The sequence below is a fragment of the Thermobia domestica genome, chromosome 5 (genome assembly GCF_964235325.1).
Source record: "Thermobia domestica chromosome 5, izTheDome1.hap1.1, whole genome shotgun sequence".
NCBI classification, from domain to species: Eukaryota; Metazoa; Arthropoda; class Insecta; order Zygentoma; family Lepismatidae; genus Thermobia; species Thermobia domestica.
The window spans coordinates 285,857,002-285,929,090 of record NC_137458.1 but is presented as its reverse complement, the minus strand read 5'-3'; the positions used below and the strand labels follow the sequence as shown (position 1 = coordinate 285,929,090).

At 33.6% G+C, this 72,089-nt stretch overlaps 2 protein-coding genes across 2 annotated transcripts; one reads left to right on the top strand and one right to left on the bottom strand.

Annotated features, from left to right (window-relative positions):
* The first annotated feature begins 13,618 nt into the window (after positions 1-13,618).
* On the top strand, positions 13,619-43,101 carry LOC145685567 (uncharacterized). The gene is made up of 4 exons (XM_081757959.1): positions 13,619-13,726; positions 23,607-23,689; positions 37,658-37,741; positions 42,862-43,101. The coding sequence occupies exons 1-4, from the start codon at positions 13,693-13,695 to the stop codon at positions 43,099-43,101; spliced, it is 441 nt and encodes a 146-aa protein (XP_081614085.1). The 5' UTR covers positions 13,619-13,692.
* A 25,022-nt stretch (positions 43,102-68,123) lies between these two features.
* Positions 68,124-71,910, bottom strand: LOC145684895 (uncharacterized). The gene is made up of 3 exons (XM_081757247.1): positions 71,822-71,910; positions 69,570-69,621; positions 68,124-68,422 (listed from the first exon to the last, which is right to left on the bottom strand). The coding sequence occupies exons 1-3, from the start codon at positions 71,822-71,824 to the stop codon at positions 68,172-68,174; spliced, it is 306 nt and encodes a 101-aa protein (XP_081613373.1). The 5' UTR covers positions 71,825-71,910; the 3' UTR covers positions 68,124-68,171.
* Positions 71,911-72,089: the final 179 nt, after the last annotated feature.

Below are 72,089 nucleotides of genomic sequence, written 5' to 3'. Positions count from 1 at the left end.
AGTTTCTACTTTTGAAAAAACAACAACTATTATTGTTATCAGAGGCTTAAATTACCCGTACATTTCTAAAATACATACTAGTGCAGTGATATTTATAAGAATATCGTTGAATTGAACTTACTGTGTAAGTGTTCATTTTTCGTAATTAATTTGTACAAAGTAATTTGTTAAACTGTATTATCTGCAGTCAGTGCAGAGAATTTTATTTGGTTTGAAGCGGAAAGAAAGCTGATAATGCGACACAATTAGGAAGGAAATATTTAGCTTCTCGGTTACCTACTCTAATTATTAAATCTTTATTATTTCTCTTCTCAAATAGTTGTGCCAAATACATCTTAGCAATATTGTAGTGTTGTTGCATCAGAAAATAATAAGAAAATTACGAAGTGTTTTCTTAAGCAATTTACAGCAGTTACTTAATGTAATGTAAAAGAACAATATTATATAAAAGTTTTACTTGTTAATCACAATTTAGATAGCATTTTGATATGAGAATTTCCTTAATTACTTGGTTCATGGTTCGAACCCAGCTCGCGCCGTCTGGACTTTGTGATGGACAAACACCGTGCTAGTCGGTTTTCTCGGGGTTCTCCCGTTTCCTCCCACTTTCTTCATTCCACCATTTCACTCATTTCTCCTTATCACCGTCTCCTTTAGCCTAACCGGCATAATCGTGGGACGTTAAACTTAAAGATTTCATTTCATTTCCGTCATAAAACAAAAGCAGTAAAAAATAGCGATTATGGTTAACTCTTTGTATAATGCATTAAGTGTCCGAGAAAAATAGTTTATCTTTGATCTTATTAAAGTTTTGCAACCAGTAGATAAGGATGTATATTTCATGTTTGAGTATTGAATTTCAGTAGTTTGTATGGCTGCTATCACACTTTGGAACGAAACACGCTTATTAAATATGTGACACATTTTATATATCAACCCTCTCTGTAGTGTAACTATAGTATGGCTTATATTATTTTTGTTGTGTTTTTAAGTTCTCTAAATTTATTTTGGTAAAATACATATACAGTGCTTTTATATTGCAGATGACCTCAACATTTATCTTTGCCCTCTTGATGCTAGCCAGTACTTGCCACGGTATGTATGAATAATGTTATATAAATAATAACTCTAAATCATATAACATCTAAAACTAAATTATCCTTAAATGCTTTTTAAAATAGTGAATTGATTTCATTACGACAGTCTGTCTTTGTTCCTGAGCGTAATGAAAGATGAAAAATGACGTTTGCATTGTCAAGGAGTGAAATAGTTTGATATAATATATTAAATTAAGCTCATAATTTTGTGTAATTCATATTTTATTAGTAAAATTACTAGTTATGATAAAATTTCTAAGTAAATATTCCATGATGATGAAGTGTAAATAAAATGAAAAATCTGTTATATTCCTTATGACACACTCAGATGTTTTATAAACTATTTAAAATACTGATTAACTTAGCTTTAAGATGAGTAAGATAAAATATAAGAACAATTTACGACTTGCACGAACTTAGAGAGCTGCATGTAGTATGGATAGAGAACAACTACCTTTTTGTAATATGATACAATGTTTCTGAGTACAATTAGAACATGGCAAAAATAGTTATGACACTGATTAACAAATAATGAAAGCAAAAGTATTTTGGTCCTAGCAATAAATAAAAATGTGAAAAGTATGTTTTGTTCCCTTTTAAAGTACACATCTATCACGAAGTGTGTAGCTGATCTGATCTTATTGTGGAACAGTTGTGTACTACGATACATTCTACTAAAATTTTCTATCCCTTTTTCACCTTTTCCTTGTACCAACAACTTTTGTAATCTAGGGACGCAACTCTCAGCGAGCCCGGTGCTTGTGAAATAAATATCCAAAATTATATTACCTCCCTTATTTGACCATGGATTTGCAAGTAACTGCACCAGATTTTTGCATTGCGTCGTTCATGCAAGTGCTTCATGCAAGTGCTGACACATATATTTTGTCTCTGAACGAATATTATGTTTCACTGTTACATACTCAGTAAAGTTTTATACCGTATTTTCCAAATACACTTGAAATGTTGATTGTTTTGAGTTTAACGTCCCGTTCAGCAGCGAGGCTATATGAGACGTGCACCCACTGATTAACGTGGAATCCGAACCACATGAGCTCCCGCCGGGAATCGAACCCGGGACTTCAACGCTAAAGGCGCGTACGCTAACCGCTTAGCCACGAAGGAGCTCACACTTGAAATGTAAAGACACAAAGAAAATCTTCCACATGTAGGTATCAGTTACTGAACTATAGTTTAGAAATTTCCAGATCTGTACAAGTCACGGAAATTCAGAATGAATATTTCCCAGTGTTCACGGAATAATTATAGTCTGTTTCCAGTTTCTCTTGACGACTTTGAATGCTATGAAATCCCATGGCTTGAAGTCCTTTGATACCTTGACGACATTTGTTTCCAACGTCTGGTGCTCTTACGGGTCCTGTGCACTTGAGTTACTTTCACGTGGAGCTGTAAATTCTGTAGTCTTTGTTCCGTGCTCTGTTGACACTTCTAAACTTCGGCTAGAACGCTGCGGACGGTCATAATCAGAAAACAGGTCCACGTAACGTTCATTGGAGCTACCGGTAGTTTCTTCTTCTTTCCCTTCGCCAGATAATTCACGTTCATACTCGTAATGGCTGTCGTCCAATCCAACCTCTATTGTCTCGCTATCTGTTATTACTAACATGCGCAGAACGCTTTCTTTAGGCAGTCCTAAATGAGACACTGCAAGTAAATAATAGAACTTTCTCAATGCAACTTCTACCTACAAAGCATCATTTTTGTGCATTTGAGTAGTTATATACTCCGGCAACTCTAAAATACAAATAAAATTAACAAATCTTACACAGGAAAAACACTTTTTGCTAAAGAGAATTTATTTGTTTCATAAATATGTCTATAGTAACACCCAGTTAGGTATCCAAATTGCAATAGAATAACAACAAAAGATTGTGCTGCCATCTTCTGACAATTTTTAAACGATAGAACACACTTGTCAGACTAATATTTACTTTTATTTAATTTATCATTGTTGGGAATTACCAATTAGCAAGCTTTATTTATCTGTCTGCGCATATGGGAGCATAGAAAACCGTGGGGTCTGTACGGACCCCAGGTGTGCTAAATGCGTTTTGGTTCTTAAATATGGTTATAATTTCTAAATAGAAAAGGGTAAAAAAAAACAAGTAAATTATTATGAGTGAATTGAGAACATCTTAAAAAGAGATGTCCTGTGTCGTGGATAAGAAAATGAAACAAACAGAGAAGATATATTAATTTAATGAAGACTGGGGTCCGCACGGACCCCAGGTTGGCGTCGTAAGGTTAACTGTAAAACTATCGTCTGAACGTTTAGGTCATCAATATTATTCTGTGAAAAAGACAGTTGATACAGGGACGATTGTTATGGAGTTCTGTTTATCAAAGCTCTCTTATATCTTGTCTATTCGTGTATATGTCTGTCCAAGAGAAAATCACTGAAGAGCTACCCCATATATAACTTTGTGTATTTGGCCAAGAATGAAATGGCCAAAAGCAAGGATCGGAATTCATTGTTGGTGGTGATACTCAAATAGGAAACGATAATAATCCGAATAATTTCCAGTAATTTCCAGTAAGCGAAAGAACCTTTTGCTTACTGGAAAAAGATAATCTGTAGTTATAGCAAATAATTCAGAAAGCAATCAACCAGAGGCGTTATTTGGGTAAGAAAGGAGAGGAATTAGAAATATCTGCGTTTAAGAAGTACTGATAGTTTAGTTAATTGTATTGTAACATTATAATAAAAAGCCTTGAAAGCCCTATACCCTCGGAACGCAAGGTAAAGAACCGTGACTCCACAAGCAAAATGTAAAACGACGCTAGTTCCTTACGCAAGAACAAAAATACCCTTTCCTTGTTACTGTATTTGCTCTCCCTCAAATATTGATACAAAATATGTCGTCGAATATAATGACAATAAGTAACGTTTAGGAGCTCTGAACACATTGAAATTTCCAGTGTATGAAATAGCTATTGTGAAATCTTTCAAGTTGTTTTACATCTTTTGTTAATAGTTACTAAATGTAAAAAATATGATCCTTGAAAACGTGAGTACAAGTTTTGTATGATTTAAGTGGGAGTCATTATTTGATTACAATTAAGTCTTCTTTCAAAGGCATTTGAAGAAGTTCCGACGATATGACTTTCTAAACACGTTTTCTACTATATGTTGAATCCTCTACATTTTCTCTAGACGAACATTTCAAATCTAATATATTTCCTCTGTACTAATCAATTTTAATGAAATAATTCATTGTTTTAAAACTATTAGACGATTTCTACTTGTTCAAAATATATGGCGTAATGTAAATTATTATCTGATTTATTTCTAGGCGTACTTGTTGGAACCGGAGTAAGCAGCCAGAATAATAACAGAATTTCAGTGCGTACAGTTCCTGTAGTTGGAGCTATTGGTGGATATGGTCTTGCTGCTACTGGACTTAGCGGTGTTGGACTCGGTGGCATTGGAGTTGGTGTGGCTGGTCTAGGTGTCACCGGACTGACTGGTCTTGGGTTAGGTGGTCTTGATATTGCTGGCTATGGACTTGCCGGATCTGCACTCTTGCGTGGTGGATATGGACCATGGGGTTACGCTGGACAAGGGCTCCTAGGAATTGGCCTCCTTGGTTAAGATATATTGAAATAATATTTGTAAAATATAATTAGAAATATATCCATGCAATTGAACAAGAAATTCGTTTCTTATATTAGTGGAAAGTTCCATTGTTAATATCTTCCTTTCTTGGTTTAATCTAATACCATAAAGAAGGCTGCTAATTTAGTGACTTTGACACTCCCACACTTGGCCGTTGTAAGAATAGTTCTTAAGATCTAGTTATCCAAATGTCAGTAAAATGAAACAAGTGTACTTTATGCATCTGAAGCAGAACTACAATTAAAATTCAGAAAAAAGACATAGACAGACAAATAGGTCTGAGGTCAACGAGCCAGAGAAAATAAATTCGAAATTCCATTTACAAACACATACACATGCTAAGAGCCAAATAAATGTTATTACTGTCAATATTATTTTAGGAATAACTTCCTCAAACAGCGTTGGGTTAACTATTTAGTATAACTCTCCAGAATAAGTTTGCAGACAAGTTTTGGTGAACATGATTTTTCGGGAAAATGTATTTTTTGTCATAACTATATATATACAGATGAAATCAGAGTAAACATGAATGAATCTAATTTAAAACAAAATAAGTGTGCAAACAGATACCTACATAGTGTAAATTAATCAAATCTGAAGCAAACTTTCCACTCTTTAGCAACAATTATGTTTATAAAGAAAATTACAAGTAATTTATCCACGGAGGTTGTGGTTTACATGAACAATTCAAATCAATATGTTTTATATCAGTATCTATCAAATTTGAGCATTTGGTAACTCTCGTAATGCAAACTGGCAATGCAGCATTTTTTTTATCACGAGCAAGGTATATCGGAAATTTACTGAATACTTTTAAACATTTCCAAATAAGAATAGCATTCAATGTGTACCATTTTTAATGATTGTGTTAATATGATGCAAAGTGTAATGCTACGTACATAGATTGTCGGGTGTCATGTCTAGTTATTATTAATATTAAACTACGGATTTCATAGTTATTTCCTGTTTTCGATTTTTTCGGTATAGTATTACAGAGCTTATTATTAATATTTGCACCTTAAATTTCAAGGCGGAATTTTCACAGAAGGATTTCTAAACACTGCATTACCACAGCTTTAAACCTCAAGATCAATTATCTTATAGTGCATATCCAGAAGAAAATGTTGAACCACAGAGAACATAATACTGTAGAATCAAAGCTTCTCTAACATTTGCATACGAAATACCAGAAAAACATCCTCCGGTGACATGCCTAAGATACCAATCCCAAGTTTTGTCAAACGGAAATTGTGTAGTTAGATTAAACTTTTATGCATTCGAAGTTCCATTTGTCTCTTAGAAACGCCGGTTTGGCTGAACGTAATAAATAGGCCATGAATTTATGTGAACTGCTTTAGACGCAAATATATGTTGACCTACTCAAAATCTCTAAAATATATTATTTGATAAGTATTATTCAAACTGTTGTTACTAATATTCTCATATTTATTCAAAGCTAAGTAATCGAATCATTAATCATGTCCACTCATGACTAAGGTGCTAAGTCACTTGATCGAAGAGTGATTCGGATCTAATATGGAGTAAAACACTGTAAAATGAATCACTGTAAGCCAGGAACCACTTAAAAATGCAGTATCGGATTTGAGCAAAGTCATATGCATAAAGATAACCAGTGGAGGCAATTAACTCTTAACCCACAATCTAACAGGAATCTAAACCTAAACAATAAATCAGACTCACGTATACTCCATTTTAAACACTATAACATAAAGGATTAGTTTTTCTTAAGAAATGTACCACTATAAAAAAAATGATTGTAACAAAGAAGATTCCGAAGACATAGAAGTGCTAACATTCTTTTACCTGTAGTTGCAGAGTTACAAACTGTTTTTAGCCCGAACATAGTCATAAACATATTAGAATATGGCTCTATTTTTAACATTTATGGTACACATATTTAACAGAAACACGTTGTTTTGAATTTTTTAGTACTATGTGTATAGTTAAGAAATATCTAGTGCATAAATAATTTATAATTATAGACTTCATATAATAATGATTTAAATAAAGGAAATGTTTGGATTTATTAGAATTAATTTGAACACTGAAAGTCACTTACTTTTAGACGTGATCTTCGCTTATAAGTTTCCTTTGTAGGGATGTGGTTTGTGCGTTTGTGCGTTTGTGTGTTTTTTCGGGGTTCTTCCGTTCTCTTAAACTTTGTTTCTCCATCTTTCATTCATTTATCGTCTATACTGTCCACTTTAGCTTAGCTAGCATAGAATTGGGAATTCAAACTTGAAGATTTCATTTCATTTAATCATGACTCAGTGTGTTCAAATTACGATCAAAGAAGTATAATTGGAAATGCATGCAAGCGTAGGCACTTTTTTCCAATACCATAGACAGTAGTTAACATTTTATGCAATTGTTGGTGTGATGACATGGATGTATGTGGTTTATATTTCTATTGAATTCAACATTTTAAAACTAGTATTGAAAAAAACGCAAATAAAAATTTATCTAAGAATGGATATTCTATCAGTACCATGAACGTTACTTTTTTTACTTTAGCTGTTTCGAAAGATATATGGTTGTTGAATGTAAATTACTTATCTTCCTCTTTTATGGTTATGCATTGTTAAATCATGGCAGTTATGTTATGTTACACTTAACCGTGCATGTAACTGAGATACACGCATGTTGTTTTCATGTAAGTTATTCAATTTTATAAATTTACTAACAGAATACTCATTCATTGCACGACGAGAATACGTTTAATTTTATATATAAAAGGGTGAATTTATATTTAAATTTCAACGCAGGTTCCACTGTTTGTCTTAGTGACTCTCTAAACTGTACATTCGGCACTCATAACAGTTATTCTCAATCTTTTTACACACACACACACACATATATATATATATATATATATATATATATATATATATATATATATATATATATATATATATATATATATATAACCCTCCCCTTCTCCCAAGTTGCGGAAGTGAAATCGAATTTAGACGTTATCGAAATTTACTGTTCATCTCAACAACCCTGAAAGCTAAGAATTCGAAAATAATATCAATAATTTTCGATCATTTTAACTCTCTCATATATATCCCCTCTCCCCGTCTTCTACATTGTACCGTCAGAATGAAATCATCCTAGGCCCAAACCTTATCTATATTGAGAATTTGATTGAGATCGCTCCGGTGGTTCAAAATGTATGAAGTTGCTTACAAAGACACTTTCATTATATATATATATATATATATATATATATATATATATATATATATATATATATATATATATATATATATATATATAGAGAGAGAGAGAGAGAGAGAGAGAGAGAGTCTTTGTTTCGCATATTTGAATATCCACATAAATATTTATGAATGATACAGTTAACTAATTACCTACCACTATGGTTTACGAAACTTAAAGAATCATTGCTGAAGAAACATAAAATAAATATTATTCTTTCGTATCATACGCGAAACTTATACAATTCTAGTTGGTACACAATACTTTACGTGCTTGCCTCCTTTTTGTTAAGAATTAATAATTTCAAAAGTTTGGAAATTGTGTTCATATTATGTTATTTTTTTATTAATTAGTACAATGTTAATACTTCCCCAGTCCACTCATTCGCTCGACCCTTGTCTTACCAGCAGATTTACTTTAGACGTAAAACTTACAGAAACTGCAATAATATTAACCTTTTCGAGACAGGCAAATTTTTGGCATTTTCGTAGACTTTCAGCTAATGAATTATAACTCAAAAAGTGTTCACTCGATGTGTGTGTTAATACCTTGTTTTTAATAAGAAGAACGTGGCAAGATTACCACGTGGCAAGATTAATTGCAGTGTTGTGAACAGGAGGTAAATTATAAAGGGAAATGTAAGGGTAAAAATTCACAAAGAATTCCCTAAGTGAATTTTAAGATTTTTTGGAGCTGACACCCCTGTTGTCACACGGATGCAAGTGACTTCAAGGATTTCTTTTATGTGTGAAAAATGTATGGTGAAAACCTGAAGTCGTTGGGTGCCTTACAAAAAAAAAGGGAAATTCTCTCATCATACACAAGAAATTTTTATACATATTTCACTACAGAAGCAAAAATTTTAAATCAACAGTTATGCAGAGTTAGCAGCTTCCATAATTATCCTATTAAAACTTTTTTTGGTGCGCCGTGTAGGTCAAAGACGAGGTTTCCAGATAGTTTTACGTTTGTTCCAATGTAGCCAACAAGGAAATTATATAGGCAAAGTGGGATATTTTCCGAATTTTTCACCTAAAATTGGGAATTAAAACTTAATACGTATTACTGGAAAATGTCCCACAGACCAAACAGACAGCAAACTATCTTAAAATACACTTTGGTATCCTTCTTATATATACGACAACTATCGTAGCGATATTTAATTAATTAAGCATGTCATTTCCAAATATATCATTCTTTGAAAAAAAAATCTGAATTATCTTCCCACTTAAGAGAACAAGGTCGAGTGTAAAGCTCAATTGTGCATTCTCTCATTATCAAAATGAAATTTTCAATAATACGTTGTGTAGGCCAAAGAGAAGACTTCCAGATACTGGTATATTTGTTACATTGTAGCCAAAAAGAGGGAAATGTAGCTAACAAAAGGGAAAAAGGGATTTTTCTTGACTTTTCGCTGTAAAATGGGAATTAAGATTTTCTGTGGCTGGGAAGACTGCTACCAGACTGACACAGACTATCCTAAAATATACTTCCCTATACCACTAATATATCCCAGAAATATCATGTCGATATCTAAGGACTAAACTTGCAGTTTTTTTAAAAAAAAAAAAGATGGTAAAAAGAAATGTAAAAATACCATGTTTAGGATCTAAATTCGAATTTTTTCTGCGCCACTTAATTACTCAATTCTAAAAATCTGTACTTGGTTTTGATGAGTAAGGACTGATGTTCGACTGGTGTAAGGTGACTTGGGTTTGTACGTATAGGTGCGGATTTATAAATATACATTTTGAAAATTTCTATTTTGTCTACCCAATAATAGGGAAATTTTAATTTCCGCACTTGCCAACACTGATCTCGGGATGGTCTAACTGGTCTCATAAAATAGATTTCCATACGAGGTATGTACTGATTAGTTCTAAGTACATCTCCCTAAAATGAAGGAAGCTAAAACGAAAAAGGCAAAAAAAAAAAGAAAGAAAGAAAGAAAGAAAGAAAAATTCGAAAATTTTCGAATTTTTGATTTTGGGCTCAAATTTTAGACAAGAATTCGGCATTTAGTGCAACCAGTTCCCGTCAGGATAATATGGTTCAACCATATTTAGCATAGAAAAAAATCATACCGGTATCTTAGTATTGACACAGGAGAAGATTTAAAAAGTGGCACCACAGTTGCTGCCACTTTGGCCACTCTGCCCCGAAACTGTTAATAATTTACTATAAGTATTTTATAAAGTACCAGAATTTAATAACTTGAAAGCTACATATATATAAAATTCAGACCTGCTTAAGACTATACGCGTTGTGTTTAGGCTGTGTCAGAAGTGGCTAATCCTTGTTAGAATTTAAATTTGACTAACGTTGAATTCGTGATATACATGTAAGCTGCTCAGAGAAACAGTAGTAAATGTCACTTGCAATGAAACTAAGTTGCTAAGTGGAATAGATAAAGATCACACCTGAGAACATGACGTACGTAGATCAATTTTGGATAAATGCCTTCAGATGGCAGGAGAAACTTGTTTTGTATGTGTCATCGCCTTAAATTTCTTTGGAATTTTTAACCTTCTTTTTCAGTTTCCTCGAAAGTTAGAGAATGAGACATAAGTCTATGTTCCTTAGAGCCCATGCAAATCCTGAAACCAGGTGCAATAGCTTCAAAACTGATATTTTACAAAATTGAGATTTTAAGTTCAGTATCTCAAGGTTAATTCATATTTCCCAATTGTTTGATCTAAACAAATAACTATGTAATATATGCTCTTATATTGTTTACATATTTTTTAAACCAGTTTCCTGTATATACAACTAAATGAGAGCAGTAGTCTAGTTTTTTAATATTTGATAGTTAGGCCACTTGGCATCCAAGCAGTCCAGTCAATATATATCTCCCCAATAGAGCAAGTTTGCCACTGCCTCGAGCGCCAACTCCGAGCCACTGCCTATCTGAAAGATCGAAGAGCGATATTGCGATATGGATAAAACTTGTCTTAGGCAACAATGTAATAAATGTACGACTCACTTCCGAAGCACATGTATCTGCTCCCGAGGAGCTGCTACAGTCTATTTACATACAACACGCGTTACGTTTGTATATCCAAATGAATTTTTGAATTGATCTGATATTGTAATCAATACAATAAAGTTGTATGGAATGGCAAATTCTGCAGTTTCATATTATTTCCTGAATTTCGTCAATGCGTAAGTACAATATATAGCCAATTTTCGCCACGTAAACGCCAACAAGGGGATATTATTTGACATACTTCGTGATACTCTCAGTATAATAGCGTTGCCAAACCAACATATTTAACTGTAGTGCGTGACGTGTTAGTAAAGTATCCATTTTTAAATATATATATATTTTTAATTTTCTACGTGAACTTACCATTTTTCATATTTCAGAACAGTTAAGGGTCTTCATCCCGGCGATATTAAAATACCGCTAATTTTACAGTAATTATGTGATATCTTCAAATAGATAAAAGATAATCGAAATGTGGAAAAAGAGCGCCCTAGACAATATTTTTTTACATGAGAAACCGTTATCATGACACACTTATCTGCTTTCGGTTTCGAGCCATTTTGAAAATCGGCATTTATTTTCGCGTTTTTAAACAGCTGAAAACGGAAAGCCACTAGGTGAATTTTGATAACGGTACCTCACGCAAAATAATATTGTCTAGGGTGCTCTTGTTCCATATTTCAATTATCTTTTATCTATTTGAAGATATCACATAATTACTGTAAAATTAGCCGTATTTTAATTTCGCCCGGATGAAGGCTCTTAAAGATATCAAATTGCTGTCAACGGCATTATGAGTTTTGTCTCTTCTAAGTCATATACGTAAGTTGATATACTTATCTGAACAGTTTTTGTAATTAAGTTCTTTGAACAAAGTCAAATTGTCCATTTCATTTACCTTTGTCCCACTTTGTTCGAAGTACGTCATATGATGACCGTAGTATTCGGGACAGATGATCTTTGAAAAGCACTTCTCCGTCCGTCTCCCTTATGTTATTACTAATACAGAAGCCCCACAAATTTTTATTCACTCTCAATATTTGTGATACTGTAGAGTTCTTAGTTCGCAACACTACACGAGTGTGTTGTTGTAAATGTCTACTTAATATGTAGAATTGAAACGTGTGATTATCTTTCGTATTACAGTTTGAAAACGATAAATTCATATTAAGTTGGCAACTCTGTTAATATATTGTACTACAATACATATAAAACAATGTTTTTAGTCGACAAATGAAGAGCACGAAATTCCAATGTTTCGAAACTATGAAATTGTCTCAAAGTTACAAAAAAAGTAATAAGATAAGTGATTCACTCTGTGTACACATGTTGTATTTAACTCACTTGAAATTGGCATATCAACATTACATTAATATAAAATGTTTATTAATCAACAATGACATTGCAGATAGACCCGGTTGAAAATAACCACAGTTTTCTAATGACATTTAACTTAATAATAAAATTTGTCATGCGTGTACCCAACTTGAATTAGTATTAGCATGAGAGTTTCGAGAAATGGTATTTGCTTCGAATGTAGAATTTGATGCTGAAAATAGAAAGTGCCAAATAAACCGTACGTACTCAGTAGCACATATCTCAGAAGAAAAAGGTAAACGTTTCTCTAATGCGTACTAATTTTAGATTAGTTTTAGGAAATTGAATCAAGTGCCCAAAAAGGTTCCTTGAGTACGTTTCAAGGAAAATTTTTAAGGTTAATTTAACTGTGTTGCTCTTGAATTTCTATTTGTACACTTACCCATATTGGTGAAATTAAAAGAAATATTGGACATTATGTACGGACAGGAAACAAGTTTAGTTGACTTTTACGCTTCTGGATGCACCGAAGCTGAAAATGATCCCCTTTCTTCTTGGAATGTCAAGTTTTTGCGCAATCGAAATGTAACATGGTCAAACAGGTGGCTGGAGATCGCTAAATTGGAAATGCATCATAAGAAAATAAAAATGAACATAGAAGATTAAAAGTATTTGTGCTCTCCGAAACATGAAAATACATGTATATCTGTCCGGATGGAGATCACTCACTCATATCGTAATGTGTCATGAATGAGAGTACGAGATTACAAAGAAAAAACAAAAACAATGATTCTGTTCATAAAACTAATTTAGTAAGATTACCTCTTAGATTTGTAAAACGTTGGTAAGTAATTGTGGCTACACACTTTGTTTCTCAAATACTACGAGTACGCGAGTACTCGTTTTTTTTTTTTTTTTTTTTTTTTTTTTTTTTTTTTTTTTTTTTTTTTTTGTTGTTGTTGGCCCTGATATTAGAAAACGCATATCCGACAAAGGCTTCATCAGTTCAATGACTCCAACTCAAAAAGAGGCTGGGTTTTTTTTACTGTGGTCATCAAAACATTTCTGGGAAACCGAAAGGACCCACAGTAAAACTAAATGGTGGGAAAAAATGTTCCACGATGTAACGGAATTGAAAAAAAAAGAGGAGTTTAGGTTTGTAAGCATTTAGATTGAAGGATGAAAGTGGATTAAGTAGTTACCAGTTTAGTCGTTAGAGGTATGCAGTGATAGACTCTTTCTATGCGCATCAAAGACATAGTGACATCTAGTGGCAAATTTGGGAACTTGCTGAACCGATGTGAGAGTACTCAACCTTGAGTCAGGTACATTTGCTGACTGGTACACCGTGTGAATGGAACAGTAGAATTGTGCTTAATATGTAATTGAATAATCGTTCCATTCTATACCTTTCGATGTGGATTTCCAGAACAGGAGTTTCGTGGTATCGTAAGTTATTATTGTAATAGTCCATATTAGCATAGGATAATGAGTAATCTTTAATCATTCTTTTTCATGTTATTTTTCTTGTATTTTTTTTCATTTTTTTCTTTCTTTCTTTTGACATAGTTAACTTGAATGCTTAGTTTGATTGGGGATGCCTTATTATTTATGGCGATATGGGCTAGTGTATTGCGTATTGAGTGAGATTAGAAAACTATTATTAAATTCTCTTTTTGGACATTTAATTCTTGCAAAATTAAAATTGGAATATAATTGTCATTCTCCGATGTTCATTAAAATGTAGTGATATAACTGCATCGAAAGATAGACGTTTCTGAGACAAATTTGATATGAGAGTTTTCCATAATTATTGTTATCAACGTTTAGCATTTCTCTTGTTGTTGAATTCATATATGTTTTTTTGTTAAAATAAATGTTATAGCAGAAACGTCCCTTTTTGATATTAAATTTGAATCTAACCTACATCCAACACATATTGCAGCTGAATAACCGCATTGAACCTATTGGGATTTCCTCTAGTCTCTTTGAGGCCTCACGAGGAAGTAAAAATAAAGTATTGGGGTGTACCCCCGCAAAATTATACTTGTTACAACGCATTCCAAAAGTTTTGTTACTCTATGAGTTTGTAAGTCCATTTTCTCAACTCCCAGCTTGACTACTTTCCTGACAATGTAAGATGAGTGAGTGGAGAGCAGGGGGAGCGTTTTCATCAATATATCAAAGGAAGGGAACGGAGGTATTAGGGGAACTGGAGTGTTACGATGATGGCAGACTACAACTGCTGGATGTTGTTTAGGGATCTTTCGCAGCCACCTACAAAAGGACAAGCTCCAAACGAAGTTTGACCTTTAAAAAAGACGATTTCACAAGCAATCTGACTGAGGGTGGTGTTAGTTTTTTGTCTTCACGTGTGTGCGTGTTTCTGTACATTAATTTTTGTTACCCTGTTAATGGTGTTTCTGTAAATCGCATATTTGTGTTCATATTTTTGTTCAACAATGACCACTTGTTTGTTCGAAACCCAGACGTCCCAGGACAAAACGATTGTCATTCCTGGATTCAGCGCACCCGTACGCATACGAATTAGTTAACTATACTGAAACAGCTCAACATTGTTTTATTTTTGCAGACTTATATTAGATCCGACCCAGCTCGATGTTTCAATTCCGACGTTTAGGTAAAAGAAGTATAGATGGAAAAAACACTAAAGTCGCTGTCGACGTTGTTCAGCATTCAGACATTTCAGAACCTATCTCACCAATATTTTCGTTATGCTCTGCCACAAATTTTTGTTTTACACTTCTCACCAATATGATAGGAACAGCGAAACGATCCTTAGTTAAATTGGATAAATGCATGACATTCTTCACCTGGAACACTAAAATAACAAAAATAAAGTAATACTCTTAACATTGTCTTCAGGAAACATTCAAGCACGATGTAAGCTGTGTTTGACATTTTACTAAATAAAAAATGTACAATTAACTTTCTGATTGCGTTTATTTTCTGTTTTATTATTCAAATCACAGGTTTATGGAATATCTAACCAAGATAACCGATTCCACGAATGCCTTGTCCACGGTAACCCCAGGCTCCGTATCCACCACGTGCGAGCCCATATCCACCAAGTCCATAGGGTGCAAGTCCATATCCACCAAGACCGTATCCAGCGCCAAGTCCAACACCAAGACCGTATCCAGCGCCAAGTCCATAACCACCATAAGCACCGACTACGGGAATTGTCGCAATGGAAATACGGTTATTATTCTGGCTGCTGACTCCAGTACTAAGAACGGCTAAACGCAGAAAATTCATTATTATTATTATTATTATTATTATTATTATTATTATTATTATTATTATTATTATTATTATTATTATTATTATTATTATTTTGTTAAGAAACTCTGTTCTATATATTAATGACTTCTTAATCATTTACTTATTGGTAACTGTGATTGGGTAAATTTTAAAAAATGATTACAACTGCATTATTCAATAATCCAGACTGTCTCCTCTGTAGAACTAAAATATTTATCAACAATAATAACTATTAGTATTATAATACAACTTTCCAAATGTATGATATTTAAACACATTTATAATATTTTCCCGTTGACCTGGCTTCAATGGTATTTATTATATTTATAGTAAAGTAGTTCAATTCTGCTCGTTCTTAATATATTATTAGAATGTTGATATACAGGATGTATCTTTAATGATGGGTCAGACTTCAAGGGATGATGGAGAATGACAAAAGAAGAAATTTAGGATAAAAAATTGTTATCTGGAAATGCATTAGTTCTGAGCTATAGCCCTTCGAAAATGTAAAAAAATAGAACAAAACTGAATAGAACTAGATAACGAATTGTCGAAGAAAAGTCAGGTCAAAGGAAATAGTGCATTACTTGGCCTGGATATTTGATTCATGTACAAATCGACGAGGAACAGTGGCGCCGCAAGGGGGCTTTCATATAAAAGCGCTGGTTGGGATCAGAAACGTTGGGTAAAACTTATCGAGAAGATGGTAATCGACATAGAAAGCAATTCAAGACACGGATCCATATTTGTGAAATGCAGGTATTCCAAGCTATAGCCCGCAAAAACTGAGGTTGGCTAATACAAACCAGCGAGGACGAGATAACGAATTGTCAGGAAATGGTCGGGTCAAAGGAAGTAGTGCATTATTTGACCTGGATATACGATTCATGTACAAATCGATGAAAAAACAATGACGACTCCAGTGCTCTTTGGAGTAGTTGGTCGTCAGTGTCTTCGTTGTTCCTTCCCACATAAGTGGATAGGTAGGGGAGATCCTATTTCTTGGCCGGCACGATCCCCTGATCAAATGGCAATTGATTTCTTCTTGTTGGGTTATGTAAAATCTCTCGTCTAGGTCACAATTGTAGAGAACGAAGACAACCTTCCTTGCACCAATCCTCAATGCATGTAATATCAGTAACACGAAACCAAGGATCTTCGAGAGGATGAGACAGAACTTAATACGGCGATACCGTATCTGCATCGAAACCAGGGGACGCCATTTAAAACATCTCATTCTCTCCATTACAACCGGCCTCCTACGTCACTCCAATGTCGTTTATGCCGCACGCATTTCTTGATCCAAGTATCCTGCGTTATAGGGTCGCTTTCAAAATTCGCTGATATCCGGGCTCTGCCACACCCCTGTCAACTGCCACAATTTATACCGCTTTCGTGACGCCGGCCATTCGCCTCCTGTTTTCTTATGGCGTTTAGAATCACTGCCAATTCTCCCTGGCCCTTTTTTCAAGGCTCCGGTAGTAATACATTACATGTATGTGATTCATCTCTTGCGCTGCCACTGTTCCTTATTGATGTGTAAATGAATCGAATTTCCAGGTCAAATAATGTACTATTTCCTTTCACCCTACATTTCTCCAACAATTCGATCTCTAGTTCCACTCTTTTGTATTAGTCAATCTCAGTTTCGGCGGGCTATAGATCGGAGTTGCTCCATTTCCAAAGTAGGGATCTGTCTTTTACATTGCCATTTTTGTCCTTTTCCATCATCCAGGTAAATTTTACCCAATGTTTCCGATCCCAACCAGTGCTGTCACATGAGCCCTGCCTTGCGCTGCAACTGCTCCTCATCGATTTGTACATGAATCGAATCTCCATGTCAAATTATGCACTATTTCCTTTTGACCCAACCTTTCTCCGAAAATTCGTTCTCTATTTCTATTCATTTTTGTTTTATTTTGGTACGTTTTCGGCGGGCTAAAGTCCAGAACTGATTCATTTCTGATAACAACTTCTTAACTTAAATCACTTTTTTTGTCATTCTCTTTCATTCCTTCAAATTTGACCCATCATTAAAGATACACTCTGCATAAGAGATTAGGCAGAAATTTGAAAATCAACAGTAATTAATTACAGGTAGTTTATTGATTTAAGATTCATGCTGAAAACGAGATACACAATGGACACAACTAAAAATAACACTATAGTAAGTTTCGTGTGGTTTAATTTCTCATGAGCGAAGATTAATTTTACGTCTTATGCTTTATTTTAGGGCAGCATCGCAAATGCGAGATTCAATGAAATTATAAGAAGTGCAATTTCAGAATGAAATTATAAGAAACTAGTGCTCTAAACTTTATAGTAAGATATAAGAAAAGTTACTTTAAATCATAATACCATCACTCAATTAGAGTAAAACTTTGCCGATTGTTGCAATGTATTTTAATAATATTATCAACCACATTAATTTTATATCATTCTATAACTAGGCCTAAATGATGCATTTCTGAAGTTATAATAGACATGATATAAATAAGTGTAAATTCAATAATTGAATTTAAAAGTTGTAAAAATAATAAAAAAATATGTAATGGCAGAATATAGCATACTTCAGTTAACAAATTTTATATACATACAAGAAAAAACATAGACTTTTGCTTACCATAAGAAGTTCCGAAGAACAAGGCGAAGCACAAAAGCAGAGCGGAAGACATCTGTAAATGATAAAAAGGCATAAAGTTATTACTATTTTCACTAACATATTAACTTCGTTGTTGTTTAAAATATAACCATTATTCAACTTTTCCTTTGCAAACTTAGCACTTGAACATAATACAAATATTGTCAAAAAGCAAGAAATAATCATTAGAGGCATAATTTTTGCAAATCACATTTCGGGAGGTTGAAAAAGAAAACGAAGTTTACATTCGAGACTTCCCAATATACAATGAATACCAAAAAATACTAATTTATAAAATGGAATAAACTGTATTTATTCGATCCAATACTACTAGTAAGCATTTATTGAACTTTGATGGTATTGAAAATATTTAAAAACATAAGATACATAGTTTTCTGTGTTTTATTTATGTTTTGAAATACCATTATTATAGTTGCAAATGTTTTAATATTTAAACGAACAAAAATTACAAGATACGTTAAGTAAGCTTAAATATATAATTAAATATATGTATGCAATAAAATGCGAATGAACTAGGGCAAAATATCTGATAAAAATTGCCATTTATATGTTATATATAATTAATTTATACTTCAATATGCTTATACAAGATATTTAGTGACAGCATGAACATTTGCTAACTTAAAATGAAGAAACACTAAAAAAATATGATATAAATTACAATAAGTAAAAGATAGATACTAATGATAAGAAAGTAATTTATAATAAAGCAAAACGATGGAGTAAATATAATTCTAGTTTCTTTACTTCTGTCTAGAAATGTGATATAATTTTAGAGTTAATTAGAATTAATTTCCAGAATTGACTCTTAAAAATATATTTGAGAAAATTGATTTTGTGTTTTGTATATACCTTGTTGTTAATGCTTGATTTTTAAGTACTTAAGTGTAAAGAAAGTATATAATCTTCCTTAATATACAAATTTTTGAAGGAAATCGTCACAAACACAAGAGAAAGGTTTTTAAGGAAATATGCCTGAGCAATATAACAAATGGTCTCCCTGTTCCTAAGTGTCCTTTTACATAGTGTACGGTAATTAAATTTTAAATCAAACGGTTTCCTACATTAACAACATTTCACGTTTTAAAATTATTTCAAAACTTGTATCAAATGCAAAATTGCTTTCATTATCGTATAAAAAATATTTCAAATATTACAAAGTGTTGGGATAGGAAAACGTAACAACTTCCTAAAATAGCAAGTGAGGGTAACTTTCCTTCCTTTGCTACTGGATAAAACTTGCAGAAATGGTTCATTAAATCAGTTTCAGGTATTCTCATCTGAGCAACAACAAAAATGAACGCACTTACTGTGAGTATAATTTAAATTTTAGAAATTGTTACTTCATAATGTTTTTATAATATTATCTACAGCATAAATATTTACTACGCTTTGGATTTCAGTTTTATTGATGGTCGTGTGGTTCGGATAGGATTTCAAGCTATTTGTCCACGTCCCGATAACCATGCTCAGAAAATGACACTAAACTTTAAATCAGATTTCTGCATTTGTATTGGCGTACCTGAAAAGTGTAGCTCATCTCTTTCTTTACATCATCTTACACAAAACTGATAAACATATAAGTAATGTAAAGTATGGGTTGCATTATTCCAGTAACTAGCAAAAGTTTCGAAAAACTGAATTTTGTGTCAAGACATCGGCACTTAACGTAAATATGTACTTTCGTTTATGTAAATTAGAATACGCTATATATTAATAGGGTAATTACATGAGCGAAAGTTTGATGTTCTAGAAGATAGCATATATACAGTAAATTTACACCTATGATTAAGTGTATTAAGCAAAACTCAATGTTACACTGTAAAAAATCGTTGTGTTATTTCAACGAAATGCCTATGTGTTAACTCGATTGTTTTAAAATATAACACAAAGAGGTGGTTAGAACAACTCACATTCCATTTGGAGTTATGTGTCCAATACCAGTAGCTAAAATGACACACAGCCTGTGTGTTGAATTGACACAAGTGTAGAATCTTCGGTGTTGTTTCCTGCGTGACTGCCAAATATATTTTAGCATCTAATTATAAAGACTTACGTATTGAAGCTACAAAGAAACACGGTAGAAATAATATCCATTTATTCACAAAATTGCAACATGCAAAACGCGTGATGTGTTCTCAATTGTTTTACATAATGTTTCTGAGGAAATATATCAACAACAAGAAACAACACTATATTACTTTGTCACTCCTACACTGCACTAGAGCTCACCAGTCAACACCGGGAACTGTAATTCAAAAATGGCGGAAAACAAGTACAAACACAGTTAAGAAGCAATCATATTATAAGGATATAGGTAAGAGTTTCCTTTCATTCTTGTACAAGATGTTACTGAAGTTTGAGTTTCACACCATCAAGAAATACATCACAGTAATTGATGGGGAGGACAACAAAATGAGGCAATGCTATGAAGATTTTCTAAATGAAGTTTTCCGTAGTTTACTATTGTTATTTTAAAATTAGAATTTGTTTCCTTCTTCGGCCTGCTAACATTTTAACAGGGCATTTCAAGAAGATCTTCGTTCGGAAATTCTTGACGAAATTGACGGTGTTCACGAATTAATCTCTTGCAGTTTTTTTTTCCTTTAAGTTCGTTAGTTTCGTTATTTCTGAATATGATTAATTCTTTGTCATGTTAATTAGCTAGTATACAAAGATGGCGAACTACCGTAAGCGTAAGCATGCACACTACAAGCTTTCCCAACACAGAAAAAGGGTTGCATCAACAACGCACACGGAGTTATTTCAACACCGAAATAGGTGTCGTAGTAACACAGAAGTGGAATCGAACTAACACCAAAACCAGTGTTAATTTGGTGATCTGATCTGTAATTTTAACACAGGTCTATGTGAATTAACACCAAAACGGTGCTACTTATATGGCTTTGACATTGAATTATGACACAGATGGTGTGTTGAAATAATTAGAAAATGATGTTGAAATAACAATAATATTAATATTTGACACGGTGTAGTATTAACACAACATAATTAACACACTACACAATGTGTTACTTTCTTCTTTTTGTGCAACACCGCCACAAAGTAATACACAACACTTTTCCCCAAACTACCGACCCTGACATGGTGTCGAATCAGTACCGAAAATTGTAACACAGATCCAAATTTAACACTGGTCAACACCACTTGTTTCTTAAAAACGTAACAGACCTCCGGTTTTAGACGCCAACATCGCGGGGTCTGTGTTGAATTAACACCACATAGTGGTAGTCAAGCTGGAATCACTGTACTCTGTTAAAATTAAGTTGACTTAACAGAACCATTTTTTACTGTGCAGGAAGATTCACTTCTGTTCTCTCTAAGAACACAAAAATGATTTCAAAGAAAAATATGTTACTTTTCTAATATATTTATGTAATAACTAGATGACGAGATCAATTATATAAAGTTTAAAGATGTATAATATAAATATTCTTCTCTACTATACAGAGTATTCGAGAAATCCCAGTGCTGGTTTTGAGTATCACACAGAGCGATGCCAATGTAATTTTGGTTTATTTCTTTCGTGCATACCATAGTTGAAAAAAATAAGTAAAAATTTTCAGTTTTACTTTCCACGATTATTCCGGCTAGGCTAAAGGAGACGGTTATGATGATAAAAGAATGAAATGGTGGAATGAAGAAAGTGGAAGGAACCGGAAGAATCTCGAGAAAACCAACGCACACATTGTTTTTCCGCCACAAAGCTCACTTGGCGCAAGCTGAGATCGAACAAGGGACCCCTAGCATCACAGACGAACGCTCTACTATTGATCCACAGCGGCCCTCGTAACACAGTTGAATCGTACTTACATATACAAACTATGAAAGTGGACGTGAACATACTCCTTTATGCTGTTTACCTGTTGGGGAGCGTGCTGTGTTTATCGTACGGAGAGAGGACTGCATTTGACACATCCTGAAGAAATCACACGATTCTTCTGATCAAGACCTTGCTTTGAAAGGAAGTTCTTTGCAAAAATATCTTTAGACGCAGTCATTACCAGTGGCATTTTTTACATGTGCGCAGTCATTGGTGCTCTCACAAACAGAACATTAACCGCTCATCAATTATGGAACTGCAACCACTCAAATCATCCACAGCTTCACAATGGGAATCATCACTGCCATTGTATGCAGATATACCGGACACGGCTCTCTGTGGTCACGAAACACTAATAGCAATAAAACACAACTATTAATACTTGTCTCTATGACACTTAAATTTATAGTAATGGGGACTTTTCTGACAACCTGTAGTCACAAATCTCGTAGCTATGCCTATATACTTAGTGCTACAAATTATTATTTCTAATGGAACAAATTAAAAACTCAGGACAACGAAAAATTCCAAGTATCATAAATAAGATTTTAATAAGAATGTTCTGGTTATGTTGCTCGCCCAATGTCCTTTGCTTCAAAGTACACATTGCCATTCATTTAAGGGAAGACATGAATTACTGCATTCGTTAAAGCATATTTGCGACAAAGCATATCTTATGCTTTTACTCCTTGCGTGATCTTGTCCTGTCCTATCAGAAATTGACGCTCTTACTCTCTTTAAATCAGAACATTTTATTCTCAATTTCAGAATAAAGCTGCAAAGTACTGCTCGTAATATTTATATGAACAATTGCAGTAAAACAACAATATATCTTTAAACGAGTGTTTTGCTACAGAATTTCAAAGCAGTGTGGAAACCTAATGTTGGAAAGTTGAAGTATTATGTGTTTGCAAAATTACACTTGCAAAATTACACTTTACAAAATTAAGTTTCCGAACATTTTGAAAACACAGCTTGTGGTTCTTTTATAAAACTGTAACAAAACCAACTTACGTATATTGAATAGGTTAATAATGTTTTCTATATAGCTACATACCAAGTTATCATTAGTGGAACCCGATCGTCTTTCTTCTGTGTATATCCATCCAAGTGTAACTGCGACCATCCAAATGCGATCCTTCCACTATCTTACGCACAAAATGGAACGAATGTTAAGAATAAAGAGTAATTTGAGTAAGTTTCGTTAGTATTCGAGACAAGACCGAAACTGGGATTGGTTTCGTCTTCATTTTTTAAAGAAATACAAATATATGTCTCAGTTTCTGTCTCCTATCGTGTAAATCTCGACATGTTAAGAATCTGTCTCGTCTCAGGGCCACCTTAATCTTTATCTCGTAGGCATCCGTAGCCCTGGTGATAGAAAAACGTTGCATTTCATGCATTTCTATGAATGCATTTTAAAAGTCAATAACAAATTAGCCTTCACTTGTGTAATCCATTTGAAATTCTATGATTTCTTTTAAATTAATTTTGCAAGTACTTTAAACATTTATTTTGATTTTTTTTTGTTTTCAAAGTTGTTTTCGCCCTCGTTTCCCTTGCATCTTCAGCCTATGCAATTGGTGTTATTGGTGGAATTGGAGCAGGTCTGGATTACTATGTAAGTATGATCATAGGTTTATTTTTTGGAAGTGTGGTAAATTACTATTACTTAAAAATAACGATACAACACAATTTTAACCTTTCAAATTTCAAATCCAATTAGATTAGATCATGTTTCAAAGCCACATCTGACGAATCTGGCCATTTTGGTACCTTTTAAGTTTTTTCATAGTACAATAGATAATATTCAATGTAGTTTGTACTGTACATGAAATTATTTACAAGACATTAATCAATCAGTGCAATCTGGGTTTGAATTGTGATCAAGTTTCTGCCATCTTTCTAGATATCTTAAATGAATTAGAAATAGATAGTTTACCAATAGATAATGCAGTAATCAGAAAACCTTCACTACACTATTTTTAATTTCAAATGGCCCTGTTGATAATTATGTACAAAACTAATTTGCCAGTTATATGTGTTTCACTTACAAGGTATCTGCGAGATGTAAATGTGTGAATGTTCTTCATAAATGTTATCTTTAATACATTAGTAGAACATGTGTAAGCGGCAGCCAAGGCTAGTACAGAAAGAGACGTTACTCAGATAGATATATATATATATATATATATATATTATTTTACTCTGGCTAAAACGAAATATAAAAAATATATTTGATATATTAGGAGTGAATGTATTGAAAACATGGATTAAATATTAGGGTAGTACAGTATATTGTACTTATTTGCTTTTGCATTTTTGACATAAATGCATACACTCATTAACACTTATACGATTTTGCTTAAAGCTTCACGATATGTTATACACAAATATTAATCTAGTCACAGGTATTTCATAAACTGTTTCAGATTTGAAATCCTCTCTGCTAGTTCTCGCCTGATATGATTAAGAATATTTTAGAAACGAATAACATCAACAGGAAAGCGTTCATTTATGTTTACTTCGGAATGTATATTTCTACAAGATATATTGTTGTTGTTGTTGTTGTTGTTGATTTTAGTTTAGCGTCCCTTTCAGCAGCGAGGCTATATGAGACGTGGACCTACTGATTAACATGGAATCCGAACCACATGAGCTCCCGCCGGGAATCGAACCCGGATCTCCCAAGATATATCGTATATACAATTAAAAATACTTTATATCTCCCAGTGTATAGTAAGATATACATATCTTGTTTCAAGGCTTATCCACGATACCAGTTTGGCTATGCAGTGAGTGACCGCCTCACAGGAGACAACAAGCAACAGACTGAAGTTCGTGATGGTGGAGTCGTGAGAGGCCAATACAGTCTTGTTGAGTCCGATGGTAGTGTAAGACAAGTTACTTACGGTGCTGATGACGTAAATGGATTTAATGCCATTGTAAGACGAGTTGGTGGAAACCTTCACGCTGGAGTCGGAGGTTACGGATATCTAGGTTAAACATCCTCATCTCGTATAAACTGTATTTTAAAATAATGAATAAATTATGACAATGTATTTAAATTTCTATTTTATTCCTTCCAACATTACTTACTTGATCTCTTCTTGTCGAAGAAAAACAATAATGATTATTCTGAAAGCATAAAATGCACTCCGAAATACTATTATTTACGAAAGTTTTCTCCTGCGTGTTCATGGGTTTTGGGCAAAAATAATGCTATAAAAGCACTGTCATTTTATGATATACCATTCTAGTGTTGCTTTCATCATCCAACAAAATAAAGTTAAACATTAATATTTCACCAATATAATTGCATTTGTGAATGGCTACTCTTTCCCTGACATTTTTCATCCAGTTACACCAAATTTTCATTCCAACAAGAATGAGTCTTACAGTACTAATCTAGTAAGTAAACTGTCAAACTCTATAAGATACGTGTACGCACACTTGAATGCATAATTTCGACCTAGATACTGGCTTGATCTATGTTATCCAAACTAATATATAGCGACTACTGGAATTTAGTTTTCATTGTCAAATACAAGTTAATTCTAAAATATGATAATTTATCCCACTGGACATTACATTTTATTTTATTTGTTACGACTATTCATGTGATGTTTTATCCAAGCATTTGCTTCCTTATGTGGTCCTTTGTAGCGTAGTCCCTGTTGCTCTCGCTTTCGGTGCGAGCGGTCCCGGGTTCGATTCCCGGTGAAGACACCCGGTCGAAAATGTGCAAATCGCTTTCTCAGGCCAGCCATCCTGAATGAGGTTTCCCTGGCATTTCCTCATTCACACCGGGCAAATGCCGAGATGGTACCTAGCTTATAGGTTGCAGGTTGCTTCCTTCCTTCCTTGCTCCTTACTTTCTTTCCTTTTCCCGGGTAGTGAGCTCACCGAGGGACGTCGTCTGTCATTCATCACAAGCTAAATGGTCTTAGATGACGAAAGCCCAGAATTGTAAATCCTAAATCCTAATTTACTGCTTTAAAATCTAGTGTAAATCTTGTAGGTATAGGCAGACACAGGAAATTTACCCGATATTTCAATATTGAATATAACGCAAAACCACTGCTAGTTTTGTAAGTTATGGTAGAAGAAGTAAACTTAAGAACCTGTGAATGAAACGAAATTTCAATCTGTGTGTAATTGACATTTCGAAAGTCAAACCTTCCCAATGTAGTTTCAATATGTGACTTTAAGATTAGTGTATGCTATTGTGTTAGATAGCCGCTACTTGTATTAGTAGGCACGGTTACTAAGTGGAAAATAGTTAATCTCTTCGGGACGGTTAACTGGTTCAATTCTCGGTAACCTAACTTTGTGGTAGATAACATTGCGGATAGATGGTTCTCCTGAGGATTTGTTGATTCCTTGATAGTTTCGTTTTACCAATTATTTTTTTTATATATTTGTACTCATTAATACTCATATTACCCCAAAATAAATGTTAACACATTTTCATAATCATTATTTTAATTTTTCTGTGATACAGGTATAAGTTTAGTCCAAAATACAGAGAATATATATTCAAATATCAAATATCAAATTATGAAACTTAATAAAGATTGAAGTATATATATTTCCTGCTTAAAATAACTTCAGAATTTATCGGTAACATTTCCCGGTACGTTGATTCAATATATCAGGTCACTTAACATTTGGGTTGTCTGTTTTAACTACAGTGAAACATCCCTTCATTAATTAATAATGAGGTTTAGAGCTGCAATTTCACCCTCTAACTTAATCGAATATTTACATTTGGAATTTTATGAATAAACAAAATAATGTTAAAGATCAAAAATGCGAATCAATGGTTTCCTCATTCTTAAATAAGAGTATATACCGAATTGATATAACTGAATATGTGTTTCGTTTTGAACACACGAATAATGGACACAAAATATAGCTTCCATCCGCTCTAATGGAAGTGGGTGATGTACTGCACATGATACTTTTTAGTATTATACCTCTTGTCATTCATGAATTCTATGATGGTATTCCGCGCTACATGAGACTTGTTCTGAGGGTGAAAGGTTGAATTATTTTTGAGTGTAACGTCACTTCCAGCAGCGTGGCTAACGTATATAAGACATGAAAGTACCGGTTAACATGGGATCCGAACCACATCAACCTGCCAGGAATAGAACTCTGGTCTCCCACGCCAAAGGCGCGTAAGTTAAAGCCATCAACGGATTCTGAATGGAGCATAAGATGATCCAACACAATATTAATCAGATAAATTGCAAATTTTTAACTGTTTATATGAAAGAAATAAACGTCTAAACTTATCGAAACAGATCACGTGAATAATAGGAGGGTATAATAACATTCCGAATGCAGTGTATCACGCAGTACCATGAGGTAGAGTGGATATTAACATCTGTATCCTCTCCCTTCTCCAAACCAAAAATTTTGAATTATGCTGAGTTCCGGGTTGAAACCTTCATTTCAATATTCCTCAAATCACGCCGCAGGAGCTTCAGCTGTTTACATGCGTCCATTATTATCCTGGAATACAGTGCTATTGCAGAAAGCAACGTCTTTAACATACCATGTATATACTCCTTTATGAACTATGAGACAGTCACTGTCAGTGGCGCGCCTGATTAGTGCTAGTACAAGATCCATGGAAGACCAAGATTTGCGACCCACATCACAGAACCTCTTCTAGCACATGTTTAACGTTTGGTAAAGGAAACTGCGGCCTATCATTTCTTCAAAATTTGTGTGTGTTTGTGTGTTCAACCATACGCGTACGTATGTAGCATAATAAAGTGAAGGATGATACATCTGTCAGTATTACATATTTTTAGTCATCAGTGGTGAATGTTGCACCTATTTGCTTTACGATCGGCATTTTACTAAAACTTGTTGCTCCTTTATTAGTGATTCTACTGTGCAATGTAACGTCGGATGGTCAGGTGATGTAACTCACGTTACACCGTGATCCTGGACACAGCCAGTGGGAAGTGTTATTTTAATTTCTAGATCAAATGACCTGCCGTCGCACGACAGTTCTAAATGGGGATTTGCAGGACCTATGACTGAAAGTTTTATTCCAAACACCTCTCGTCTTCACCAGCGTATTTTTGTAGTAGGTTGTATACGTCATTCTTGCCTTCGACTTTGCCCATCGCAACATACTCAATACATTTGATACGTTCGTCACGCTAGCGTCAAATAACAGAACGTCTAAAATTCGATTTTTATGGAAATCAGAGATTTAGTGAGTTTTACAATATCCCTGTCTGTACAGCTCATTGCACACTGCTGTTCTACTGCTGCTTAAAGAACGGAATTTGCCTAACACACCACAACCAAGAGTCCCGTTGAGGTCACCGTTGCCAACCCTAACATTTGACGTGTTTCCAGGACAGATAATTCCTATATATGTATTATTTAACCATTATATATATATATATATATATATATATATATATATATATATATATAACCATTATATTGTTAAATATATTCAAATCGTTTGCTTGTTTCTAGTTATTACATAGAATGAATTACCAAATCACTTTCTCTAGTAACGTAGCAATAACCAAAATCCGTTTTGCCAGAACTGATCTTTCAAAAATAGGCCAATTTGTTCCATTATTATATTAGATCTTATATTTAATACAATTTGAAGTAATATCCTCGTTGGTTTTCTGTTTGCGGTAGGTTATTTATTTTCACTATAATTCAGAGTTGTCGGTATTAGGATATACTGTAATCGGAGGTGATATCAGGAATTTCTTATGTATATGGAAAATAAATAAGAAAAGAAGAGATAAAATTAGTTTTATTCCAAGAAATAAGTAAAATTGTATTACCTACGATATTAGGCTTCTAAACTGTGCTATCTTCAAATGTTGAAATTCTTTTAGAACGGGTATGTCCTTCGTTCGCATATCTGTACATTGACAGGTGTCACAGAAAGTCTGGTAAAATATATCGGAAAATACATTTCTTTGGCAATGGACTGAGCATCCAAATAGTAGGCTCGACCTTCTACAATAAAACTCTATTGAAACTGCAAGTGGTAGATTTCAACGTTTCCAGTTTCAACATTGATCGTCCAGATTAAAAATAGTAATGTATAGCACAAAGCTTTCTATTTTCCTTGCTTTATTGAAATTGTTTCGCCATTGTAACACAACATACTCTAACACCCTCAACACTCTACCTAAACAAAGAATGTTAAAAAATTCTAGTATCTCATTTTTAAAATGTATTTGCATACAGGGAAAAGTGTAGGATATTTCAAATAATGTTTCCTTTTTTTTAATCAATTCAAAGTCCCGACAATAGATTCCATGTTCTCCAGTAACCTTCTATTGGAACCGAAAGTGTTATCAATCACACATTTCCTGTTGTGAAATTGATATATTTAGAACAATCGCTTTAGTCCATAGCGACAAGTGGTTCTTTATAATCAAACCAGGATGCAGTCTCCATTTCTATTTCTTTACTAAAACCGCAAGTGGTGTAATTCATCCATTCCTGGTTTTGAAGTTGATCGTCACCGAATGAAAACAGCAATTGATAGCGATAAGAGCTTTCTCCAATCTATTCAGAGTTACAAGAAAATATACTATAACCAACGATAACAACCAAACGAAACCGAAATTGATTGAAATTTATTAGTATTTCCAGTTTTAATATTCATTCCTGTAAAACAAATAATAAGAGGTATCGAAAAGGGGCTTTTCGAACTCGATTCGGCCTCCCAAGAACGGTTTCAAGTACGTCAGGACTCTCTATTCAAGCTAGATGAGATAAAGATAATTTATTTCTGGTTTCAACCTTTATCACCATACAATGAAAGCGACAACAGGTAGAGACCAAGGTTTTTGTACCAAATTGATTTATCATTTTAAGGAAATATTTCGTTTCCACTGTATCACTCTACGAAGAAATTTACAACTTAATGGGTTTCTCTCTCACCATTACTGTGTTGTAACCAGAAGTCATAGATCTGTTAAAGATTGAATTCTTTTGAAAGTATTATTTCAGAGCTGTGGAGGTTGCCTTGATTGTAATGTTAATTCATTTCTGCTTTTAGTAAGGGTATTTTTAACTTCTACTGACTGTAATTATAGAGACTGAATTCTACAAACTGTAACTCCTTTGCTAGATATAAGTCAAACTCGCTGTCCGTAAAAGCAGGTTAAATTACTTATTTCATATAGTCTGAAACTTCTATTTTTGTTTCTATGATCTGAATTTTATCATCCGTTTTAGCATGGCGGTCATAAGAGATGTAGACTTGCTGGCTAACCTGTGATCTGAACTGCATGAAAACTCATCGAGAATGGAATTGACTCCCTTATACGATAGGAGCGTTGGTTAGCCACGTTGCCGCAAAGAAGCTTGCTGTAACATTTTAGAGAAACAAATCTTTTGTTATTATAAAAATAAGATATGATCTAGTTTCACTATAAGAAAAGGGAACTGTTAATTTGGATTTAGCTACTAAATTGAATTAACATCCATTTTAACACCCAGAATATATTGCATCAATTCGATCAAAATCGTTATCCTTTATCGTTTAGGGTTGTATCGAAAGTCTAATAACTGCTCAACATTTTACTAGTAAGTAACTGCCAATTTTGTGAATCAAAATGAGTACAACGTACATATAAAGCATTCGATATCCATAATGAAGAACATGAAGTCCATTGAAACGCGATGAAACAGTATTCATGAAACCACTGACTGACTAGTACAAGTTGATAGAAGATACGTAAACCTAAATTTATTCTTTAGACACAGTAATGAAAAGTAAAAAGAAAGTTTGAAAATAAGTTTTGGTAGTGCATTAAGTGTTTTGTTTGTGTATGAAGTGTAAGTAAAACGAACTAATGGCAAGAACACACTTAAATCTTCATTAAATTAGTATTAACTCTATCGCAAATATTAATAGCGAGAAATGAAATCATAGTTCTGGATTCTTTGCTGGTAGAGAGGAATAAACGTTACGGTTTTAGAAAACAATCTTGTGAGAACAGTATTTCGAGAAACACAGAAAATAAGATACAAACTTCACAATAATAAAACGCGTATTGCGTTCAGGTGATACTAACTGGCCTATCTTGTAACCTTGTAAGGGTCTTAAATGACATGATATACGTACTTACAATACTTTAGGTGCCAACTAGTAATGCACTAGTACCAGAACTGTTGGGACTCTATAAATTAAAAATAAAATATGCGCTTATCTTTAAGGAAATTTCTGTATCGCTAATTATTATTATTACTATTACTATTATTATTATTATTATTATTATTATTATTATTATTATTATTATTATTATTATTATTATTATTATTATTATTATTATTATTATTATTATATATTTGTTATATATACAAATGAATATCTTTCTTTCTACATAAAAGATCTTACATATCATTTACTTTGTATCAAAACAATATCATTTAAATCTTGGAACGACTGTAAGGTTTACTTGCAGACATATTGTTTACAAGGGCGCCGATTTCTCTTTAACTTAATGTATAGATGCAGAAGGCATATTAGAGGATCTTATGATAAATTGAATTTAAATTATGCCAAATATTGTATATTCATAAATACAATGTGGGGTCCACACGAGCTTCGGAGCCCCCCCCCCCCTCCGAGCATCGGCGCCCTTGACAGTTTATATTTCTAGCGTTATGAGTCTCAATTGCTATGTGAAAATATTTGTTCCATATTCTGTCTACACTACTAAGGAAACATGCATTTTATATGGGGTTTCAGCAATGCAATTCACCGAGCTACTTACTTGAGAGGTCAACAGACCACTAAACAAAGTAACTTTTCTCAGAATTAGCAGCATCAAACAATATTTCAAATCCTCAAAAAGAGGTCTAGATTCCTACGATATATCCCACAGAAAAGAAGATATTTTATTCTTGAAATGCGTTTATTTTCTATTTTATTTTCCAAAACATCATTTTCTCAGACTCTTAACCAAGATAACCAATTCCACGTAGACCTTGCGCACCATATCCCCAGGCTCCATATCCACCACGTCCATAAACTCCAAGACCATATCCTACGCCAAGTCCGTATCCACCAAGACCGTAACCGGCACCAAGTCCATAACCACCAAGACCGTATCCGGCACCAAGTCCGTAGCCACTATAAGTACCGACTACGGGGATTGTGGCGAGAGAGAGCCGATTGTTATTTTGACTACTTATACCACTGCTATATAGGACAGCTAAACAAAGTACAAAATGAAAATTTTGCCAATGAGTTATGCAATACATAAAGAATTCCAAATTATAACCTTAAATGTACTTCTTATGATAAATTACAGCAAATATTAAACCAAATGTAAAGAAGTTTACATTTAAATACTTTAATCGTAGAACTCAATATTTTGTAAGTTAGTTAAGTATTTTCAGATCTATCATTGGAAAAGCTTCACGCAGGATCTTCAGTAAATGACAAATATATCATAAAAATATTTACGAAACATTCTGTTCAATTTTCACAATGACACGTTTAAGTTTTTTCATGCTTTGTTTATGGATACATCCATATCACCATAATGACATTATCACTTAATAGATTTTTCCCGATTTTATATTTTTACCTTTCCCAAATGAAGGAATAAAAAAAACTAGGTTAAACGTGGAAGGATATTCGAAATTGTTTCTGAAAGTCTAATTGTTACATCCCAAAACAAAAGAATGTAAATTCTATTCGTTTAAATAAATTCGTGAGTACTATACTGTTACTAAAGTTCATTTAAGTACTTTCCACTGGTCTAGTGAGTAGTGTGTGTGATCTTCCCTGCAGATGGTCCCAAGTTTAGATGTCGCTAGGAGAGAACGGAACCTTTTACATTGGTTCACCTTCACCCTTTAACAGCAGGTGCACGTTTCAAATAGCTTTGTTACTACGAATGGACGCTAAATTTCAACATACACACAAATAAACAAGAAAGTTGCTTTCATGTAGGAATTTAAATCAGAACCGAGAAAGGAAGGAAACCAACCAGCAAATATAGCTGAATAGGAGCATTATTATGGCAGTAGTCAAAAGTAGTTTTTATGATAAAAGGCAGGAGCATATATTTCCTTTATTTGGAAATTATTCTTATGCAGTAGATTTTCTGAGAAAAGCTAGATGTCGAGCTAATACATATGTTAAGCATTTAACTAAGTAAATATATGCATACCATAAGAAGTTCCGAAGAACAAGGCGAGACATAATACGAGAGTTGAGGACATCTGGAAAGAGAACAGAGATATATATTAATTGTAAATCTACAATAAAGGTTCAATTAAAGCATTCGAAAAGTTGAAGTGAATTAAATATTCCTAATTAAATTTGTCAACGTAGGCCCCTCCTCATAGATGCTATCAGCTACATGTGAAAAAAAGTTATTCATTTTCGGGTGTCGTTTGGCAATAGTCAAATATAACTCAACTGTAGAAAACATATTTCAAAATTTTATCATCTTCTTCAAATAAATATTGACAGACTTTAATTATTGAATTATCGTACAATCTTAAATTTAGCAAATAATACACGTAGATTTACTGCCTCAAAATTGTAATAGGAATTTAACGAAAAAATACATATGAGAAAATATTACTGAAATTAACATTGTCCCTGTGAACAAATAATGATGATCTGGATTGCAGAAGAAAATAATAGCTTATTCAATTATTATTATTATTATTATTATTATTATTATTATTATTATTATTATTATTATTATTATTATTATTATTATTATTATTATTATTATTATTATTATTATTAATAATAATAATAATAATCTTATCCTTACAGGAAATATAACTCAACTCTTTATTGCTTTGAGAATCTTGCTTCAAAGAATTTAGATTATTCGGAAATTCTAAAGAAAATATATGGCATATTGCATCAGAATAAGAATAAGTTTATTGAATAGTATTGACTAATTTACTTTCTAATTATCATCGAAAAATAACTAAACTTTGCGTGTTTCAACTGTAAGCGATGAGAACAATCAGAATGTCGTAGAGAAAATATACAGAATATCGTAGAAAAAATATACAGAATGTCTTATCAAAATCGATTATTTATCTCACATGATTTATACTAGGAAATTATTTTTGTGTATGGAAAAAAATTGGTGTAATTGTATATTTTAGCCCTTATTTTTAATGGATTCCACTTTCAAACAACAGGATAATTTCTCGAACTGGAGGGAAAAATATATTTGAAATTTCATTACAATAGGATAAGTTTGGAAAGATTTATCGTGTAGGAACGATTATTAACACAAAATGTTCAGTTGATTATGAATAGTATAGAATTTTACTAAACTAAGGTAAATTACAGTTTAAATAAATATAGTTTATACAGAAGATAAATGGTAAGAAAATACATAAATTTATGTAAGACCCGTTCCTTAGCAATGGCAGCATTTATACAAGTATATATATGAGAGAGAGAGAGAGTTTTAAATTACTTTATCACACAAAACATCATGTGCAATGCAAATTTAACAACCCTACAATTTTGTGATCTAGTACACAATGTATAATTGAACACTCTCATAAAGAATATATTTATGTGTAATGATATTGAGAAATAACTGTGTGTACGTTACCATTTTGATGTGATTAATTTTCGTTGTATTCTGAATGAACTGTAGTAGGTGAATATCTTGTTCTCTTTATATACCAACGTCTACGGAAACCGTAAAAGGAAGTTAATTAAAAAAATAAATAGATAAATGCACAATGTGGAGAAACTAATTTTCCTGTATCAACACTTTTCCCTATAATACAGCATACAACATAATATTATTTGAATTATATGATACGATTTTTCATTAAAAAAAAATATTTCTCCGTTTGATCAAAAAACTTGCCAAGGTTACGATGTTACTATTCTCTAAAAATATTTCAAATATTAGAAACTGGCAATAAATAAAAATTCGGAAACCAGTGAGAAATTTCTATAAAAACAACTCTGATTTCAACTTTCCTTCTGTTCATTCCTCAATAAAAGTGACAGACGTTTCTCTTCCAATCACAGTGTGAGAAACTCCACCTGAAACACAACAAAGATGAACGCCTTTACTGTAAGTATCATTATAATTTCTAATAATAGTAATATTTCTAATAATGCTACTCATGTAAAATAACGTACATGCTGAATATTTATTTATTAATGAATTCATGTGCGTGACTATGTTAAGGTGTAACCAAACACGTTGTACCATGATCTATCACAGATATATATATATATATATATATATATATATATATATATATATATATATATATATATATATATATATATACATATATATATTAAATATTTAATTGTGTCTAATATAATTCGGTGTGATACGTTTCGTGAATAATTAACTATAACTATCGCAAATTTTGTAATATTCAGTCGTTAAATGCCCAAATGTAGACCATACGTAAATTAGCTTTTAAGGTTAGAAATATTTTGAGAATCAGTCATAAATGGATGCTCTTACACAATTCCAATAATTACAAAATACAGCTTTGTTGTGATCTGAATAATGGTCTTATTATACTGACTAACTAATAAACTATATGGTCTATGGATCTCTGAGGTTCAATGCTGCGTTCAGGTGACTATCCTTAGCCAATTGCATCCACTTTCTACTACGTATTCTAATTTATGCGAGATCCATTCTCATATTGTCCTCTCATCTGCACCTAGGTCTTCCTAATTGTTGATATCGATTGGATTTCCAGTTGAAAATTTTCTCCTTTCTTCGATTCTGACTACATGACCTTCCCACCTTCCCACAGTACTATATAAAATTAGGTATGTTTCTTCCTCTATTTCTATTATCCAGAGTGTCTTCGCATTCCCTTTATCCGTTTCTAAATTACATGAGTTTCTTCCAGATTTTTCCCATATACTATGCACTGTAATTGAATTCAAAATTTTAGGTCGCTTGGGGCACCATTTAATATAATTCAATGAAATTAATTTTTTTCCTTGCTTAATTTAGTCCCATATGGAACCATTTTATGGGGTGAATCCAATGAAATTTGGAACACCATAATATATATGAAGAACGGGTGTATTTTCAATAGCAAGGCAGGCAAAAATTCGGAAACTCGTACCTATTATTATTTCCCTGTATATTCTTAGGTAGGGACTGTGGTCTAGTGTCATGTTGGCAGCCCTAGCGACGCCCATAATTGCCCCAGGGACATGAATTGTACGTCGTTGGAAATCTTACAGAACAACCATTCCAACGAGATAACATTTGTGCTACCTTGTTCTAAACTTGTGGAAGAAGAAAAAAGAAAGTAAAAAATGGTAGAAGTAAATATATATATATATATATATATATATATATATATATATATTACATTTCTGGGACTTTGGCAACACCTCTCTCATTCAAATGTACGTCCAAATGTCCTCTTGATCCAAATGTACGACATATAACAGTGTTGCTACGGTCCAAAGAAAGTAAAAAAACATGTTTTTAAAATTTTTTCTTCGTCTTCTTCTACGGGTTTGCCACGGGAGAGGAAGAAACGTTACCTCGTTGGACTCATACGCTTTATACGCTTTCAAACAAGGTATAGTTCATATCCCTGGGACTATTAGGGGCGTCGGTAGGGTTGTCAAAATGAGGCTAGACTACAGTCCAATAACAAAGAATATACAGGGTGACTATCGGAATTATGATTTTTCGAATTTTTATCTCGGTTTCAAATGGTCGAATTCAACATTGTTCTTCAAACTTTCATATTTCCAACGATTCAAATGACGATCCAATGTTTTGCAGTGAATTTCTGAAGAAAATAATAAAAAATCCAAAGAAAGGTAGAAAGAGAGGAAGGAAACATTGAAACGGCATATAATCTTGTCATTTTGTGGAGAAGAGTAGAATTAATGTTGAATAATTTTATCTTATGGGCATTCAATGAGGGCAAGAATGTTAACCATCGTATTAATGGAATATATTTTACATTATCTTTCTCGTAAAATATACACTTCCGTCTAACAAAATTTGTGCAATCACTTAAAATGTAGTACACATTTGAATTATGAACGTTTGTAAATAACTAGAAAACAAGTTGAACAACAACAACTCAACGTGTTTTTTTCAGTACTTTGTCTCTAATGATAGTTATAGAAAAATGAATTGAAATCTTTGAGTTTTATGCCACGGTTATGCCGGTTAGGCTGAAGGAGACGGTGATGATGAGAGATGAATGAAATAGTGGAATGAAGAAAGTGGGGAGAAACGGGAGAACCCCGAGGACACCCATGCCCATGATGTTTGTCCACCACGAAGTTCTCTTGGCGAGAGCAGGTTTTGAACCCAGACCCCCATACACCAGAGTTGAACGCTCTGCCACTGAGCATCCGCAGCCCCCGTGATAGCGTAGATGTTTCCTTGTACATATGGTGCGCTTTGAGATTGCAATAACATTGTAAACATGCATAAATTCGTAAATAGAAGATTATTTTATGTAGCAACTAAATATTTATTCCACAGAAAATTTGTTATTTTTTTACTTTCAAATTCAACGTTGTTTATTTGCCTTTAATATTATTTTCTAGATTATCTTCGCTCTCGTTGCTCTCGTATCTTCAGCCTACGCAGTTGGTGTTCTTGGTGGAATTGGTGGAGGACTTGACTACTACGTAAGTACAAAGTAAAAACATATACATATTTATTAAAATATGATTTTGGACTATTGACTTTTGGATGTGTCGAAGTGCAGTGTTAGTGTTCGTGATGATTGATAAGTGAGAGATGTGAAATCATTATTGAAATCTGTTCAAAGGTTGAGTGGTTTAGTAAAGACATATTCTTAAGCGTTAATTCAGTTGATGTCAACAATGAAACGTACAGCATAGTTCGTTAATATTCAAATTAAATCAGTTTGTATTAAGCTATTTTAAATTACTACAATAAGCACAATTATATCGAACAATGACAGAAAGAAAGGTTATTAATAAACTAGAAGTATGATAGGAGGCTCAATATGCAACTAACATTCATGGTGCGGATTGTGAATCGGATACCTCTTGAGACCCAAATTTGGATATATCTAACTAGCCAGATGAAGCGTAATGTTTATATTGCCATAAATATTTTCGTAGCTAACGTGGTCTAGCCATTCATACTAGTAGACGCCATCGCGAATCAGTGCAGAAAAATCTATCTTCTTCTAATGCGAAACGTACCATTATTTACATTCAAATATATTAACAAACGAAGCGTATGTCAAAAATTCAATGGACTCAATTTATTTAAAGTCCCACATTCCTACACTCCGACAAGTTTCTCGAGCTGCCAGACCAGCTATCGGCTCATTCCTTAAGTGAAGTTCTACAAAAGGTCACGAATACTAATAGTATTGATGCTGGGCTAGATCTTTTAATTTTCCCTTATGTGGTTCTCTGTATTCCTCCATAATAATCATCGAGAAACTTTGTCAGTCGAATTCATTAGATTATACAAAGTTCGTGATTTGTCAAAATCCGCATCATTGGACAGCAAGAATATTGACAATAAACTATCTGACAGTGATGTAAGAGAAGCAGTAAGACTCTAACAACCGAAGACTCGATAGCAACGCCAGATAATTCAGTGTTAGAAGCACTCCAGCAACTAAAATATCATAAACGGAATTATTGGAAGCTTTTAAATCTTTTCCATTTGGACCCACCGGTGAAATCGATAACATCAGAGCTTCAATTTTAAAAGATTTAGTCCTATCCTACCTTTACGAATCAAAAGATCATCCATTGTTACACCTCATTATATCGGGAAATGTGCCCACCATATTGAGACCGATATTCTTCGGTTCGTCGTTACTTGCTCTTAAGAAGAAAAGTGGTGGTATTTGGCCAATAGCCGTAGGCAACGTTTGGAGACGATTGTCGGCCAAAATAATCTGCATCAAGATGCGTGAATCAATAATCAACACACTATATCCACACCACGTAGGAGTCTGCGTCCCATTTTGGCGGAATCCGCGGTACATGCAGCCCGCACATATTATTCTACTTCGCATACCCAGGTGAAAGCATTCTTAAACATGGATTTCAGAAATGCCTTAATCTTCCATCATATGTTTCGTACATCTCTCAATGCTATTCTCAGCCAAGCAACCCATATATAGGAGATAACACTATTCTGTTACAGCGAGGCGTTTAACAAGGTGATTCGTTAGACCCAGCGCTGTTTGCTTTAACTCTCCCACCAATTGTTAATAATATTAAAACTGAGCTGAGTGTCTAGTATTTGGATGATGGAACAAGAGCTGGAAATACGCACGTAATACTACAAACATTAGACAGCATTCGTACTCATGCATCATCAATTGGTTTATTGCCAAATTACTCCATATGTGAAGTGGGATTCCTCGGTGCTATGGAACAACAAATTAAGAACCTATCTGATATATTTAATAAATCAGCATCTGATATTCAGCTCCTTACTCCAACTAATGCAGAGCTTTTAGGTTCAGCTATCTCAGCAGAAGCACACAGCAAAATGTTATTAGACAAGACCTCCAAATTAGTTTTTTTTGTCACGACTTTCCAAGCTTTCAGCCTATTCTGCATTTTGTTTATTAAGGGCTTATTTTGGAATGCCGAAATTATTTTATTACCTTCGATGCTCTCCATCTTGGGAGGAAGATGTCCTATTGGAAAAGTTTGACAGTACCCTTAAAACTAGACTGGAATCCATCCCCAATTGTTCTCTTGATAACAACTCTTGTATACAAGCTTCATTACCAGTTAAAAATGGAGGTCTTGGAATCTGCCGCGCTACAGATATGGCTATTCCGTGTTTTCGTGCGTCTTTCTATGGTACAAACCAATTAATTAGCTCTCTTCTTCAATGGGATAACGGCGAAATCACCAATCTAGATGTGCTGGACTGCATAGCTAAATGGACAAATTTAGTTTGGTTAGACCCTCCGGCTCTCGAAAATCGTAACAATCAGTCGGCCTGGGACGAGCCCATCGTTAATTAACATGTAGCTTCTTTATTGCAGACTACAAATAACATTGAAGATATGGCCAGCCTCTTCGCGGTCATGTCCCATGAAAACGGTGCATGGCTTTAAGCTCTACCATCACCTTCTCTGGGCTTACATATATCCAGTGAGAGCTTCCGAGTATCCGTCGCTCTACGGTTGGGTGCAGATATATATGAACCACACCACTTCCCCAATTGCTACACCTTAGTAGATAAAAAAAAAGGATTACACGGTTTGTCGTGCAAAAGCAGCCCCAGCGGACATCCACGTGACTCAAGTTTGAATGATATAATATTAAGAGCTTTAATATCTGCGGGGCTCCCAGCAGTGAGAGAACCGAATTGATGTAGCCGTTCAGACGGAAAAAGACCTGATGGTATATCATTAGTACCATGGAAGAAAGGAAAGGCATTGATTTGGAATTCCACATGTTCAGATACTTAAGGCCCCTCCAACCTTCAATATTCCTCAGCACAATCTGGACTCTTAGCTGCTCGAAGAGCAAAAGAAAAAGGAATAATTATAATAATCTACTCGATAACTATTCATTTGTTGCAATACCAATTTGTGTCTAGCGGTTCTTGGGAAGAAGGTGGCCTCAAATATATAAATGAAATCGACTACTGTCTATCAATTAAATTACGAGATACTCGAGCAAAATCTTTCCTGATTCAACGTATTAGCATAGCCATTCAACGTGGGAACGTGTGGGCTATTCTGGGAACGTTACTCACCGGTAAAGGGGTCTTTCTTCTGTGATAGCAGAGCAGAGAGGTTTTGAGTAAAAACAAATCATTGGTGCAACACCAATTTATGTAACAACCGAGCAAGGACTAGCGAGAGGCAGCTCACAGTCCATAAGTTTATATGAAATATTACGGCAGAATGCTGTACCGTACGTTAAGACAGTGACATAACATGACCTCTTGGAGCCATTGAAAGCAGATGGTTTAGTATTACCTGAAAAGCAGTGTGGGAACAAAGGTGTGTATGCGAGCTGTGGTTTCCTGGAAAATATCTCCGATCATTCTCAACAGTCACCAATTCCAGGAGTCATTTACGTTAGGAAGCTTTCTGAGGCCAATAAAGCGAAACAAAAGGCACGTAGAACAGGCGAATAAGAAAGTAAAGAGCCAGAGAAGAGTTTAAATGTTCTTGATGTTAGTAAAATTGTAAATCATAAATAATTTATTAAAACTTTAGTGGATACCTGACATTTAAAATTTACGTTTCTGCATAATAATTAATTTGGAAAATTTGTATTCTGGGATCCAAAAATGATATCTTGTATACAAAAGTGAGATATAATAATTAAACTTGCCATTTCATTCGTAGCACTTACAGAATTAATCACTTGTAAAATAGAAAAGGGAATATTACAATTATTATCAATACACTTTGTATTTATGAATTGTAATGAATGAAACGTCCAGGGATTTTCTGATTTTTTCTTAATTGTATTAGCTATTAACAACAAAGTTGAGTTTTATTATTACGCATTGTTAATACAATCTCTGGAAGGATCTCGACAACATTAACGTTTATACCAAATAAGTAGATAGGGACGTAACGCATGCAATTTAACATTAATTAATGGTTAATAAAAATATTTTTATCTATAGGTATAAATAAAAATATGTGGGTGTGAGAGGTGCATTTTTTGTATGGATGGATGCCTTTTCTGAAGCTAATAGCATTAGGCTTAAAATAACACTTGTAGAGTCGCCGCTTTAGTTCAGTTCCGCTCTCACTTAAGAGTAATACAAATCTGGAAATCGCAAAGAAGAATTGCGCAATATTAAAAACTGAATTTAAAGATACCAGTATTAAAAAATAATCAATGATTATGTTATTACCTAAACTTTTACACCTTTTACGTATATTATTTAGTTATAAAGTATTACAAAATTTTATAGTCGAAAATAAATATGCATTATACATTTGTTTTGTAAATAATGCGCTATCTCAGATTTAAAATCTATCCTTCAGGGGCACGGTGCCTCAGCGAAAGCTTGGTCACTTCTGGTCCTAGAGCTTTGTGGTTCGAGCACGGGCCAAGCAAGTATGTGACGGAAATAGACATTTTTGTGTTTTTTTCGAGGCTTTCTCCTAAATTTTCCTCATACATCGTCAGGATGCCAGTTTTTTCACTATTGTTCACTTTTATTAATGAGCCAAAGGTATATCCATGTGGTATAAATGTACCATTTTTTTTCATTTAATTTCAAAAGCATTCTTCGAAAATTTCACTTACAATAAATATGACATTATATCGAACGTTATCTTCGAACGTTTTAATTTAAAATATACATCAGGATCGACATCCAAACTAAGGTAATTTAATATTCTTTGTTTTTACTGGTTAAATACGGAGATTATAGGAAATGGCATTAATCCCTTATCTACTTTATACCACGTTGGAAAATATTCCTTGTTAACTCATAATACCTTTTTCTCAATGAGGATACAACATAAAACATTAAGGAAATACTAACAAATTCAGTTTCTAATAAAACAAAATTCAGATAACATTTTCTTTGAAAGTTAAACATCTTTCATAAAAGCAATCTTGCTATCTTTCACCAAAGATCTTCGTTAACTTTTATAATTTATTTTTAAATATTTATTACAATATAATAAGTTTTCTCTTACATAATATTTATTTAAATAGTATTGTTGTAAGAACCGTAGTACAAATAATCAGTAATAAAAAATGTGACTTTTAGCTACATTTTCAATAATATAATATACCTATTTGTATTTAAGGCTTACCCACGATACCAGTTTGGCTACGCAGTGAGTGACCACCTCACAGGAGACAATAAACAGCAGACTGAAGTGAGAGACGGCGACGTTGTCAAAGGACAATACAGCCTTGTTGAACCCGATGGCAGTGTAAGACAAGTTACTTATGGTGCTGATGGCATCAATGGATTTAATGCCATTGTGAGAAGAGTTGGTGGTAACCTTCACTCTGGAGTCGGAGGTTATGGATACCTTGGTTAATTCTTTTGAATATAATAACATATTTATTCTAATGAAATAAAACAATATTATTTTGCATTATGAATTTTATTCATTTACATAATTATTTCTATTATCCAAACTCTTAATTAATTAATTAATTAATTTAAGTAGGTGTATATGTAGTAATGTCCTTCTAGATAGGGAGAAGGTATCCAGATTGTAAGTGGTAAATTGTCTTTCTCGTTTCCTAAATGACTGTGAAATCCTATTCGTTTGCCCAAGTCTTGTAGTTAGAGAACATTACATATTATTTCTTCCTTTAACATGATAAAACCGTTCTAGTATCGTGGATGAAACGTCTCCCTTTCCATAAAGCGCAATAGGTAGTTATCCGTCAATACCAGAAACAATGTTACAGTGTACCGTTCACAAAACTGGCTTTTATTATTCATCTTCATCTTTATATTCATTGAATTAACCATAGTGAGCTATAGATTTCCGTTTTCACTTCTCAATCCAAGTAATCTCAAGGAAAAGTCTCCTAGTACTGAGAAGGTAGTTTGTGTTAAAAAAATGCAACAAAATGTTACCAATCAGTTATTGTTATTTATTATTACTTAATTATGGATATTTTTACAATTTGCCTTAGCCATATAAAACTAGATAATAAACTAATTAGTAAATAGTGTAGTGGGTCCCGCTTTTTAAAGATTAATATATATTTTTTGTGTGTTTACCAACGAGTATAATATATCAATGATATTATAATTCATTTCGAATATATTTTCCCACTGTACACAGAATGTGAGAAGAAAGTAAAAAAAAAAAAAAAAAAAAAAAACTGGTTACATACAAGTTAGAAAAGATGTTGAAATTAGTGAAAATATCATATTTTAAGTACTGGATTAAATAAGTTTTTTTTATCTTTGTCTCCATTCATGAAACTATTCATATTATACATCATCATTCTCGTCTTAAGAACGTGTTTTTCTTTCTCTACAATACTATATATTGTGTATCACAGGAGTATGACTTGAACTTAAAATTGACACACTAAATACTTTTAACTTACAGGGATTCGAACCCTAATAACCAAATGCGGTATAAAACAAATGCGGGAAACACTTAGTGGCATTGCACAAATACGGTTAATTAGTTGGAAATATTTTATGCAAGACTAGTCGAGATACTAAGGCCAGTTAAAAGATATGATAATCAGTTGAATTATTCACAAATACCTTCTTCAACTAGAAATAGGACAAATAAATCTTCATTATACAAATCTACCTGCAGGAACACGAACTAAATGTTCTACTTAATCTTAGCTCTCACTCTACAATTTAACTACAGAAATCTGTATTTACATGAGTTTCAAATTCTTTCTAGGTGACGTATATTTTCAATTCAATATGCATTTTATTATTCTCAATTGTCTTATTGCGCGAAGTTATTCACTCGCCCAGAAAATATCTTCCTTAAAGACAACTTTTAGAAAAGCATAAGCTTCCTGTCCCCTTACAGTTATGACTTATAGTATTATTACCTCATTTGTTTCAAACCCTTTTCCAATATTAGTAGCGATTTAGTTGTACATATTGCATTACTTTTCTTTCACTTTCATTATTAATGCGAAGTAGTTGGCTACCTTTTTGCTACTGAGATCTCGTTTTTTATAGCTGGTAAACAATGGTATTTTTTCTTTTTCTCAGAGGCCGATATCAATTGTAACATTATTCAATGCAAGAGCAGGTCTGTCTTCCTTGTTCATTCTAGTCCTTGTGCTAATCCTTAGTAATAGCTTAAACATGAAAGTTTTGCCAGGCTTCACGCTATTGTTTAAGACCTTTTAAACATTTCACGCAGCTAACTAGAAATGTTGGTTTACTCTGTACAAGAAATTCCAGCCTCGTATTCAGTATTCTTCTTACTTATTCAAACAATGCTTAACTATTATGTGGGATCTCACAGACTATAGTTGTCTTATGTTCCTTTCTAAATTTCTACATGCCCAACAAATGATGCTTGTTCCTTCTTCACCTCTTATTTCGATGTGAATATCATATTAATATGATCACAAAACCTTAATGTGATTTTTCCGATGAAAATTTCTTGGAGTCTGCGTGATTCGCCAGTATCTTTTAAGTAACGTTGTAAACAGTAAACTGAATATATAGTGTTTGATGTATAGAACTTCCTATATGTGACACTGACCTGAGATAAGATATTAACTTCTGTGGCTAGCTCATTTGCAGATGGGAATCAATTACATATTACTTTGTAAACTAGAAAACTACAGCGCAAATATGAGGATTTGACTTAATTATGAGTTTGATTACCAGCGGGAGTTCATGTCCTAGGGATTCGACGTTAATCAGAAGGTCCATGTCTTATATAGTCTCGCTGCTGAACAAGACGATATATTTACTTGAATTCAACTCAATTGATGGTGAGTTTAGCGACCTTTTCAGCAGAGAGGCTATATGAGATGTGACCAAGAGCCTAACGTAGCTAAACCGCACGAGCTCTTCCAGAAATCAAACCCGGATCATCCACGCTAAAGGCGTGAACTCAAACTTCTTAGGCGAGAGACGACACGGTGCAAATATGTAGTAGAGTTTAATTAAATTTTACAATTTATTTTAAAAAATCCAACACAAAAAGTAATTTTCGAACAGGTTGTGCAGCTGACGAAGATTGGTCTTTAATAAATTTTGAAGAAGAAACAAAAAATGTAAACTATTTAAGTGAAAGTTAATTGGAAGAAAGGAATCATTTACCCACTACTAACAAAAATTTGTTCAGGAAACCAATGGCTTTGACGATATGAAATAAGGAGGTGGCAGTTATTTTAAGTGTAGTTTTACATTTTATATGTTTAGATTAACATAGGAAGAAAGCCATAAGAAAATTTATTCATTGTCTTCTCTAAGAGAATCTGACGCCGTGACGAAAGTGAGTCTAACATTAATATAGGAAGTTTTTGTACTCTGTTCAGTAACCTTATACATGGAGCACCTGCGATTTGGGCCCATCTTCAACCAGTGATGAAAAAACTGGCTCCGACTATAGATATAATCCATTTCTGGAGTGACAGCCCTTTTACTCAATATAGGAATAACTTGATGTTTAGTGTTTTGTGCAGTGATTTTTTTGAAATGTACCCAAACATATCTAAAGCCACCTGGAACTATCATGAAGCTGGTCATGGTAAAGGTGCACCAGATGGCATTGGAGGCACGTGCAAATGAGTGTCAGACAACCTAGTAGCACAGGGTAAGGATATTGCAAACTCAGCAGCTTTAGTCAAGTGTTTAAAAGAGAACATGCAAAGTGTAATCATTGAAGAGATATCATCGGATTAAATTTAACAAATGCAGCGCAAATTATCCAGGAGAAAAACAAAAAAAAAATAAAAAATAAAAGGAACCATGTCTGTACATCAAGTAGTCACTGAAAAGGACACAAGTAACAGACGATTACTCAGAATGAGAATTGGGATTGTAAAGGCTATTGTTATCACTATGAATTAAGCCAGTACTCTAATTCTCAAATTCCAACCAAAGAGAAACTCAGAGTTAAAGACATTTATAGTAGTCATGATGATGCACCTTGTGCGAACGTTTCTACTTCGGGATGCATTAAAGAGGGAAAATTTATTCGCGTTAATATAAAGGGTAGGGAAAGGTCATTTCAGTACATTGCACTGTGCAGAAGTGATGTGAAGGATGGTGAAGTGAATATTGAGTATCTTATTCAATGTGATAAAGACACAAGACTATGGAAGAGGAACCTCAATGGTATTACTTACAGTTGTAATGTTCATGAAGTTAGTGAAGTTCTTCCACAACCAGAAATTATTGTAAAAGGACAGCGTGAGTTCTATAAATTTTAAGTATAGAATAGTAAAAAAGTACTCTGTATAAGTTCTTTTAAATTTAATAATACATTTGCTTCTTTAGTATTGTAAAAGCTAATGATCGGTCTCTTACATTTATTATTGAATACGGACAAAAGTCATACTCTTTTTGATAAGATCTTGTTTTATAGAAGCTATGTGAAAAATATATCAATTGCATTAAATTTATACTTTCCAACAAAGCTTGTATGATGAAACGGTATGTTTATTTTCAGACTTCTTGTCTTATAGCCGTCGAGTTTCAGATTAGAATTTGTGTCATAGGCTATATTCTTTAAGATAGCATGTTGCTGTTCCTAGTTTCGCACATAGAAATGTGAATTTAAATTAGATTGAACGATAGTGATGTTACTGTTATATATCATTTTCTAAAACATACAATATATTATATACGTTTGTATGCATCTTGTAATTAAAACTAAGTATTATGTCATACATATCGCTTTATTATTTTATGCTCTCCATGTTTTTTATATAATAATATAATTTTAAACTTTTTTCACGCTCTGACTCATTAGTTTTTAACTATAGTTAAATATTATCCTTGTATTAACGCTTAAGGTTATGTGAGTCTCTGGCTGCCAGTTATAAGCATAAAATTAAAAAATTATGTCATTCTCCTGGCTTCGCTGTCATTCTCCTGATGCATGGATTTTCCTTTTTGCTATAAAAATGGTGAAAATCTTAATAAATGAGTTGGCCTCGACCATGAACGGTTTAAATTTTTAGTGTGTATGATGAGTACTAATTATGAGAATGATATTTCAATTATTTAAGTTTCGCCGTTTTTATTCTCCAAAAAGCCAATTTATTTGCAAATGACCCATATATATATATATATATATATATATATATATATATATATATATATAATTGAAATATGTTTCACACATCCAGAACTTTAGGAAGGGGCAAGGGATATTAGGTATAAAAAACGCAAAAGGCATTTCTAATTAAAAACATTTAGTAACATTATTTTTGTTTGTAATGAAGATTATCCTCAGGTGGACTTTGCAGGGTTTCCAATTCAGTTCTTGATATACGAAAGAACAAAATAAAGTAGTTATAAATATTAGAGTACAATTCATTAATTTTATGTTTCACATAGCAAATAACTATTATACCGAACCAAATTTAGGGATGGACACGAGTCGAGTCAAAGTTAATTTTCTCGAGTCGAGGTTCAAGTCGAGTCACTGTTTTTGAGGTCGAGTTTCGAGTCGAGTCGAGTTTGATATATGGCTCGCTCGTTCAGCTCGTTTTAGCTCGTTTTGAAATAATAGTTTGATTAGATTGGAAAGCGAAAGCCATGGGAAATGTAAGCAGTAATGCGGAATAATTTTAGTGTTGCTCACGACGTGGGAAAATAATGGCATCTCGTCTCGTCTCGATAACGAGAAGACAACAAATTTTTACAACGAGACAATCTCAAATGTCGTGAACAACAATATAAATATATAATTACTCTAGTTTTTACCATCTAGGCTGAGATCTGCGGGGTCGATTTTTTTTGAGTTGATTTCAGTTGATTTTGAGTTTAACGTCCCTTTCAGCAGCGAGGCTAAATGCGACGGGACCTACTGGTTAACGTGTAATCCGAACGATATGAGTTCCCGCCGAAACTCGCACCTCTCCTAGCGCAGTCTCCTACGCTAAAGGCTCGTGCGCCAACCGCTTAGCCACAAAGGATCTCTGGTTGATTTTTTTAGCTCAATTACAAGAAGAACCCGGATAATGATGTCAACCGGCTCGGCTCGGTGTAAGTGTGTGAACAACTCGAGCCGGCTCGGTTAGGATTAGGACTGGCTCGGTGGAAGCGAGTCAATCTGCTCGATTCGACCGGGCTCAATTTAGGAGCCGATGGCTCGAGCCGGCTCTGTTTGGGTGAGTCATTAGCTCGGTTCGGTTCGGCTCAAGTGAGCCATAGGCTCGAGCCGGCCAGCTCGGTAGACGTGACATGTAAGCGGTCTTTCTGAGGTCGGCTCTGTAATGAACAAGCTGTGAGTCGACCCATTTAAACCAATTGCACCATTAGAGTAGGTAAATTAGGCTCAGGTCATTTAACATGATCAAATGTTAGAGTTGGTTCCCTAGAGGTGAGATGTGGCTTTTATGAAGTGGCTGTATATCCGGCTCAATGGGTCTTCTTGTTTCTGGGGTCCAGTTTAAAAAATCCTTGGTTCGGCTGTGAAGAAGACTATTACGAATCTAAGTTCTTGTACAGTCAGGAGTATATTTCCAACCTGATAAATTTCTTGTATGTCTATCTTGATGAATTAATGGATTGAAGCTGTATTTAGTAGTTTCCCTTGGTTTATGTGTGTGGGACCATGGGTCCCTTGCCCCTTCTTCGGTATGACACTGGTGCTCTAAATGGTCTCTTTCTGTGCAGACAGAAAATTAACTTTAAAAATAATAAATTTGCTTCTACCGTTTGTTGGAACCGAGGCAACAGACTTGATGAGAATAGACAAACTTGATACAAGGTAATGCGTTGCAATTTAAAAGTAACTTTACCAATATTGAACTCTCTCTAGACAAGACATTTCATGTTTCTGTCAAATTGTCTTTTGATATCAATAAAATATTTTATCATTTTGCTTTTAATGTGCCCATATTATTCAAACTTATCCTATTTCTGGTTAAAAGAATGGCCTAACTTTTAATAAAATTCATTTCTGATAATTTATAAATCTTTGCGCTTACACTTTGAAGGCTGAAAGAACCTCAGCATGTCACTGGTGCCCAAATTGAAACTGATTAAACACTTTTACTGATATCTCCAACAGTAAAATCCAATAACAATAAAGAAAATGTGAGTTGAGCTCATTTTAATGTCCCGTTCAGCAGCGAGATTATATGAGACGTGGATCTACTGATTAACGTGGAATCCGAACCACAGCAACCTCCGCCGACATCGAACCCAGTTCTCCCAAGCCAAAGGCGCGCATGCTAAACTGCTTATAAAGAAAATGTGGGTTAATTGTCATTGGAATACCTTTTCTATACTGAAAATATTAACAAATCGAGGCACTTTCTAAAAATTTGACGACTATAATTTTAAAACAATTATTTTGCCTGTAGTGTTGTATGGGTGAGAAACATTGTCTCTTACGTTAATATATGAAAGCACATTAAAAGCTTTTGACAGAACTTTTGAGATCAACTTTAGAGGGCTCGAGTCCGGTCGGATGCGTGAGCTGTTGGCTCAGCTCACTTCTCTGTTCGGCTAAAAGGTTCGCAACAATAAACCCGGGTCGAGCAGTTTTGAACATATTTAGAACATATTTTGAACATTGACCTATGACTTTTAACAATTTTTGGCTCGAGTCGAATACCGGGTTTAATTCCCGGGTCCCCATTTGAAAGGCGTGTACGCTAGCTGCTTAGCCACGAAAGAGCTCTCTGAAATATAGAGATTTTCTGGTTACCTTACGCTTGAAGCGTGCTTTTTACTTGGAGGAATTCTTAAATCGTGTTTAGTTTTGCTTTCGGGTTCTGAGTGGATCTGTTTGCACAATTTCTTCTTTCTAGTCGTTTGTGAAGCCTGTACACCTCCGAATTGGAGTCACTTGCCCTCCTCCTCACTACAAAAGAAGGAGCAGTCGGTGGTCATGTGTAATAAACAAAGATCCCCAAAGACCATTGACCTTGCCAAACCCGAACATTCCCACCTTTTATTGAAAGAAACTAACCTACCTTTCCTTCCACCACTTTCGTTACCATAATTCAAACACAAGTATAAATAAATGAAAGCACATGGTGCAAATGCAAACGAAAAAAAAAGCAAAAGAAATGTATTTATTCCCTGTTTTGGCGGAACAAGTACCCCTGCCAATTCTCCTCAGCACGATTAATTTTCTTCTTTTCTTAAACATATTTTCATTTACTTGCTTGTTTTATTATCAATAGCATATCTACGATGATTCATATTGATTACTGAGGAAGGAGATAAGGTCGTTCTGTGATAGAGCGCTCACCTCTGATGCGCTATGACCCTTGTTCGATCCCAGGCATGCGAATTCGTGGCGGACAACTCCATGTTTTTTGAATTTACTCGGGGCGCTCCCATACTCGGTTCCCAGCAACAGTTCATAATCATTCACCTTCTTCATTCAGTCGTTCTCTTTAGTCTAAAGGGCATAATCATGAGATGTAAAACTAGAAAATTATTATCTATTTATTTCTACCTTGAGGGCTCTGAGTTCATGTTTTCGTCAGACAATACACAATGTTGATAGTAACAACACTTTACATATGTTAGTATTCTTGGTATATTCCACAATGCTATAGAACAGTTGCTTATGTATCAATAATTGTGTAAGCATTTTTAAATTCGGAATTTGTCATTTTTAACATAAATTAGAAGTTGATTATACAATTTTAATCGTATTTGGAGTGTATCGAATTTTGATTTGTTTTGTTAACCTAATATTAAGTATATAAATATGACATTGGTGTTTTCTGGGAGAAGGGGAGAGAAATTAATTTCACATTAATTTAAAATGACATCGTTTTCATCTTTATAATAATACGTAGTACATATATGATTGAATTAATGCTTTATTTACAATAACTTCTAAAATAAATTATAGCATAACCCAATTTCCAGTTTCTCAATTATTTTCCTATTTCTAATTACTTAAGTGATAGACTCTGCACCCTAAACATACAATCTCAAGTCTAGAGAGATATTACATTCCTTACGCTCAACAGAAAAAAGAATTAGATGCAATCGTTTGACCTGCTTTAAAGGTACCGAGTCTTCTAGACTTGACTTGACAAACGTGGGCTTATATGATGTAATAAGTCAATGCTCATTCATTACAAACTTAAAAACCCCTTTACCCCGCGGTCCGAAGGAGGGCTGGGACCTCTTCAGTCCTCGCACTTCAAATAATATGCATGTAGAATTCACAAATATTCATATTGTATGTATATTACTTTAATGTAGATTTTAGTAGTTTTACATGCGATGCTATCTCACGCTTACCTTTGATTCTGTAGGTGAACGGTCAAAAGACAAAAATGCGTGGCGTATTAAACGACATTTTTATTTGTGCTTCAAACACAAAGGTCTATTATAAAATTGTTGGAAAATTGCACTATCAACATTAATGTATTTTGTTGCCACAACTGATCATTGAAGTCATGCCCTATATTTTTCATTTAGATGAATTGTTGAGATATATGAGAGAAAGGACCGGCGAGTAAAACATGAGCTAGTTTATGGGATCGAGTCCTGTTTAGAGCATGCTATATGATTTTACTGTATCATGTTTGTATTATTTTTACCTTACACGACAGGACCGTGGAGTTTAATTTAAAAATATAACATTTAATCCTCCTGTTTTTCAGGCCAATATGTTGTTGCGTATGGTAACATACAACCAGGCAAGCGCTAAATTTTTCTTGGAAAGATCCAAAGTCAAGAGATTTGAGTTGATCCATACCGGTTGGATCCTCGTGAATGCATCCCTGGTGCAGACAAACCACAAGTAGATGCTCTGTATGTGATATCATTCCATGCTAAGTGTAGGGATATTTTTCCAATATGAACAATATTTGACATTAGTTAGAAGTTTTTATTTTATTTACTTTTTAAACCATCAGTGAGACTCCGGCAACACACTTGGAACATATACTACAATTGCCGCATTTACGGAATGTTCCAACTAGTTGTTGACTTGGACTGCACTTACAAGGTTTGGTTTGGTTCGGCATCTTTTTGTGAGTGTCGCATACTTTATCCTGATACCATTAATTTGACACAGGAAAAAAGCGTTGCATGTGTTAATTAAATTCTCAAACACAGATTATCACAACTCACAGTTCCAGAGAGGTCAATTAGCCTTGAGGTAGGTATTACTTCCCTGATCCCGTCTGGGAAAGGGTCTGATGCTTCTCCGGAATATAACCCCGGAACCTCGTGGACGATGTCCTTGTCTCCTAGACTTCAGGACTGCCGAGGTCGACAGCCAACCAGTTTTTAGTATTCAGATACAAAGCGCCTAACTTTCATGTTTATATACGGTGTTGTTATAATTATACCGGTCTACGATTTAAGGCGAAATGCCAATCACTATAATGCATTCAACTGTACTGATCTCCCACTGGAATTGAACACGGGACCACGCGTACCAAAGGCTCAAGCGCTAGCCTCTGTGACGTGTCATCTTCGTGCGGAATGAGGCCGACGAATATGGACGCGTCACAAGAGTAATCAAACTGATAAAGGAAATAAGCGCTGTATAATAGATTGAAAAAATCATAATATGTTGTAAGGGTCACTATAGAATATGTTGGATTCATTGGTTTGGTTTAATATGTTCTTCTTTTTTAAAGAAAAGAAAAAGTAAAAAAAGTAGAAAGAAAAATCTTAAAAATATGTGGAATTTTAGGGTAACCACAGTTGGAAAGACTGTTAGAGGAAATGATTGCAGTCACGATAGGGGGCGTGGTCAACGTATCCGACTCTACAAGCTAAAGTAGGTTCCGCTCCTACTTTACTTGTATTCGTATTGTCTAGCCGGAAGATTGTCCAGCCGAAGCATAGTACTTTTGTTTCGACAGGGTTTCTCTTTATCGGAGAGTGGTTCACAGTTGTACTTCTTGTAAGTGTGATTTGTATATTATCGACGTGTATCGATAAAGTTATACTGGTGATATGTCAGTTATATATTACAAAGTGATCAGTGGAAAAAACGAATGTTTAATTCCTTGATTTTTCAATTCTCGCAAGTTAACTTAGTGGCAAGTCAAACGGGCTCTTTTTCTTTCCTATTTTTGTGGCTACTAAGTTATGATAGTGAAACAGAGTGTGAAAGCTTTCTTTGAAAGTGTGTAAAATGTTTGTGAATTGATAGCACAGATAGTTATTTGCGTTATAATCTTTTGTTCTCAATTTCTTTCAATTCTGTGCAGAGAAATAGTGCATTTAACACATTCGAGACGGAGCCCGCCACGTAGGCGGGCTATATTTTCTTGTTCAGTGGACGGAGCCCGCCTACCCGGCGGGCACAAGGTTTCGTTACTTTGAATGTCAAACGCATGTCCGTAGGTGGGTTTCGGCTTCTCAGTTATACTTTGTGATGCCTCAAGTACTTTTAAAAAAATCGACAGTGCGACCAGTCCAGAATGAGAGACTGTTTCCGCGTGAATTTGTCAATTGTGCTTCAACCGAAGCAGCTGTGAATGAGTCATCAACATACATAACTTCTATATCTTGGTTTTATCGGTTTGATTGATTTGCAGCACAAATCAGCCTTGCACAAAATTCTTAGTGTAAACTAATATTTTACAATTTCATGATATCCAATCACTCTGTAAGGTTCTTGTATTTCATTATCAACGATGTAACTGCTTGTAAAGGTTATTATATGTACCTCAGTATTCAATTGTATTGTTCGTCGGACTATTTTTTATAATTGCAAAACGGCTCATTTATAACAAATAAATAAAAATATATAGAAATGAACAAATGATTTGAGATTTGTGTAATAAATAGTCCTAAGTATATATGCTCAGAAATGAAAGATTTTTTAATTGTATTCTTTGTAGTAGATTTTTTACAAAATTCCAAAAAACATGGTAAAACCGCCGTCCTGAGGGAGAAACCACGCAAAGAGGGCCTCCGACTCGAATGTGTTAAAGGGCAGTGTAGTGCGGGGTCTTTTGTGCCAAGTGAAAGCCCGTTTAGATCACGTTAATAGTAATTCCTATTGGGCATTAGCTGGTTTAGTTTGCTTGAAAACCAGTAATAAATCTTTCATGCTTTATATTTTTGTGAGGAAACTAAGGCACGGAAAGATTTTTGTGAGGAATTACTTTACATAAGAATACTGACGTTTTTCTACCAATTTGATTTTATTCGATAACCAGAATAGCTCAGACTGAAGCCATGTTACCTAAGGAGAGAGAGGTCAACTCATTGAAGGTAAATCCGTATTTGAAACAATTAAAGGTGAGTGAAATTTCTAACTTATTTCCAAGTAGTCGCTGTGGCTTGTTTAAATTTTTGTTTGTCCGGTTGTCTGACTTGTGATACACTCCAAGTCGTATTGCTAATGCAATTTCAACGTCTTTTCACCCTTGCGTTAATTCCCAGATTTTTCTGCAATTTGGTCTTTAGCGGAGTGCTATGTAGTAAGGCGGGACAAACATCGCCTTTTTTGGTCAAGTCACTATATTTCCAATATTTCCAGATTAAACTGGTTTCTTTTTCAGTTTACAGTTTATATTGGTTACATATTGAGTTTTCAGAGTATTTTTATCGTAAAAAACTAGACTGCTAATTATTTTCCTCTAGCATTCTCATTCCACAATTATCGAAAAGTTTAATGAGCATTATGAATATATTATTGACTGAGAGTTGATTGAAATGTTGATTAAGATATAGTTAATTGGGAATTGAAGTTTCCAATATTATCATTCTACTGTTCTAGATTTGAGACTGACAGTTTAAATGAAAGTAAAATTATTTATTTACAGATTAAGAAATTTGATATATATTTATTTGCTTGAAATGTAATCTAGATAATTATATCTTGGATCTTGTTAGTCTTCGTAAAGTAAAAAAAAAAAATAGAGGCGCGTTAATAAATTGTGAAACGTTCAGTTTACTTTATGAAGCTAGATTCGAAGTAACGTTGCTAGAATTGTTGTATTGAGAATAATATTTGAAATAAAGAGGAAATTAAATTAAATTGTTCCAGTAATATTTGCTTAAGAAGTAGAATTTTCTTTTGAGGAATAAAATTTAAATTATCATTCTATTTAGAAATCAAGAAGAGTAAAGAAAATTATTGCATATTAGAATCATTCAGATTTTCTATTAGTATTTTTTCTTGTTATATTGTTTTGTTAGTGTATCTACATTATTCTAACGCAATAGTGTAAATACAAAACCTTAGTTTTGTTTAATAAAATTGTTATATAAAATTGAATTTCTTTTGTGGTTATTTATTTGATATATTATATTTATTTCCTATAGGCCCTATATGTCCGATTTTTCTGTGGTATTTGGAAATATTGGAAAAATAATTAAATTCCACACTGACGAATTGTAGGATGGAGAACTAAATCTTCCGGCCCAAATCCCATCGACCAGGTGTTATCGACCAGATTGCATTCGGACTGACAATTATTATTATTATTGTCATTATTATTATTATTATTATTATTATTACTTTGAATGGTAACAATTGTCAGACTGGAAGCTTTTTGTGGATACTAGGTGGAAGGGGCGATACACCTCTGAACAAGCAGAGTATTCCTTTGTGTTTTAGTCCTTTTATTGTTACTTCTAAGTATTTGAAAATATCGTTTTCTTAGAAAATGAAGTATTTATGGAACACCTTATCTAATTCCTTTCCCTCCTTCCTTTCTACTCTTCGTCTAATTACACTATTCTACACGGTTTAACTTTTGTTGAGTAGAAGTTACATTGATGGGTGGTTCTAGCTAATTTCGACCTCTTTAGTCCGCGAATGTAGTCAAAAATACTCCGTGACGTCAAATTTTCTTGGTACACGCTATTCAAAAATATAATGACATAATTCTAACATAGTGTATATTCCGATAGAATATGCAGGTTTGAATATCCAGAGTGAAGGAATAGCCGTGGTATAAGTTGAAGTAATGGAAATAGCAAGGAATACAAGAGTGTGCAGTAACATACACACACAAAGAGGAGCTTATAGAAATATACACGGATGTTGAAAAGAATTTACACTGCTGTTGTTGTCTCTAAATACATTGTTTCAAAAAAGTATGAAACTACAAACGTTCATAAAACATCAGTAAACACACAAAAATGCAACAGTATTGCAAGCAATCTACCACCCGGTGCCATCTGGAGAAACATGTAAAGAGAGAGCCGACCGAAGTACATACCAAATAGCGATATCTTGGTGGTACGTATACAAGCTTTTACTGTGACATGTACTTGGAATTTTCTTTTCGTAAACATGGAATGTCCCTTGTACACTTGTTTGGTCTCTCTCAGAAGAAACCAACATTAGTCTTGTAGCGCTCCCATCCGCCGTCGAAGTCAGGAAATCCGCCGAGTGTCCAACACACGTGGATTAATAAAAGGTCGCACGATATGTTGACCAATCAGCAGCTCCCCCAACCAACTACAGAGGGAACTACACGAGCCGATGTCTTCCATTGGTATCCAAAGCAAAAACAGGCATTAAGTGATAATTCAGCATTCTATATTACACCAGAAATACCACAAAATATAAAGTACTTATATCTAATAAATAACCAAAGACTCAGATCAACTTAACAAAGGTTTATTAACAAAAGATTACAGGGTGATATCTGATCGCTCAGATAACTAAAAAAAAAACAACAATAAATTTATCGTCAAAGTTCTGTATCAAATTCTATTCATCAGCTTCAATTTAACCGCGTTCAATGTCAATTAAAGTCAAATGTAAGTCAAAAAAAATTAACCTTCGATATTACAAATATATCCAAATATCAATGTATTTACTAAATTTAATTTAAATTAAGGAGAGAGATCGAGAATCAATATGCCTCATTAGTTTCAATATATATCTTTAAATTACTATGTACTTCGTGAAAAGTCAAAGCTCTGGGGAGGATGAATACTAATGCAATCTCAACTATAATACTTTTTATATATATTTAATTTTTAAAGCAAGGGATGTCATTAGTAAAATTCAAAATCAGAATCCGAAATATCTTTTCTCGTTCAAAAATCTTCCCAATTAAATCTCTGGCTAATCAAATAAATTAATCAAACTTAATCATACTATAAGAAGTAATTCAGTAATTGAAATATAACGGAGCAATATTAATAATACTACCTCAAGTACGAAAAGTAATATCAGCTTACAGCCAAAAATGATAAATGCTGAATTATCCAATTTTTCGGAAAATGAAAACGTATGGACGACGAGTTGGACCACGTTAAACCACAGCAACCACAATGAATGCAAATTAACAACCCACACAACATAGAACACACACAACGGACCAATCAAAGAATATAATAAATGGTTTAACACTCACCTTCACAGTTCCTTTGGATTCATATTTACCTCCATATGCAATTAAACCTCGGTCTGCATTTCGTCTCTCAAGTGATACGAGGAATAGAGAATAATTTAATTGTTGTTGCATATACCAGACAGTTAATAATCAGATTCAGACTATTCTTAGTCAATTTCTGTGAAAACACAGGGTTTCAATCGACATTCAAATTGTCGCACTTCGCAACCCGCCCTTGCAATAATTATAACGGAGCGGCAAAATACTTAATATTCCAAAGAATATCTTATTACGCCCAACGAAGATGTTTCCCCAACTAATATTCCTCTTACTAATTGATCGGCCAAGATTCAGGCTAGCGTCTTTCCACATTTGCATTCCACTGCTTCTAGGACGTTACCGTATGTCCAAGAAATATCAAAGTAACAGCAATGATACTTTCCAGGAATGATAGCAATTAACTTTATTAAGGCAAAATAAAGATTCAACTGTTGCCCGTACTTCTCCTCCCACATCTCCTTTTCACCAACCAAAAATGACTCCACAATTTCTCATAGAGAAATGGCATAAAGTGAGTTGGTTTCAACAAATATTTCTTTAGAATGCTTAGCGAAACTAAAACAGAATCTTTCCGACTATTCACACGCAATTCTCCTCCGTTCTCATTCCATAAAAATTGAGAACAAGGAAAAGATTTCAATGGGTAATTACCTCGGACAAGGCAACTCGCCGTTTTGACAAGACTTAGTCAAATATACTTCTTTTACTTTATTCTCTTTACACTCACCCTGAACACGGCAAAATCGAGGAACAAAAATGACGAGTGGAACGAAAATAAACTTCACTCGACTTGGAAAACAATTGGGCATAAGCAGCTTTAAACTACGTTCACAAATAATCCTCTTCATTCACTTCTTTGCTGCACTTCTTTTTTGAAAACTTAGTAAATTCAATATGCGGCAACAATTCACTATTCTCATTCCTTTTTAATTACACACACAATGGAGAAATCCAACTAGAAATTTTGGTAGAACCAAACGATGCAATATGAGTCTAGTTAATAGAAGTCCTCTTCTACCATAAGAAACATTAGTCGAACAGACGTACTCTCCCCTCTGAACAACGAAAACCAAAGGCACCTGCATGCCCCGAAAACCAATTCCAAGACACCTACACGTCTTCAACACAACATAGCTAGTACGCCGTCCCTACGGACGATCGTACCGACCATGGTTCCTGGCGCCACAATCGCGTCACGGGATACACGCGCTGCGACTCGACCTCGAGGCAGTAAGAACGATTACCTCCCCCCTCTCTCTCTCCTTAAATACACTCAACTGATAACAGCTCGCAACTTACAAATTCTTTCATTCCTTTTCCTCTCTTACCTTTCAGTCTTTCTTTTTTTTTAAGAAACAAAATGAAAATACACATTAATTTTAACATTCTCTTTCAAGAGAAATGCAAGGTTGACATTGATCAGATGTTTTACATCCTTATCTTCTTATCTTCTCCTCTCGTCATAGCTCTTCGTAACGGGATCGTTACAGTCTCCCTAGCAGGATCTGGTAATATTATTGAAATCATTAGAGTAGAGTATTACTTATCACAATGCAAATTTGCTCAAAATTTATTCAGCCGTCCTTAAGAAATAATAATTAGCATGCAAAACGTTCCTATGTAAAAAAGGCGCTAAAAGTGATTAGATCATCCTTATACTAAAATAACGGAATGATTAAGTACCTTTTAAACAGGAGTTAACAATTTCAACTTAAATATCAGTTTCGTTAAGTGATCTTGATAGATTAAATTCTACCTCTCAAAATACAAAACAATTCAAATATCTTGGTGGCTTATAAAAATAATTCTAAAGTTTACAACAAATAAAGAAGTAAACTCTTTTTACGAGTATATTTTCATGGAGAAGTTCGTTAGACTTTCGAAGTCCAGAACATATGGAAAAAGATTAATTGCCATTTTTTATGTCATACTATAAATATCAACATGGTAAACGAATTTCTCATAAGACAAAGAGGGTATCAATCTTAGATGAAGTCATTAACCAAGAGATGAGCTTCTGGTTGTCCAAGTCATTTAGCTAAATATAGATTTACTGTCTTTAACAGAATCTTTTAAAGAAAATAATTGTTGGAAATGAAACAATAGACGGTGCAACTGTGTCATTGATAAGTGGTTCAACCGTTTAGATGGTTACAAATGAACTCTAATATTCGAATTAAAAAAAAATACAGACTTTCCCATAAGAAATCCTTCTAATTTGATTCATTGTATTAGTTAGTTTACATGTGAAACAAAATTAAATGAATTGTACTCTAATATTTATAACTACTTTATCTTGTTTTTTCGTATATCAAGACCTGAATTAGAAACCCTGCTAAGTCCACCTGAAGATAATCTTCATTACAAACAAAAATAATTGTACTAAATGTTATTGTTTAGAAAAGCTTTTTGCGTTTTTTGTACCTTATGTCCCTTTTTGTCCCTTCCTAAAGTTTTGGCTACGTGAAACAGATATTTAAATTGGAAATATATGTTTATACTGCATATATCTGTGGACATAGTCTGTTTTTTAATTCATGTTCTCAATTTGGAATTGCACTTTGTTGTTAAGCACCGTCACAAGCTTAAAGTATTAATAATTGGTTAGTTTATTAATGCAGAACATGCTTCCTATTTATGTACCAGAGAGTGTCTCCTTTTTTGGAGCAAATTCTGAAATGACGTCACTACGTCCTGTTGTAATATTACTGAGTATGGTCTTATTGTTGTGATAGTACGTAGAAAGAATATTTCGAAATTTTAACTCAACGGCTAAAAATAAAATCTTTGTCTTCCTCTTTAAAAGATGGGCGAAATTATCCTATAATTATGATAACATGTCTGAGGTTAGAGCAACTTTGCTTCTCGTTACTTGCTTTGCGTTAGTTTGAGACTAAGGTCAGCAAAGTATTACAATCACATTTTTTCTTCATAGTCATTAAAGTTTTCCATTCTAGCGATGTATTTCACTTCGATACAAGAACGTACATTGGATTTTATTTATAAATATTTCCGGTCATTACAATCATCTTTGCCCTTAAGACTTTCATGTATGTTTGATGGTGTTCTTCTTTGACTTCACTAACCGAAGAAGGGGGAAGAAGTGAAATGATCTGTGACCTGTATGTTAGATACCATCACGGTATTTACCTAGTGAGAAACAAGAAACACATTTACAAATGGGTCTGCAGTGAAAAGTTGTTACACCGTTTCGATCGAATGAGAACACAGGAATTTAAATAGGGACCTCTCGTACGAAACTCGAGAGCGTTAGTGACGACGCTAAGCATGGCCATTGAAAAGCTCAATAACATACCTAAAAAACTTGATTTATGATGTTATTGTATTCAGGTAAAATAATTTTACGCTAAAAACAGGATTTTGAGTTGAACTTAGCCTGCAAATTATAAAAATCTAACATAAATAATGACGGACATAGAAAATGGAAATCCATGAAAGACTTCAGGTCTTCATATACTCGAGTGTTTCCATTATTTTGAATTTTTTATACTTTTCAGCAAGTTTAGTGAGTGTACATAAAATGTTGTTTAAGTTTACGAACGATAAATTGAGTATTACAGCGACTTGCAACATTCATTCTATATTAAACAGAATAGTTTACTTTTTGCCACCAATGTGGAATTTAGAGAATTGCATCTGTTTGTAAGGTAACGGTGTATCCTAATGACGGGTATGGGTAGATGAACTGGGAAATCATTGCAGAAAAGATAATCACAAAATAATTGACCGATAATAGTTAATGTTATATTTTAGCAATGAAGCTGTATGAGGCGGTAACTATAGCTTAGAGTCTGATGAAATTTGTGTTTCATCTTTGACCTGAATACAGTTATTATCACAAATGGTTATTGAACCCAGTAGTTTGCTCGTTAGCTATAAAGATGCCAGACGAGAGTCAGAGAATCGACTTGAAACACGATATTTATGAAAATACGGGATTGACTAACAGATATGGAAAAAAAATTAACTTAGACTTAACTACTCTGGTAAAAATAACTTACAGTTCTGTATGATCTGACACACCCGAATTGTCACTGTCAATAATGTTGATTCTGTTGTGGTTTATTAATCCCAGGATCAATTTAGTACTATAATCTTCATTTAAAGGATTAACAAGTTACCAATATATATATATGAACTCACGAACAATTAAACGGAAACCTGTTAAGACGTTAGGTATCATGACAAAGAATAGCGTCCGATTCTCTTCAAGAAGACAATGAATAAATTTTCTTATGGCATTCTTCCTATGTTAATTTAAACATATAAAATGTAAAACTACACTCAAAATAACTGCCACCTCCTCATTTCATATCATTAACGCCATTGGTTTCCTGAACAAATTTTTGTTAGTAGTGGGTAAATGATTCCTTTCTTCCAATTAACTTTCACTTAAATAGTTTACATTTTTTGTTTCTTTTTCAAAATGTATTAAAGACCAATCTTCGTCAGCTCCACAATCTGGTCGAAAATTACTTTTTGTGTTGGATTTTTTTAAAATAAATTGTAAAATTTAATTAAACTCTACTACATATTTGCACCGTGTCGTCTCTCGCCTAAGAAGTTTGAGTTCACGGCTTTAGCGTGGATGATCCGGGTTTGATTTCTGGGAGAGCTCGTGCAGTTAAGCTACGATAGGCTCTTGGTCACATCTCATGTAGCCTCGCTGCTGATAAGGACGCTAAACTCACCATCAATTGAGTTGAATTTATGTGAATATATCGTCTTGTTCAGCAGCGAGACTATATAAGACGTAGACCTACTGATTAACGTCGAATCCCTAGGACATGAACTCCCGCTGGGAGCCAAACTCATAATTAAGTCAAATCCTCATATTTGCGCTGTAGTTTTCAAGTTTACAAAGTTATATGTAATTGATTCCCATCTTCAAATGAGCTAGCCACAGAAGTTAATATCTTATCTCGGGTCAGTGTCACATATAGGGAGTTCTATACATCAAACACTATATATTTAGTTTACTGTTTATAACGTTAATTAAGAGATACTGGCAAATATCGTAGACCCCAAGAAATTTCCATTGGAAAAAATCACAATAAGATTTTGTGGTCCTATTATTAAAATTATATTTAGCGTCGAAATAAGAGGTGGAGAAGAAGCAAGCATCATCTGTTGGGCATCTCTTAATTTAGAAAGAAACACAAGACAACTATAGTCTGTGGGATCCCACATAATAGTTAAACATTGTTTGAATAAGTAAGAAAAATACTGAATACGAGGCTGGAATTATTTGTATAAAATAAACCAACATTTCTAGTTAAATGTGCCTTAAATGTTTAAAAGGTCTTAAACAATAGCGTGAAACCTGTCAAAACTTTCATGTTTAAACCATTACTAAGGATTACCACAAGGACCAGAATGGACAAGGGGAACAGACCTGCTCTTGCATTGAATAATGTTACAGTTGATCTCGGCCTCTGAGAAAAAGAAAAAATACCATTGTTTACCAGCTATAAAAAACGAGATCTCAGTAGCAAAAAGGTAGCCAACTACTTCGCATTAATAATGACAGTGAAGGAAAAGTAATGTAATATGTACAACTAAATCGCTATTAATATTGGAAAAGGGTGAGAAAAAATGAAGTAATAATACTATGAGTCATTTAACTGTAAAGGGACAGGAAGCTTATGCTTTTCTAGAAGATATTTCCTGGGTGAATGAATAACATCGAGCAATAGGGAAATTGAGAATAATAAAATGCATATTGGATTGAAAATATTCGTTAGCTAGAAAGAATTTGAAACTCATGTAAATACAAATTTCTGTAGTTAACGTGTAGAGTGAGAGCTAAGATTAAGTAGAACATTTAGTTAGCAGATAGTATGTTACATTAAATCAAATTTGATTTTCTAATAATGTAAGCCTAATATATCAAAAACTCTGTTTGAGGACAAAATTTGAATCGAAGGAATATATTATGGATCATTTTCTCACATTAATTTGAATTAACAAACTTGACGTTATGTCGAGTTTATCTCTAATAATTTGACTAAATTTATATTTTGTTCTTCATATTGTTCCTTACTTAATTTCAATTCTTCTCTCAATGACCAATTTTAGTTTTAAAAACAAAGCATTAAACTCGGCAAGAACGATAATTTATTTCCATTGGCCTTGCCACTCCCGACATACATGACTGTCGTCGTCATTCAGATCGATTACATTATAATTACCGTAAGTCAAAAAATTAAAATATTAAAGAAAATAAAGATCTAATTAAATCTAATTGTATCAATAACAAAAAAGGAAGCTACGAACACGTAAATCAAATTAAATTTCCAAATTAAAGAGTGAAATTAAACCAAAGGTTGCAATCTCTTATTGTCACAAGCGACAATATTTTATTAATGTAACATTTGACTTACAATGATAGTATAGTGTATAGTTTTGTGACAATATCATTATTCCTGTGAACGTTCAAATGTATTGAGTTCATAACCAAACATAGTATGTTATCTTATCTGTGTAAAGAATAAATTTTAGATTCACTCAATGCTAAGCCAATTATAACAGAAATAAGCTGAGTAGTTAAACATTCAGATATGTGCCTATCACTTTCACAGACCTCTTAATATCATGTTACATGAAAAATAGACAGTTAAACTTCTCTTAGTCATACATTACCTTAGTGTATATTTCGCTTGGTTTCGACCAAACAATGGTCTGTCTTACGATATTTCTAATTTCGTATGGATCTTTCCATTTCGATGGTGGATGCAGGATCCAGAATGCAGAATGTGGAATCATTTTTCGAGTTGCAAACTTGTTCATTTTATATGCACAATTGGCCTTGTTTGCCTTAATTATTTTCCTTTCTAATTTGCCAAAAGACAATATAAAAACTTTCAAAATCTTAGGTGAGCCCTAATTACATTTTCTGACTAAATACTGTTGTTATCTAATGATGTAAAAATAAGTATTTTTGAACTTTAATTTACATTGAAGTTTGCTTTCGTGATTTTATCCAAATTTTAATTACTATTGAAAAACATTGTTATTTGACTACAGGTCATTCTTGACTATTTTGCTTCTGCTTCCAACGAATGTTTGATTACAATTACTGTCCTTGCGATTTTTAAAAATTATGCACGTATCCAACAGTTACGATGTTACAAAAAACTTCGTTCCATTTTCACCTACCAAATTGTCATTTTCATGAATAAAAATTATGTTTTTTTTAATTCTTAGTTCATGGTTTTATTACATTACCCTACCAACTGAAAAATTTCCCGAAGTGTACCTTTAGTGTATCTCATTGATTTGTTAATATTTCTTAGTTCATATAAACACTGAATAAACTGACAAACCCTAAACACCGTATGGTCCTCTTCTTGATATGTACTCGGGATCGTAGTGAAGGATGATGAACAGCTACGTATTTGGTGTGGCATCTGGGTGTCACCTTTTGCTGGGAGCTGCGAAGTAACTTTGTCGTAGCCAAACCAAGGACCCTTGATGACGGGTGAAAAACAGCTTGGCGTCTCGGTGTCAGTCGTGTGGACTGGAGGCGAGCTAAAGCTGCGGCGATTGGTTATCCAAGTTCTGGAATCGAACTTCGGACCTTCATTATAATGAAAAAGCTGTGGTACTGGAACATTTCAGCAACAACTGGAGCCGAGGGCTATCAGACTTTGGAGCAGCCTGTGCTGCTGAATGATGAAAGTGACAATGTATCCGTGGTGTAACAGGAACGGGAGAAAATGCTGGCTGTTGTGGTGGTGATTCTCGAACAGCTAACGTGGAAGCTCGGCATAACTGCAAGGACTAGTTGACCATTAGGTCTTCTGGCTTTGGAGAAAGATGTCTGAATCTGCATGTTAGAAGCACTGGAGAAACAGAAGCGGGCAGTAAAATGCTTGTACAGGAATGTCTGAAAGATGGCCTTTGTAGAGCCTGGAAGTGGCATCTGGAACTGGACCATATCGAAGAAGGATATGCCCATATTAGTGGACTACATTTCGCTGGAGAAGGAGTTAGCCTCTTGAAGTGACATCTCGATGCAGATGCATAATGACAAAAAATGGCATTATCTTCTTTCTTTTTATTATTTCTGTTAACTTTCTTGTGCTTTTGTCGTATTGCAATGTAAGATAAAGTCAAACAATATCAAAAATGTTCCCCTGTGCGAAAATGATTGGTATAGATAATGACTGCTACTGTTAGTGATTTAATTTGTGCTGATGTAGTGATTTCTGGTGTTGTTGTTTGTGCCTATAATGATTGTGAAGTCTCAGGTAAGGCCTTTAATAATGAAATTGATGTAAATGCTGGCTTTATCATCTGAGCAGAGGATTTGAATATTAGTCTTCCCCCCACAAAGAAGACTAAGTTAGGCGGTGAAATATTCCTGCACACACCAATTCCAGGAATATTTTACCCTGGTCTATCGGAAAAGCATGATTCTACTGACAAAAGAGGAAATTCAAATGCAACCTTCGGTGACGCCACTCTCCTAAAACGCCACGTTTAGTTAGTATGTATCAACGCTATTTTGTCAGTACAGTTTATGGTTTGCAATGGAACGAAATAATCCAGAAAAATAAACATGTTATGAAAATGAATGGGATTGACCTCAGAATAATTAGTTTTTTTTTTCGATTACGAGAAACAAATGTTGAGAGTACACAAGATTAATTATGCTAGTATACTATGAACGAAAACGAGAGAGAAGGCGATAGTTTGAGATAAATGAGCAAGTCTATAATTATATTAGTATTATAGGATCGAAAACGAGAGACGCAGGCGATAGTTTTAGATAAATAATTTAGTCTACTGTGAGGAGTAAAATACAGCGATTGTGTATAAGAAAACATCTATACTAGCAAACACACACTATGCTAAACTGAGACAAAAAATATTAAATAAAAATGTACAATAATTCGATATTGTCTCTATGACACAGAGATAAAAAAATATCCACTTAGCATGTCACATGATAGTTTATGTTTGGCAAATATCATATTACGTGCAAAATAGACAATTGATTTTCTCTGTAGTCATACTTTACCTTAGTGTATATATTGCCTGGTTTTGACCACACAATGGTCTTTCTTGCGGTATTTGTAATTCCGTGTGGATCTTCCCATTTTGATGCTGGACGCAGGATCCAGAATGCAGAATGTGCAATGATTTTTCTAGTTGCAAACTTGTTCATTTCATATGCACAATTGTTCTTGTTTGCCTTAATTATTTTTCCTCTTTAATTTGCCAAAAGCCAATATAAAAATTTAGAAAATCTTAGGAAAGTCCTAATTACATTTTCTGACAAAATATTGTTGTTATCTAATGATGTCAAATTAAGTATTTTTGAGCTTTAATTTACCTTAAGGTTTGCTTTCGTCTTATTCGTGATTTTATCCAAATGTTAATTACTCTCGAAAAACATTGCTATTTGACTAGTGGTGATTCTTGACTATTTTGCTTCTCCTTCCAACGATTTCTTGATTACAAATACTGCCCTTGTGATTTTTAAAAATAATTTTATGCACGTGTCCAACAATTAAGTTATTACAAAAAAATGTTGCATTTTCACCTACCAAATTATCATTTTTATGAATATTTTTTTTAAATTCTTAGTTCATGGTTTCATTTCATTACCCCACCAACTGGAAAAAATTTCCGAACAGTACCTTTAGTGTAAGTCATTGATTTTTTTTTAATTCTTAGTTCATGGTTTCATTACAATAATTACCTTTCAGATAACTACGAAGGAACAGTAAGAAGGAAGACTACTAAAAGCTGGCATATAAGAAAGCACCTCAGGTTCGGCACGAATACTTGTAGCAATTGTTTCCCTAGATTCCGCTCAGAATGATACATTAAGATTTTCGTGATTACACTGCCATTCTATGTATATCTTTTATTTCCTAAGAGTGCACTAATCGTTGTTCTCAAAATTAACGAAATCACGTAAACTAAATTATTTATTATAAATTTTTGATAATAAACACCACTTTAAAGTTTATACTTTAATTTTAGAAGAGATATATTTAGAAAAAAGATCAATATTTTAAGATGCATTCATTTCTTTATTTTGTTCGAAAAGACGAATAATTACATATCTTTCAAACTCTTAACCAAGATAACCGATTCCACGTAGACCTTGGGCACCATATCCCCAGGCTCCGTATCCAAGACGTCCATAAGCTCCAAGACCATATCCACCAAGGCCGTATCCTCCAAGACCATACCCACTACCAAGTCCGTAACCACCAAGACCGTATCCGGTACCAAGTCCATAGCCACCATAAGCACCGACTACGGGAATTGTGGCAAGGGAGAGCCGGTTGTTATTTTGGCTGCTGACTCCAGTGCTGAGAACGGCTGAAAAGTACAAACGTGAGTATTATATTAATGAATTAAAAAGTACTTTTAGTGTTAAACTTGGTTAACAAGATAAGTTATATGAGCTGGTACCTTTATATTCAATATTCGGTGTTAATAGCATTTATTAAATATATTTCACTAATATGTAAATGTAGCATACTTTGCAGCTTGTTTTTGTACATGCTGTGATAGTCCTGAGTTAATTCAATTTTAGAATAAATCCAAGACGTATTTTTCGAAAAATGAATAGAAAAGTTTACTTTCAATTTTCAATGTGTGGTGTTGTGTGAAAGTGAGTAGATAGTCCTTCTGCAACCTTCGAATCGTTCTGTAGCACGGCAATGCCAGCTCGCACACAGTAACTGCCACAATTGTTTTTTCTGGACCAGAAGAACGTTGAAATCATGCTGCTTCCACCTTTTATTGCTGATGTATCACCAGTGATTTCTTTTTGTTCTCAACAATCAAGAATTTATTTCGAAGGAAGCGCTTTTGCTCTCTAAAAGAAGGCATCGAGGCACACAAACTGCTTGTTTCACAGATACGAACTTCGGGCTGACATAACTGTTTCTTGATGTGGTTGTGTCGCATGAAACAATAAATATCTGCGCACTTTAAGAGTACTTTGAAACGCAAGGAAAATTGCTGTGTTTTGATGCTCTCCGTTCTTTGATTTTCCTGTAACTTTCAGTGTAATCGCTATATTTGAATTTACGAGTTATTTTCCAATGGTAATATTTAGAGCAGTAGAATGCGAACAGAATGTTATACATAGATTTTTGTTATTTCAGTTGTTTGAATGGATGTATATTTGACGCTTGTTTCGTATATTGTGTTCATTATTACCCTTCGGAAGTTATTTTTTCGAGCTGCTCATTAATTTTTTTGTTCAACATGGACCCGTAAGAGCGTTACGCCTCTAGCATTGTCCTAGTGCTTACACAGGGGTATAAAGGTAGCACAGTGATTGCATAGAATCATTAATCAATAGGAAATCGTCGCATTAATAAACCAGGGTATGAATTACCCTTATTTGATAGTAATTGTTCAGGTAATAAACGACTGTAACATATTTAGCGTATTATAAAATACAACAGTATACTGTATAACCAAGATATTAATAAATAATTAAAATAATACATACCGTAAGAAGTTCCGAAGAACAAAGCAAGACACAGGAGAAGAGTAGAAGACATCTGTGGACAAGAAAATATATTTGTATATTTATATGTTATGCATTAATCCTACACTTTCATTACTCAGAAAAGGAAAAATAACATTTCTTATTCAGCAGCTCATATGTGGAACTTTTGTAACTTTCTGATAGCTTATGAGATCAATATCGAAGTAGAATAATTTAAATGCTAAGTGCACGTCCTCAATATATTACGGTTGCTAAAAGAAAAGCATGGTGCATGTCTGCCATGCATGCCTGGTGTAAATTAATACAGCCTTAGGTAGTGAATTATCATAGCATGTTAACACATTTTACAAATACTTATACGGATCATCCGTGCAGCAAATGTATATATATATATATATATATATATATATATATATATATATATATATATATATATATATATATATATATATATATATAAACACTTTAGTTTACTACCAAGGTTGAAATGATTAATCCAAAATGTTTTAAATGTAAATAAAAATTTGCAGAAAGTAACATGTTTCAAGAAATTATTAATTATTTTATTATAATTTAGATTAATTATGTAGATATATAAATTGTAAAAACGAAGAAAAGTTATTATTATTATTATTATTATTATTAGTAGTAGTAGTAGTAGTAGTAATAGTAGTAATAGTAGTAGTAATAGTAGTAGTAGTAGTTGTTGTTGTTGTTGTTGTTGTAATAGTAATAGTAGTAGTAGTAGTAGTAGTAGTAGTAGTAGTAGTCGTATTAGTAGTCGCAGTAGTGGTAGTAGTATTGTAAAAAATCTATATACATCGACATATGTCTACGAACTTTTCAGACTGCGTTTATATTATCCATACATCTCAACTTCTACTTATTATTTCTTCATTATCTCCAAGGAGTGTGAGAAAGCCTTAAAGAAACCTGAGGTCGTATCCTATGAAAATCGACTAATGTTGTCGATTACTAGGGTAATCGTGACACCAATTTTTTAAATCGCTAGTGGTGTTGGTGGGATTAAATTTATTCCATCATTCTCGACTGTATCCATTGGATATGTATAAACATAACATCTTGTTTTATAGTATGCAACAAATAATTAACACAATTAATTAGGCCACATATAAATAAAACTATTTTCATAATTAACTGATTATAATAAGATTAGTAACTGACGAAAGTTCATGAAATAAAATATGAATATATACGACCGCGAAATGTGTAAAAAAAAATCTAAAAACTATGAAAAATGATCTAACAATTTTAAAATGATAAAAATCTGTACCTGTAACTTTAAAGGAATATAACAAACATATCTAATGATAACTATCGTGTCCGCGATATAAAAATAACACAATGGAGTCTTTAGTTAAACCATTTAAATTTTATTTTGAGAGAAAGCAACTAAATAAAATAAAATATAAATTTAAACAATTTTATATTTAAGATAAGTGTAGCAAGTAATTATCGTAAATTGTACTTATTTAACGCATTTCACCACACTATCTAGCAACATAAACTTATCATGACTAATCTTTTATATATATATATCAACGTAAATTTCAACGCAAACCTCAACGTAATTCTCGTAAGTAGTTTCTAGAATTAACAATTTGTGTACTGAATATCAGAATGTGAAAATCAGGGACATTTTGGTCGTGATGAGTTTCCTAGAAACTATCCATCTTTCCGCAGAGATTCATACCGTTAAATAGTAAAAAAAATTGAAACGTCACAAAATTAATTATAAAATATTTCCCATACACAAATTAATTTAGGAAATATTTGATGAAAAAGAAAGCTCGAATGTATCCGCTTAGTTTACATACTATTGGAATACATCGTCACTGTTTTGACAATATAGAAACAAGTATTAAAATTTGCAGTTCAAATCGTTTTCCTTTCTACTGTCAGTTATATTCTCATGTGAAAATATGTTTACCTCAGTAAAAAATTAAGAGTATACTGCTCAAATAACGGAACGACAAAAATAATAATAAATATCCAGACATACGGAAAAAAGAAATAAACGAAACTTAGAAAAAAATGAAAAATCGAACAAGGAATACAGAGAACAAGACAATTGCCAAAATATGCAACAATTTTACTTTATATTTCATTTTTCTGTTCAGAACGAAGTGTATCATTATGTGCACTTGATGGGTATTGTGTACGCGATACCAGAAAAAAGGAGACTGTTCATTAACTTACACCTCTTAATGATTACATGCACAGTACATTACCATTTTGTTTATGTTTAAGCTTCCTTGAATATAGCTTCTGTTGTCGAACTGAACTGTAAATTGCCCCTATGTTGCTCTCTTTATATACCAACATATAAGGAAATCACAAAAGATGTATAAAATGTTTTCTCTGTTGTACTATTTCCTCTTATAGTGTTGCAAGAAATGATATTTTGAAGCGATTGATTTCCTTTAATTAATTATTTAAATTACTTTCTTCTACATTACTTCAAACGGCATGATATGATTGGTAATGTTGTCTACAAGG

Bases quoted from the DNA above. Each gene is read 5' to 3' on its own strand.
- LOC145685567 (XM_081757959.1), top strand. From the start codon at position 13,693: ATGTGGATTTCCAGAACAGGAGTTTCGTGGTATC. The intron at 23,690-37,657 runs GTAAGTATGATC...ATTATTTTCTAG, and splicing joins GAGCAGGTCTGGATTACTAT to ATTATCTTCGCTCTCGTTGC. The intron at 37,742-42,861 runs GTAAGTACAAAG...TTTGTATTTAAG, and splicing joins GTGGAGGACTTGACTACTAC to GCTTACCCACGATACCAGTT.
- LOC145684895 (XM_081757247.1), bottom strand. The intron at 68,423-69,569 runs GTATGTATTATT...TGTACTTTTCAG, and splicing joins GTTCTTCGGAACTTCTTACG to CCGTTCTCAGCACTGGAGTC.